General features: G+C 36.3%; 2 protein-coding genes and 1 long non-coding RNA gene across 3 annotated transcripts; 1 reads left to right on the forward strand and 2 right to left on the reverse strand.

The window, feature by feature from the left end:
- Nucleotides 1-9,046: 9,046 nt before the first annotated feature.
- LOC131019306 (glyoxylate/hydroxypyruvate reductase HPR3-like) lies at nt 9,047-18,221 on the reverse strand. Its single transcript, XM_057947882.1, has 2 exons — nt 17,379-18,221; nt 9,047-9,804 (listed from the first exon to the last, which is right to left on the reverse strand). Exons 1-2 carry the CDS (start codon nt 17,871-17,873, stop codon nt 9,277-9,279), a joined length of 1,023 nt encoding a protein of 340 aa, XP_057803865.1. The 5' UTR covers nt 17,874-18,221; the 3' UTR covers nt 9,047-9,276.
- A 27,855-nt stretch (nt 18,222-46,076) lies between these two features.
- LOC131019274 (glyoxylate/hydroxypyruvate reductase HPR3-like) lies at nt 46,077-47,792 on the reverse strand. Its single transcript, XM_057947880.1, has 2 exons — nt 47,043-47,792; nt 46,077-46,872 (listed from the first exon to the last, which is right to left on the reverse strand). Exons 1-2 carry the CDS (start codon nt 47,739-47,741, stop codon nt 46,345-46,347), a joined length of 1,227 nt encoding a protein of 408 aa, XP_057803863.1. The 5' UTR covers nt 47,742-47,792; the 3' UTR covers nt 46,077-46,344.
- Nucleotides 47,793-57,477: 9,685 nt separating this feature from the next.
- LOC131019477 (uncharacterized) lies at nt 57,478-59,997 on the forward strand. The gene is made up of 2 exons (XR_009100277.1): nt 57,478-57,996; nt 59,532-59,997. It is a non-coding gene; the product is annotated as an uncharacterized LOC131019477 (long non-coding RNA).
- Nucleotides 59,998-62,307: the final 2,310 nt, after the last annotated feature.

The raw sequence follows: 62,307 nt of genomic DNA on the forward strand, positions 1-62,307 counted from the left end.
TAGGAGGAATTAATACCACGATGGTAGTAATACCCAATTCTAAAGGAAAGGTGCTAGATGCACAAAGAAATGGTGAGATCTTGGAGAGAATACGTTTAGCAATAAGAATAGGCAAGCCTACACATTACCACGAGACGTCGGATGATGCGTTAATGTTTGAAGAAAGATAGTGTATCCCACATGATGAGAAACTCAAAAATGAGGTAATGAGCGAGGCTCATTCCACGTTATATACTGCCCACCAAGGAAGCACAAAAAGTACTAGGACTAGGAAGGAAAATTTTAGTGAATAGATATAAAGAAAGATATAGCTTCATTTGTTGAGAGATGCCTAACATGTTAACGAGTGAAGGCTTAACACCAAAGACCATATGATAAGTTACACCCATTGGAATTTCCAGATTGGAAGTGGGAGCACATTACAATGGATTTCGTGGCTAGTTTACAAAGTCGAAAGGAGGGAACACCGCCATTTGCGTAATAGTGTAGTGACTCACGAAATGCGCTCATTGTATAACAATACCAATTAGATACTAATCGAACAAGCTAGCCTAGTTGTATACCCGAGAAATTGTGCGTTACACGGTGTGCCCGTGACAATCACTTATGGATGTTTAAGAGAACAATTCAGGCTATCGGAGATTCGAAGTTTACATCCAGGTTTTGGATGAACTTGTAGAAGGAATTAGGCACGAGGTCAAATTTTAGTGTTGTCTTCCACTTACAAACGGATGGACAGTTTGAGAGAACAATTCAAACTCTCGAAGAAGTGTTAAGAGTAATAGTACTAGACAGAGGTTGAAGTGAGGAATCAGTGCTGTCATTGATTTAGTTTGCATATGATAATAACTATCAGGCAACCATCGATATGACGCCTTATGAGGCAGTACATGAAAGAAAATACAGATCGTTACTTTACTGGGCAAAGTAGGTGAAGGAGAATCTTAGGACCAAACATGCTCAGCGAGATGATCGAGATAGTTCGATTGTCAGAGAAAGAATAAAAGAGGTGATAGACAAATTTTTTTTTTTTTACTTTGATACGCACCGACCTGAGTTACATCTTTAGTAGGAGACAAGGTCTTCCTAAAAGCCATCTCCCTCCAAATAAATAATTAGGTTTGGTGTCAGAGGTAAGCTTATGTCATGATTTCTGGAACCTTAGGAGATTCTAGATAAAATAGGCCTAGTGGCTTAGGATTGGCGTTACCGCCAATTTATGGGAATGCCCAATGTTTCCACACATCCCAACTTAGGAAGTATGTTTTCGATCCAAAGCACGTGATCTACCAAAAGAAGATGATCCTTAGCCCAGAATGAGCTATAAAGAAAGGCCAAAAGCCATCTGAGATCAAAAAGTGAAACAACCCAGGAGCAAGTCTATCACTATAGTAAAAGTCCAATGGAGACACCATGGATAAGAAAAAGCAACGTGAGAACTCAAAAGGAAGATGAGAGAAGTTACTCAAAACTTTTGCGATAATAGGCAAATTTCGGGACGAAATTTTTGTTAAGAGGGGTAGTATGTAGTAGCCCGCTCTTTTATTTATGATTTAGACCAGTAATGCGATAATTATTGTTGCATCCTTCACTAAATAATAATAATAATAAAAAAGCCCAGTAATTATTTATGTTTAAAATTCAGCTATGATTCTAAATTGTATGTATACTATGCCTATTATTATTTTAGTTGTGCTTGTTAGCTCGAGTGAGAAAAACCGCAATATAAATTATTGAGCTAGTCAATAATTTATATTTTCAGATTTATAATTGACTTAGCAAAGTCAAGTTAAAGTTGTTATTTTATATGCGATAGAGATTTTATTTCTATTAGTTACTTGAAACTCGTGATTTAGTTCCGACTAATGAGAACGAGTTAAATTAGTTATTTAATTCGTAGAGATGTTATATCGAAGCATAGTTATTCAGCAAAATCTAGAACCAATTTTATAGATATGCGATGATACAAAGAAATTAGATTTTCAGATACAACTTTACACAATGACTGTAGGGAATTATTTACATCACCACTATTCCCTACTTACAATCAAAACCTATCACTATCACAAAACACTACAGCTACATACCTACAAGCATGCGGAAGTAACGCGTGAGAGTAAAAAGAAGAAAAATGAGAGAAGACAAATCAGCCGCAACTCTACCTATTCTATCTCAAGGCTTTCACATGGCATAGAGGATTAGATACTCAAGTATAACTACCAAACTCACGCCTTTAACAATTCAGCAGCAAACTTCCTTCTTGAATTTTCAACCTGCATTCAGAATGAAAGCAATCCACAGTTTATTTCAGTTCCTATCCTCTGGATTCAACAACAGCAGCAGCCAACCATGCACCAAACACTCACAAAGCATTCAAGGTATTCATTGAGCTCCATATACTACTTTTCCATCATACATACTCTACACTTAAGCATGATAAACAAACTACTATGGCTAGTTTTACCCACTGCATAATCGAATTATAGAAATGCTAGAACTCAATAGAAATATGAACTGGGTTTACAACAAACTTTGAGTTTCGTTCACAATAGAGTATTAAGAATGAACTTAGCTTTCATTAAGGAGGGGAGGCTGCCCTGTTTCGCCGAACCGAGGAGCATCGGCGGAGGCAGAGCTATGCTGCTCGTCGGGCGAGATCAGGGGAGAACCCGGCGACGACGACGGTGAGGCTCTTGCCGAATCACAGAGCGGCGACGCCTTGTGGAAAGAGAAGCTAGGGCTCAATTCTTTTGAGTTGTGTATCCTGAAATTGCGTCTGCCTCACCATCGCCCGGAAGAGCAACGACAGCGGTTCGCGGTGCCTTCACCCAGCACCGACAGCTACGGAGGGAGCCGACCTTGTCGGACCTCAGAATGGCGACCGAAGCAACCTCGCTCGCTGGTTTTCCGGTGACGGCGGTGGAGGCGATTTCTGATCCAGGAAATTAGGGCTCACCTCTTTTCTACCTCGCATCTGTGAAGTGGGAGGAGGGACGCCAGTTTTCAGGCAAAGCCGAAGAGCGGCGTCGACTCCGCCGGAATTTCTGAAGCGCGATCGAGCCCAGGCAGTGGCGGCGATGTCGCTTGAGCCGAAGGAACCTAGGGCTCGGTTGGGTTGCTTCGTCGAGACTGAGGAAGGTGAATCGGATGAGAGGGGCGGCGCCCTCAACCGAACATGAAGCTTAGAACGACGGCCACTCGCCGGTTCCTCAGCAGCGGCGGCGGCGGGTTCAGGCAGAGGAGGAAATAAAATTTGGGGCTTCCCTTTTTGGGTTTCCTTCATAGATTTGAAAGGCGCTGTGAGAAGAGAGAACGTGGAAGGAGAAGGGTGGCCGACGTGAAAGAAGGGCGCCGGATCGATGGCGGCTGAAACAGCCGGAGACGGCGGAGGCAGGACTCGCGTGGAGAGAGAGAGGGCGCAGAGACATTTTGAGAGAGAGAGAAACCGAGATTTGAGGAAGGAGACTTCATTTGGGCCCAAATTGTAAAAGTGGGGTGGGATTGATGACCACTTTGGGCTGTAGCTATATTTTAAGTTGGGCTGAATTCTTGTTTTAAATGAGCTGAAGTTTATTATGGATGGGCCGAGTTATTTATTCTTATTGGGCCAAGATTTATTTAATTACTTGAGCCGATGAATTATTTAGTTGGGCCTCTCATGTTAATTATTCAAGCCCACTTTTATTTAATTAATTATTAGGCTGTCTTATGTTGAGCCTTTTAATTATTTAATCTTATAACATTACTTATTCCTATTTATTAAGCCGATTAATTATGAGGTTATAAATCGAATAAGCTGATGTATTTATTTATTTTCTTTTGACTACGAGGAGCGGGGTTTATTTAATTGACGGATTAGAACACCCCGAAGAGAACGGATTAATTTTTGTTAATTATCCGGCTTCATGAGACGAGACTTAGCTTTTGTTTAAATCCGATAATCTGGATTAACAATAGAAATTCTCTGATTATTATCTCAGAATAATAGATCATGCATACGAGATTCATGCATAGTTAAATTACGCATTCTCATTTAATTGAGAATTTTCTCTCGATTTAAAGTCTTACGTTATTTTCTCGGATTAAAGGTCGAGCGCAAGAATAAGAGCTCGTCAAGGAGTCACTAATCTGTAGCAAAGCTTTGCTATCAGGTGGGCATTACTTTCATATATTTCAAATGAGTTTAAATGTTACGTTCAAGCAAGTTATTTCATGACTAAATTAATTGAAGTTATTTCAAATATTGTCTTGCCATAAAATGTTTAAATTTTAGTATGATATCTATCTGCTTTGGCTTTGCCAATGATGCAATCGAATTCGGGTCCTGAGCAGTTGATAGCTATCCTGCCAGGGCTAGTGTACACCAGTGACCGTGAGTCATCTAGCGGGTTGGCCGGTCAAGTGTCCGTGAGAGGTGGCCACCTCTCCGGCACAAAGTTCCAGATATGATAGATTACAATAGAACTTAGACTGCAGTCGAACTTTAAGAATCACAAATGAACTTAGTAAGCTTGGGCCTTTTTAGCGAAAAACTCCCTTGCTGTACTGTTTATGATGGCATGACAATTTACAGTTTTGAAGCATGTATTTTTATACTTAGGCATACGTGCCCACTGAGTACTTTTTGTACTCAGCCCTGCATATATTTCTAAATGTGCAGGTTGAGTAGCTGCCGATGGTAATGAAGTGACGAGTGGAATCCTCTTTTGTCGCAATATTATATGCTATGAAAAAAACTCTAGGGTTACATGTCTTCATACATGTAATCAGAACCTTATTCCGCTGCGTACTCAGAAGTTTTATGTTATTTTGGCTAAGTCAGAGTTATCTGAACTTATTAGTTATTTGAGTCTATACGACTAAACCTCTGTTATATTATAAATATCCCTTTTGTTAAATGATGAAATGTGATCCTTCATTGTTTGATTATCCCCTTTCTACCCCGCTTCTAATCTCCCTCCATTAGTCACGGTTTCCCTGGCTTAATTATCCTTAATTAGGGCCGGTCGTGACAATAGTAAACATTGACGATCAATTTGGTGACAAATGATTATGTGTGTTGTTGATCTGTATAAAATAGATTCGCAATAAGAATTGTTGTAAAAAGAGAAAAGTATCCAATTGATGTGAAAATAGGCGAAGTGAGATTGAAGAAATTAACTTTATCACTGAAGAAATATGAAACGATAGCAACTATATGAGAGAGACAAGTAAGATGAAGGTGTCATTGTGGAAGAAAAACTTAAAATTGAGAGGAATTGTTGGGTAATTTTGTGGCTACTCAAATGAATTCTCTGTGTAAATGTATAAATTGCGAAAAATAAATATTTTGTTACTTATGAGATTTGAACTCGAGACTATTAATTCATCCAACAAGGTGATGAATCAACATTAGATCTTGATGATTTAAGTGCCGAAAATAGTTCTATATTCTAAAATGTGTTTTTTATTCTAATATGGCGTTAATTACATAAGGAAATAATGATGAAGATTTGTCCGTTAATTAAAGAAAATCCAAGGGCCTGCAGTGGTTCTTATTTTATAGCCTAATTTTGATTTTTATTTTAGCCTCCCCTATATATATATATATATATTTATATATATGTGTGTGTGTGTGTATGTGTGTGTGTGTGTGTTAATCACGTGTTTTGTTTTCTACACCATGAATAACAAAGGAAAACATATTCTCAAACCCAAAAAATAAAAAATCTTTGTTATTGTAGCATTTAAATTCAATAATAATTTCTATTAAAATCATTTATTTAATTGCAGAGAGATGATACAATTAGTTACTCCCCCCGTCCACCAATTCGTGTTCTAGGGGGACGGGACACGGGTTTTAAAAAAAAGTATTGTTTATTTGTTGAGTGGATAAAGGGGCACGACTTTTAAGAAAAAGTGATTTATTTGTTAAAGAAATAATTACTAAAAATTGGTAGAACACGAATTGGTGGACAAACCAAAATGGCAAATGAGGACACGAATTGGTGGACGGATGTAGTATTTAATACCTGAGTCAATTGAACTTTCAAGAATAGTACAAGTTGTTGGAGTGCGAATCTGAAACATATATGGATTAGATTATGATATATTTGATATATTGATTTGGGCTTTAATTAATTAATAGTTGAATTATTAAATTAATTAATTAAAGATACAAGAAAAATTCAGTATATTTACATTGCGTAATAGGCATGGTTCTCTACAAATAAATAGAGGGACAATTTTTTTTTTTTATTTTTTGTCAGATATAGAAACATAGAGAATAATACGTAAGACTGTTCACTCTAAAAAAAACACTTTTGAGCACCATGAAATTCATTAGAAGGTTTCCTAACTTTCAATAATTGAATTTTGCACATAAAATTGTTCCTGCATCGTATCTATAGTCATGGAAATATTATATAGTGGATTCAACTTTAGGAATTGTTAGAGGATTATTTGATACACAACAAATAAATTATTTTAATTATTGTGTTAATTATCTTTACACATGAATCATTTATATCTCAATATCATATTTTTAATCGAATTTATTGTGTATCATCAAATGATGTCAAAAAAATTCAACAGGTTATAGATTCAAGCTATAAAGAAATTTTTACATCTTCGCACCATAAGTTTGATCCATGGCTCAATTTTTATTTTTCAACTCAAGCGTGACCCAAGGATTGAGTGACATGAAATTTCCACCATCAATGCTTAGTTAGTTTATTGCTTTGTAAAAGAAGTTCAATTTTGATCACACTTACCAAATACTTGTTGTTTTCCATCACTAAATAACCTTGGCTAAAGGTCACTTTATGTCTTATCGTTTTAGCAAACTTTAAAAAATATGATAATCTAAAAATATTATCAAAACGATACCCAACCTATTAAAAAAATATTGTTTGTGTTCTATTAAAAATTTTCGATGCCCGGAGGTTTATGTGGAATGTTGGATATCCACCATGGCTTGCCAACGTGGATATATTAATCTATATGGATTTTTGGTTGAAATTAAGAATATATATATATATATATATATATATATATATATATATATATATATATATATATATATATATAGGGAGTGGTTCAATTGAGAAGCTCAAATGTGTTGAGAAGTTGAGAAGCAATGTAATAGATGAACATGTTAGTACATTTTGATGAACATGGTAATTAGACACTATATAAATAAATTCTTTGAACATACCAAATACAACTGACGAACATACGAATCTATTTAATTTGTTAAAAAATACGTCACCGCCAATGATCGAACCCCAGATCAAACTCGTGTTCATAAAAACTAATTGGCATGTTCATCTATTAAATTGCTTCTCAACTTCTCAACACATTTGAGCTTCTCAATATAACCTAACCCTATATATATATATATATATATATATATAGGGTTAGGTTATATTGAGAAGCTCAAATGTGTTGAGAAGTTGAGAAGCAATTTAATAGATGAACATGCCAATTAGTTTTTATGAACACGAGTTTGATCTGGGGTTCGATCATTGGCGGTGACGTATTTTTTAACAAATTAAATAGATTCGTATGTTCGTCAGTTGTATTTGGTATGTTCAAAGAATTTATTTATATAGTGTCTAATTACCATGTTCATCAAAATGTACTAACATGTTCATCTATTACATTGCTTCTCAACTTCTCAACACATTTGAGCTTCTCAATTGAACCAATTCCTATATATATATATATATATATATATATATATATATATATATATATATATATCAATGTTCCAGATTCTTCCTCTCTCTCTCTCTCATGCGCACTCCTTCACGCTGTCATATTTCTCTCTCTCTTTCTCCCTCATTCACGCTGCCTCCTCAAAAATTCGGCGAGCTCCGTCTTGTACTGGTACATTGCTAACTTGAAGATTACTGTTGGGGAAATCGAGGGGTACAATTGAATCGAAGAATTGAAATTTTTCAGTGAGGTAATCGAGAAGGGGCTTTCGTTGTGCCTGAGGTGGTGGTTGGTGATGAATTGGACTCTATGAGAGAGAGAGAATTTAAAACTTTATGTGTTGCCGGAAAAATAAAGAGAAAAATAGCATTGATGGTCATTGTTCGGCGACGGTGGCGGCTTCTTGCTAGCCGCTAGGTGTATGAGGTTGTTGGCGGTTGAAGTGAGCCGACGCGAGCAAGCAACAATGGTTTGGCATTGGTGGCGTTGCTGCTACTGATAGACCAAAAGGAGGAAAATGGAACGAAGGCGGCCTATAGTAGTCGGACATCTGACCAAGTGAAAATGAGACAGTTGGAATCGGAGGCGGCGAAGCTGCTATCGAAAGCAGCGAGAATGGGTGAGATTTTGAGAAGGGGCGATAGCTTCTTGAAAGGGATTCCAATTTGTGGGTGTTTGGGCATAAGAGAGGCAACAATTAGGGGTGTGCAGACCCAACCCGAACCCGCCGAACCCGCCTGGACTGACGGGTTCGGTCCGGGCCGGACCAACCCAAGACCTATGTTCGATTCGGTCCGGGTCAATTTCCTTGGACCGAACTTTTGTCGGGTTGGTCCGGGTCAAAACCCGGTCCAACTCGGACCAACCCATGTTTTTATAAATTAGTTATTTTTTATATATTTAATATTTAAAATAGTATTAATAAAATTTAAAATTCAGATTTCTAACCCTAAAGATTTAGTTGTGGATTGCGAATGGTGGAACTATGATATTGATATGTGTTGGTATCATATTTTATGTATGGAAATTAAGTGCGAAAAAGGAAAAAATTAATAATTCTAGCCTCGGCGGGTCGGATCCGGACTTCGGTCCGGGTCCGGGTCGGCCCGCACATATTTTTCGGTCCGAGTCAGTTCGTCCTCTCAAAATATTCGGTCCAGCAGACCCGACGGGTCGATCCAGGTTCGACCCACTGCACATCCCTAGCAACAATTGAGGAATAGAAAGATGGCGTTAGCCTTTCCGGATTTTTGAGATGGCAAACGATGGTTGGCGGCATTTTCAGGAGAAGGATAAAGATAAGAGAGATAAGGTTTTATGTAGCATGAACGGAAGACAAAGATCAGAATTAGGTGTATTTTCCTTTATTTCTTTTACTTTTGTTTTCAATTCATGTAGACAAGCCATGTTGGAAATCAGGTAATCCACCTCAATTTCCGAGAGTCGAAAAATATTAATAGAACACAAACAATATTTTTTCGGTAAGTTGAATATCGTTTTGGTAATACCTTTAAATTCAAACATTTTTCAGAATTCACTTAAATGATGGGACAGAAAGTGACATTTACCCAATAACCTTTATTCCTCAATTCTAACAGGAGAAACCAAGGGCTTATTTAAGAAGAAGGACTCTAAATTCTCAACCACAATCCGAAAAGCATCGAAATAGCCTTCCTTTGTGTAGGAACCTCGATGAGGCGACAAAACAACGTTGTCCATTTCGAAGAGCTCCACGGGAACACGGGGCTCGTTCTCGAAGACATCTAGTGCAGCACCTGCTATTCTACGCGCCACTAAATGCTTCACCAATGCATCTTCTTCAATGATCGCGCCCCTCCCAATGTTAACAATGACGCCCTCCTCCCCGAGGGCGTTCATCACGTCGTTGTTGATCATGTGACGCGTGTCTTCCGTCAACGGGCAACAAATCAATAGGATGTCAGATTGAGAGGCTAGTTCATGAGGTGTGGGGCAAAAGTTGTAGGGGACTCTTGGCTTTTGGGATCTTGAGTTGTATGAGATTTTGCAGCCGAAAGCATCAAGCCTTTTTGCTACTTTTGAGCCAATGTTGCCTAATCCCACTATTCCGACTCGCTTGTCTCTTAACTGAAATCATCAACATTCAAAAATGCATTATATTAAAAAAAAAAAGAAAAACACGCATATCTTATAAAAATGGTAACTTTCTACTTTGGGGGAATATGAGAAAATGTGCATGCTATCGTCTACACATGACCAATAAATTTATGAGGTGGTCTCTTGTGCACCCGGGTGCAAAATGACATTAACACTTACACTAAATGACACTAATACTAACATTATCTTGAAATGACACTAACAATATTTTATTTTACAAATGACACTATCATGTTATATAAATAATATTGTCGCGAATGACACTAACACTATATTGAAATGACACTAACATTAAATGACACTATCATGTTATCGAAACGACACCTTACACCCAGGTGCACAGGAGAATTTGTGTAAATTTATTGGTATAGCCTGAACTTGATTAAATTTTAATTTGTGGAAGATTACAATTACTTTCATTTTCTTTTTCGGGCGCATTTACTTTGGTTGTAAAATTTTCATTGAAAAATAATGGATAAGAAAATATGAAAAAATGTTATATTTTTCTCATTTTCTTATCATATGTTTACTAAAGATGAAAAGATGATAAAATATTGGAAAATATTTCATCACACCTCTATCATAAGATTTTAAGTATTATACAATATTGAAGAGAAAAACAGTAAAAATGAGTTGTTTCGAGAAAAATTTTCACCATGACCGAATAAAATTTTCCATCATAATAAATATGTGAAAATAATAGAAAATTAGTGAAAATATATTTGTTCTCTTGTTTTTCATCAAAGTAAACGCATTCTTAGGAGTTATAGTATGAAATGGTTTCGATACACTCAATACCTACACTTATTTTTGCAGTTTTTAATAATTTTTTTCGGAATTATTCAACACGAATACTTTTTATTAAAAAATTATTCGTGATTTTATGAAGGAAGAATTCCTTATATTTTCGAAACTACTAATTGGTAGTCGCATTCTTGTACTTAAATATAAGACATTGTTGTAAATATATATATATATATATATATATATATATATATATATATATATATATATATATATATATATGGGTGGGCTACCGTGAGAGCACATCTTAAAATAAGAAATAAGAGTAATTTTTAATTTATGTATTTTATGTAGAACACGTATGAATTCGCTGTATAAAGGTATGAATTGTGAAAAATAAATTTCTGCTACCTTTGGGATTCGAACTCAGGACCATAAATTCATCCAACAGGATTACGAATCAACCGTAGATCTTGATGATCTAAGGGCTGAAAATGATTCTTATTTTATATCTTAACAAATGCTCTTATTTTAGCCCTCCCCTATATATATATATATATATATATATATATATATATATATATATATATATATATATCCCTACTTAATGACCTAATCTTAAACCCTAACCCTAGCTTTGTATCTCCTATAAATAGAGGCATTTAGTCCTCATAATAAGATGCTGCTATAGATTTATTCTCTTTACGCTCTTTACGCAATTATCTTCTCTTCTACTTTTCTCTCTACTTTCAACACGTTATCAGCACGAGTCTCTAACCAATTGAAGATATGCCATATGAAAGCCAATTGAATCAATATTGGAGGTATGCCATAGGAAAGAATCGTGTCTTTCCGACAAGGTAATTCATATTCGATGTATAAATGTGGTATTTGAATTATTACCTTGAAATTGAAAAAAAAATGATGAGAGAGATGAATGAAAATGTTATAAATTCGTGTATTGCAATAGATTTGAAAATCATTGCTTGATATTTGCAATCGAAGGAGTATTATTAATTTTTTTTGTTTGATTGCTTCAATTTCTTTTAGATTTACAATATGACTTTAATATACGTTGTCGTCAATTGTAAATTTGTAATGTTTCTATCAATCAGTATGTTTAATTTGCTTATCTATTCCCGCAATGTACAGATTGACCCAAACGCATGGCTTCTAATCTTGAGCAGGAAGAAATTACATATAGAATTAGGTTTAATTCCTTGATAGCATTTGTCTGAAGAACATTGTGCATTTGCTCTCTAATCCTGTTTTCTTATAGCCAGTTACCATTAAATTGTATATGATGAATTGTGTGGTTATCCGTAAGAAAGAAATTATTTAATATTATTGTTGTTGAATTGAAATTTTATCTTTTAATAGATAACTAAAAAGTAATAACCCGGAAGATTATTAAATTGTTTTATATGGTAGATTATTGTTTCCTGAAGAAACACGAATTTACAATTTTTAATAATCTTGAAGATTATTAAAAGATAAGTCATCGAAGTTGTTAATGAAACACAACGATATCCCTTAATTTTGAATATAATGTGTTCCCAATGAACACATTTGAATTGATTTATTAATACAATCCCTGAAGGATTGCTTTATTTTATTAATTCATCATTGTTGAATGAATTTATAATTCTTAATAATCTTAAAGGTTATTAAAAATAAATCCTTGAAGTTCTTGATAAAAATACAACGATATATCTTCATATTAAATATGAAATATAATGTGTTCCTAATGAACACGTGAGATAAAAAGTTAATATTCCGGAAGAATATTAAAATATTGAGAATGAATTTTTATTTTAAGCTTTATTTCGGTATTTACTTATTATTTAGTATTTCATTTAGTTATTACATTGTTTTATCTATTCGATTTATATTGTTGCTCCCGAAGTAGCACAACTAATATTAGGGATGGCAGTGGATCTTGGACCCGGTCCAGATCCGTAAAAACGGATCTGGATCTCAATTTTTTGGACTCGACGGATCTAGATCTTGAAATTTTAGATCCGGATCCGACCCAAATCTGACCCGTGGATCCGTTTTATTATATATATATTTTTTATATTTAGTTTACTAATAATATTAACTAAATTAAAAATAATAAATAAATTATATTCAAAAGAATAAATACTAAAAGTAATTAGATAAAAGTATTTTGTGTTATATTTTTCATGATGGAAATTAGATGTTGTTGATTTTGTGAATTTTTTTTAATTTAATTTAAAAATAGTAGATCCATGGATCTGGACCCGTGGATTCGTGGATCTGACGGATCTGGATCTGGATCCAAAATTTTCAGATCCACGGATCTGGATCTGGATCTGGTATATGAAAACGGATCTGGATCTGGTATTGGCCAGACCCGATCCAGATCCGGCCCGTTGCCATCCCTAACTAATATTCATGATGAATATTACAAGCTCTTGAAGAGCAATTCTTCATTTCAATTCAATTGATTTTGAGCTTTTATTGAGAATAGGGGTAACACAATTGTAAAATGATTATTATTTTTGTATGGGCTCCGAAAGAGCTTCATTGATCCTCCCCATAAGAATTAAACTAATTATACATGATTTATTATTTTATCATATAATCATGTCGAGATGAATTCATACACTCGAATGATTTTAAAATTACTCAAGACTTGATTGGGTTGTCTACATTACAATTAGTGCGTGATTAAAATACCTCTCGAAGAGGATTTCTCACCTACTAAATTATTTTATCACCATTCAAGTATACCCATAGCTCTACGAAGATTATATGTATACTTTGTGAAAAATACATATATAGAGCCAATAATTGAGGATCAATTCATATATTGATACTTTGATTATCCAACTTAAAATATTTTTCGGCAATAGTGGGAGATATATGTGAATGATGAATTATATAGTGCCGTAAATTTCTTGTTGGATTAATTATGTTAGATTCATGCATTAATGAACTAGAAGTTCAACAAGTTATTATGTTAGATTCATGCATTAATGAACTAGAAGTTCAACAAGTTATTATTGACTGCCACGTGAGTGAAATCTTATACATAGATCATATTGCACCACAAATAAATGAAGTCCCTGAAGGACGGAAATTGATTTAATTCTTATTGACGCCAGAAGCGTAAACGACCTATTGATGCCCAAGATAAAATATCCGCGGATTACAAAATCAAATAAAGAACTCAAATAATTCTGAAACCTCATGAAGAGGATCGTCCTAAAGACGATAATCCCAATACATTTTGCACGTGCACTAAATTATCATAATATTGAGATTACGAATCAACTTGACCAAATATTATGGGAAATGGTGAAATTTTGGTTTTACTAAAGTTGCCATGAACTTTGTGAATACGTGAGAATCGTATAATAGAATAAATTATAGTTGTCGACAACAACTTTTGCCTCAACAAATTGCTAGTTCAATTTGAAGATTATTTGGATCCAAAACAAATGATATTAGAGTGCTAGAAGCACTGAAAAATATAGAAATAAACAATGGGGCAGAGCCTAACTCGCTAAATGAAAATAATAAGATGTTAAGCGAGATTAGTAGCTCAAGGGTTTGAGAAACCCAAAATAAATCAAATATATTCTCATGTTATACGTGGCATTATGTTTCGTTATTTATATAACATTTATGGCAATAATCATTGACATAGATATCAAATTTATAGACGTTATGGTTATATTATTATATAGGCCATTAAACATGAAGTGAATTCTTTCCGAAGAAAGAACATTTGTGAATACTCAAAACTTGAGGAAGTTAACTCATGTCTAAAGATGAGTTTTGAAAAACTTAGTTAAACTAAATATCATCTCGACCCGAAGATCGAGAATCTCCCAGATGGAGTATTTCAAACCAATCGACTATATTTTATATGTATTAGTAGACCTACCCAAAGAAGATTTTGAATAATAACATATCCTTTTAGCTATCAAATGATTATTCTATCACTTGAAGTTGATAAAGACACACATAGACCAAAAGAAAATAATGAAGTTATTTAGGACCCGAAGTTCCTTACTTGTGTGCTATTGAAGCACTACTTTTATCATGCATGATATACAATTCGAAATTGACTTGCTAGCAAGATTTAATGTTTCTCCAAGAAGGAGAATTTTAAATGATATTAACCATGTTATTGGTTATATTCAAAGCAAATTACAATTGGTCTATGTTATGAAAGAAATCGAAATTCAAAATTGATGGATGATATTGATTATTTATTTAAGGGTTAAGGTGCAGATAGGCCCCTCAAGTGGAGGCCCTTAGAGCGTTTCAGTCCCCTTACTAACTGTGTGTGCAAATTGGCCCCCGAACTCAAAAAAATGGTGCAGATCGGCCCCTCTGACTTAACACCGTTATGGGTCGTTAGTCAAGGGGGCGATCCGCACCGTTTTTTCGGAGTTCAGGGGCTAATCTGCACCTTTTAACTTTTTAATTAATTCATCTCTCTCGCTCAAAATTTGATCGTCGTTGTCGCTGATTCAAGCTCCGGCGGAGGGCGCCGCCCCTTTCTTTCTCTCTTGGGCCCTAAACCTCGGAGCTCGCTCGACTGCACGCTTAGCGTCAAGGACGAGCCATAATTCTCCCATTCCGTCGGAAATCGCCGCCACAATATCCGGTGAACCCGCCGCCTGGCTTTTCTCAATGAGGAGTTGCCTAGCTTTTCTCGATAAGGAGTCGCCTCTTTCTCTCAAATCCGGTGATAAAGGCTGACGATGCCCGTCGCCATCTACACTATCGGCGTGCTGTTGAAGAAGGACGCCTTCAAATCAGAGACCATGGGCAACATGATCTCGATCTCAATTGGGGTCACGATCACTGCCTACGGCGAGGCGAAGTTCGATTCGTTGGGGGTGATTCTGCAATTGGGGGCGGTGACGTTCGTGGGAGAATTCGAGTTTCCATTTCGATTATGTGATTTTTGGGAGCAATGACGCCGATTTGGAATTCCCGAACTTGATTTCGTGATTTTCCTCATTTGATGGCGATTGACGCCGGAAAAGTTGGTTGGAGAAGATGAGATGTGATTTTTTTTAATGAACGGTGTGCAGATTAGCCCCCGAACTCCAAAAAGAGAAAAGGTGCAGATTAGCCCCTGAACTCCAAAAAAACGGTGCAGATCGCCCCCTCTGACTAACGGCCCATAACGGTGTTAAGTCAGAGGGGGCGATCTGCACCATTTTTTTGAGTTCGAGGGCCAATCTGCACACACAGTTAGTAAGAGGACTGAAATGCTCTAAGGGCCTTCACTTGAGGGGCGTATCTGCACCTTAACCCTTTATTTAATTTCGAAAACTATATTGAACACATTCAAGATTGTTATCTTGAGGGGGAGCAGAATCTTTTAAATAGTTTCGAAAATTAGACTTTGAAGGTCAATGGCCCTGAAGGCCAAATGGTTGTATCTTTTTCCCTTACTAAGTTTTTTCCTACAAGGTTTTCTTAGTTAATGTTTTTAACGAGGTAACTAGTGTTATATATGAGTAAATATATGTCTTGTACTTTTTTCCTCTACCGAATTTTTCCCATAGGGTTTTTACGGAGAGGTTTTTAACAAGGCATGAACATCTAGACTCTAACATCAAATGATGAGTTTTCTTTGAAGTCAAATTGCGCATAACTCAAAGGATACATGAAGTTCGATCAAGCGATAAATTGGTGGACTTATTCACAAAAGGCATTACCAACATCAACTTTCAGAAAGCTAGTACACAAGATCGACATGCATCGACTCAAAGATATACAATGATCATTTTCAGGGGAGCAGCTGTACTCTTTTTCCTTAGACTAGGTTTTTGTTCCATTGAATTTTTCCTAACAAGGTTTTAATGAGACAACACATTTTTAGGATTAGATATTTAAGGGGGAGTGTTGTAAATATAATATATATATATATATATATTTCCCTACTTAATGACCTAACCCTAGCTTTGTATCTCCTATAAATAAAGACATTTAGTCCTCATAATAAGATGCTGCTACAGATTTATTCTCTTTACGCTCTCTACGCAGTTCTCTTCTCTTCTACTTTTCTCTCTACTTTCAACAGACATAACATTATTTCGCAAATAGGTACGAAATCAATTATTTTCATGCTAATACATTCTAAATCATTAATATGTATTTTTATAAGTATCGTGTATGGTTAAAATTCATCCACAAATAAATATGAAAGCATTTAAGCATCATTAACATTTACATCTAGTGTCACCTCAAAAAAAAAAAAAAACATTTACATCTCGTGCAATGTACATAAAAATTGATACCAAATCAATTATCATATTTATATATATAATAAAAGAATAATTTTAACTAAATATGTTTATGCTGAATATTGAAAAAATAAAAAATAAGGATGAATTCACAATAATAAAAATTGATATTACGAAAATATAAAAATTAGTTAAAAAAAATTATTTAAAAAAAGATGAAAGAGCATAGAGAATATTTTAAAATTTTATTTTTTTAATAAATATAACTTACATTTTAAATCAAATATTTACATATCGTGATCTTTAATTTAATGTGCGTATTACATATTTTATAATTAATCAAATTTCACAATTTTATAAAGAAATAAAACAAAAAATAAAAATACTTTAGAAAATAATTTATAAATAAATTTTCAATTTGATTATAACTATAAAATAATCATTCAATTTCAAAATCAATTTGAAATTGAATGTAAATTAAAATCTAGACAATTTAATAGTATAGGATAAATGTATTTATATATACACACATATCAAACAATTTCATACATAGGAAAATACCTTGAAACCCAGAGGAAATTCTTCGTGGCTGAGGGACCAAAGCCGCCGCCGCACAAACCTATCGCCACTGCTGATCTTCCTCATCACGGCAATCAACAACCCGACAGCGTAGTCTGCCGTGTCCACAGAGAACACGTCAGCAGTGTTGGCCACGAGAATCCCCCGCCGCCGGCACGCCGCGAGGTCTATATGATTGACCCCGGTGCCGGAGGTCACAACCAATCCAAGCGACGGCAAGTGGCGGAGGAGATCGCCGGTGATCGGGCTTCCTTTGAAGCATAGGATGGCCTTTGCTGATTGGGCGTGTTCGCGGAGGAACGTTTCGGTTGGGAGCGGAGATTCGTAGGCTTTGAGAACGTTGAACTTGGCTGAGAATCCGTCCTGGTGCGCTCTGAAGAGGTTTGAAGGTCGTATTATTAGAAGCTGAGGGGGTTCGCTGCCGGACATCGGGGGTTCGCTGCCGGACATCGGTGGTTCGTCGCGGCGGTGAGCCATTGGTGGTGGCGGAGTATTGACGATAATAAGGATAACTGACGGTGTTTTAAGATTTTATTTAATTTCTGCCTCAAAAAAAAAGAAGAAAAAAGAAAGTTTTATGTAATTTCATAATTTGTATAAAATCAATATGAAAGTATTTTAAAGCACCCACTATGAGGGGTGCTGAAGGCGGTTCGCACGAGGCCCGCGCGCACCCCACCTCTCTCCCGCACCTTGATTGGGCGTGGCCAGGCGTGTATAACACGACCCAATCAGAAAATGCCTAGCATTTTAAGAGTCCATATTGATTTTTACCACATTTAAGAATCCACCTTGACTCTCTATAGTGGATGCCCTAAACAAATTGATTTTTTGATTACAGCCATTAGTCTATTCGTTTCGATTCTATCAATTAATTGAAATGGATATTAATCAATTTTTTCACTTCATAATGTTGTGAATACTAAAATAAATAAATAAATAAATAAATTCGAGTTCTTTCAATTATATATATATTTAGAAGATTGTTCAAAGTTTTATCGATTAAAAGGTCAAAATAGATGTTAAATTAAAAATTTTGAAAAACGAAAATGCTAGCTTTCAACCTTAGAGCATCCTCAATGGGTTAGCACATCCGCCAGCTCGAGTCAACCTTGGCGATGAGCTGGCCTATGCAAGGGATTGGCTCAAGCTCCAGTGTTTGGAGATGAGTTGAGCTCAAGAGGCGAAACAGGTGGGCGCATCACCAAAATTTGAAGAATTTTTTATTTGAAGAATTCAACGAAAAAAATGGCTAGTAGTATTTTTTAATTTTTTTTTCTTTTTCCCATCTATAAATACCCCTCCCTTTTTCCCTACATCATTTCTACATTATTTTCTCCATTTTTTTTTCTTCATTTCTTCTTTAAGTTTATTTGAAATTTATGTTTTGTTTCTATAATTAATGTATTTTTCTTATTTATGTTTAATCTAATTTAATGTTATTTTAATTATTAAAATTTTTGAATTTTAATTAAATCAAAATTCAAAAACATTAAACTAATTCATATAAATCAACATGATGAACCAACTCAATGCACTACTTAACTCATAAGTGGGTCCGAGCATAAATGAGTCAATCATTGACTCAACCAATGTTGATGCTCTTAGATTAATAGTTTTAATCATATCAGGAGCATTTACTTTGCATGCGCATTTGTTCTTTTTTGCTCTTTCCTCTTGAAGACTATAATTTCTCCAATCTCATTATTTCAATAAAATCTAAATCAAGTAAAATTAGTTTAAATGATAAAAATGATCAAAAGCTTTCTGTTATTCGAAAATTCTATTTTTTGAATCATACCCAATCAAACGCAGTATAACCTATGGGGTGTTTGGTTGAGCTTATAAGTTCTTTACAACAACTTATAAATTATTTAAGAGATTAAAAGATTTTAGAAAAGTATTTGATAGAACAAGCTCATAAATAATTTATAAACTATATAAATAAGCTCCAACAGCTTATAAATTCTCCAGAAAATAAATTCTTCAACCCCAATTTATTTTTTCATAAATTTATAAAAATAAGAGGCAATTTTTGAGAGTTCGAGGCTTTTTTAGGACACTAACTTAGGTTGATTTGGAAATTAGGACAAAAACTTTCGGACTTGTAAAAATAGACACTAATTTTTTTTAGAGTAAAATAGGACACTAATTAATAAGTGTTGCACCCGCAGGACATTTCTCGGCCAATTATCGGCCGAGAAATATCCTATTTTTACGACACTTATTAATTAGTGTCATATTTTACTCTAAAAAAAATTAGTGTCCTATTTTTACAAGTCCGAAAGTTTTTGTCCTAATTTCCAAATCAACATAAGTTGTTGTCCTAAAAAATCCTCTGACTCCAATTTTTGAGGTAGCCATTGAAGATACTGAAAATCAATAGTTGTCTACAGACATTATTTCACTAAATTTTAAACAGTTTTTAAATTTTTGGACGAGAATGACCCTGACCCATTTCAAATTTAAATCTCTATTTTTGAAACTCATTTTTCTTTCTGCTTCCCCATCTCTCTCTCGGCCCTCTCTTTCTTCTCACCAGCCGCCGCCGTCCTCTGAAAATCATGTGATGTCGCCACGATAACTTGCGCCAAGCCATCATCCTTCTTCGATCACTGCCATGACAGTCAACACTACTATCTAACTTAGAAAAAATATTGTCTGCCTAGCCAGAATTCGGTAAACTTCGCCGCCTGCCCTTACCACCGCGTCGTCACCTCCCATTAATGTGATTCAGATGACCGTGTAAAACTCTTTTGAAGAGTTCATATTTCAAGGCCTGGAGTAAAAAAAAAAATCGTTTAAGGCCTCAAACGTGGCTCCAAAGTTTCTAGCGAGATTTTTTTGCATGAGCGCACCGACACTTGGAACGACTGGTACGAATGAGGTTCTTTCATACCATTCATTTCAAGATATAGTGTGTGAAAAAGTATCTATCCAAAGTTCATACGTCTCGTGCACATACAAAGTCAGATCAAGCAGACACTTAAATAAAATCGTGTAGAAAATAAAGAACACAAGACACCAACAATGATTACCCAGTTCGGTGATAACATACCTACGTCTGGGGGGCCACGCCCAGTTCAAACAGTTCACTAGTGATGATAAGAAATACAAAGGACTTACACGCGAAGACTCGATCTTCCTAGCCTCTATTTCTTCTCAAACCTTCACCTACGTGAACAAAGTAAGAGAAAGATAGAACTTACTCACAGAACGTGACTGCACCTCAATCCACGTTGAAACCAACACCATGAAACACTCCAACAGGCTGGAGTAAACAAGAACAGAAACTAACTCACGTTTACAAAGAGAACTAGCGTGAATCAACAACACACTCACACACGAACTGTATGCTCTCCTACTGCACGAAAATACTCTCTCAAAATAATAAGAATAACAAAGAAAGCAGCAGCCGCAGCAAGTTCTCATCGATCTCAATAAATACGTAAACCCGTGAAGAGATGGGTTGAGCCCAAAGTCTGCCAACTATTGACGTAAAGGGCCCAAGTAGGGTTTTCAAGAGGCAACGTCTCCTAGGGTACAAAGAGACCCTAATAACATGGATTCTCAAGTCAGCACAAGTCAAAGATATCTTTCCAAAAAAAAGACCAAAACCCGCAAGGTAAGAGAACAAGTAGAATATCTGAAACTTGAAACGGAAGAAGCAACCCAACAAGAGACATTCTGTGGAACTCCTGAAGAAACATCCTTTGGTCTACACAATGACAACTAAACAAAGAGTAAAGAAATACTCTAACAATCTCCTCATTTGTCATTGGTGTAGACAAAACCAATTTCTGCACAACTCATGAATGCACAGCAGAAAAATAAGCAACATAAGCTCTCCCTCAAAGAGATCAGCTCCCCCAAAAGTAAAAAGACTTACAGCTAGCAAAACACAAAGTCTTTCAAAAGCTGCACCAGCAAACGGACAAAGAACTCCCCCTCAATATGGAAATCTGCTCCCCCTCAAAAACCATAGAAAAGCATAAATGAAATGCTATCGCGAGTCGCACAACCAAAAGCACCGACCATAAGCACAGACAATATATATACTCCTCATTTTTGTCACAACAATGACAAAGACCAGCAACACATGAGTTAATAGTGGTCCAATAACAACAATCTTGATCAGATTGGATTTTGCTTGATAACAGATGCTTGATGAGAAAATTCACGATCTTCAGAAAGATAGAACATCGGAGGAGACTTTTGATAAAATACGAATATAAACTGGTACTATTGCTAGAACACACCAATAAATAGCAAAGTACCCGTGCTTGACGAACGGATAGTCATAAGATGCAGAGCTCAAATCTTTGATGCCAAGTTTCTGTAGGATCTGTGTAGGTGATAACACTTATGTTTCCATGGTTTTTAATGTTAATATGATGATAATTTTATAGGAAATTGAGTGTTTGATAGTTGTTTTGTGCTTAATTTGCTTTATCTTGTGAAACATGATTCTTACTCGAACTTTGAAGGAATTTGCAGGTTTATTGAGTTCGAATTTGGAAAAATATTCTGAAATAAAAGTTGTAGATCGTCTCGATTCGAGTTCGTGAGCGCAAACGGATCATAAATCGAAGTTTGGACGAGAAAGTTATGGCCAGAACATAGCGGGTTTGCGAGATTTTCCGATTTTTAGAGTTCTTCTGGGTTCCAAACACTGTATTTTACCCTGACACTATAAATAGGTCTTCTTTTGACCTATTTTGGGTTCCTTTTTCAGTTCCCAACTTTTATTTTTCAATTTCATAGCTTTAGAATTTATTTCTTTCCAGTATTTACTGCTTGGATTGGATTTCTATATGGATTGAAGATTCAAGATTTTTCATTTAGTTTTTATATAATTCAGTTTTTATTATTGCTTTCTTTTTATTTATGCTTTTGATTTATTTTAGTATGTCTGGCTAGTTCGTTAATCTGAACCTAGTTCGTTAATCTGAACCTAGGGTTTGTACATAGCTGATTAATTATGTGTGTATGATTTATTGATATCAATTTGCCCTCCAACTTGTGATTCATGATTCCTGGTGCTTAATTTCTTGTGAATTATTTGGTCAATAATTTACATGTCTAGTTGTTCGATTTGAAGACTTGAATGCGATAATTGTTCAGTCGATTCAGGAATGCATGTTATAGTAGTAGCCTTGACACTTGAATGGGATAGGTGAAACTATAGGGAGCTATTCTTTGTGTACGCTTGGGAGTTAATTGTAGTGACCCGCTCTTTTATCAGTATTTAATTTTAGTTTTGCATCTATCTGCCAGTACATGAAGCACTTTATGTTCTCAGCTATGTTTCTGAATTACGTATCTTGGTGACAGAGTCACTACGCTAGCAGTATGCTTTATTTATCTTCGCGTGTTTAAGACCGCGATGAGAATCTTTGAGTCGATGAATAATTATTATTACTCGAGGTTATAACCAACTTAGCTAAGTTGTGTTATTTATCAAGATGGAGTTTATTTCACATGGTTGCTCAAGTCGTGAATTAATTCCGACTTTAAGGATAATTAAATCTACGGATTTAATTTAAGCATTAGAATGACGAACGAATTAAATCTACGGATTTAATTTAGCATTATCGTTTTTAGCAAACGCGGAACCAGTATTTTAATACTGAGAGTGACCAACACTGAAGGATTTTATTTAGATCTTCTCTTAGATCACTTCACCACTCACGCCACCCAATCCCAACACTTGCCAACGCTACAAGTAAAGAAAAGAAGGAAAAATGGAGAAAAGAAAAAGTGGAAAAGGTGCGGCAGCAGCCCCCATTGGCTGGGCAGCTGAAGGGCCGCCTGCTGCACCCCTCTTCCACGCCACGCCAGAGCAGAGCAGCCACGGCAGCAGCCTCCATTGGGCGAGCAGCGAAAGGCCACACTCCATCTCCACGCCGGCAGAGCAGCAGCAGCCCTCCCATTGGCTGGGCAGCCGAAGGGCCGCCTGCTGCACCCCTCCTCCACGCTATGCAGAGCTACAGCCGAAGCTCTCCCCTAGGCACTCAAGTACACCTACCAAGCTCCTATATAAACTCCTCTTCAACCCCCTTGTGCCACTCCTTTCCTCTTGTTCGGCACTCTGAAAATCCAGCAGCAACAGCAAGAGCTTCACCTCTCTCGACGCCTTGCACCTCGACGATCGAAAACGCGAAGGAAAAACCATCGTTTTTACCCGACCAAAGCACGCGACATCAAGGTAACTCTCGACCTCTGTTGCCACTCCTTTCAAGCATGAATCACACGCTCATAGAAAGCATGTTTTAGGCTCTAGATACGCACGAACACAAGAAGCATGTTAAGTCACTTTTCCGATAGAGCCCACAGCTTGAAACCTTGATTAAACGACGAGAACTTTAGCTTTAAGCGTAGATGAACTTGAACAAGCACAGCATGCTCACATAGGTATAGATTTAGGCCGATGTACGAGTGAGAATCGAGGCAAGAAAGGACGAAGAACTCTGGTTTGGAAACTGGAAGTCCTCGTCGTTCTGCCCAGAAACGCCAGAGCAGAGCTGGAAATACCAGAGCAGAGCTGGGGAATTCCAGAGCAGAGCTGGAATTCCAGAGCAGAGCTGGAATACCAGAGCAGAGCTGGAAAACGCCAGAACAGAGCTGACCAGAGCAGAGCCGAACATCCAGAGCTGACTTTCGGAGGCTAGAGCTGACTTTCCAGAGCTAAGTCGCCAGAGCTGACTTTCGGAGGCCAGAGCTGACTTTCAGAGCTAAGTCGCCAGAGCTGATTTTCGGAGGCCAGAGCTGACTTTCCCGAGCAAATCGCCAGAGCTGACTTTCGGAGGCCAGAGCTGACTTTCCAGAGCTAAGTCGCCAGAGCTGACTTTCGGAGGCCAGAGCTGACTTTCAGGGCTAAGTCGCCAGAGCTGACTTTCGGAGGCCAGAGCTGACTTTCCAGAGCTAAGTCGACAGAGCTGACTTTCGGAGGCCAGAGCTGACTTTCAGAGCTAAGTCGCCAGAGCTGACTTTCGGAGGCCAGAGCTGACTTTTCAGAGCTAACTCAGCCAGAGCTGACTTAGAAGCCAGAGCTGATTTCCAGAGCAGAGAGCGAAGAGACAGAGCAGATCACGAGAGAGAGAGAGAGATAAGAACTTAGGGTGTTTGAGTTTTATTCATTTTCCCTTTGCCTACACGAAGGGGGAATTATGTTTAAGTGGCAGTTTAGAACACCCTAATGAGAACGAATCAATATAGTTAATTACTTGACGTCATAAGACGAAACCTAGTTGGTTTAAATTGTTTTTAATACCAAGGACTAGTGATAAAGTTTCCCTAAGTATTATCTCAGTAATAAAAAGGAAATATGAGTCATGCATATTCATATTACGCATTCTCATTTATTTGAGAATTTTTATCGAGCTAAGGTTTGACCTTATGTTCTCGCATTAAAGGTTAAGCGCAAGAGTAAAAGCTAGTCAGGAGTCACTAAGTTATGACAAAGGTTTGTTTATCAGGTGGGCATTACTTTCATATATATCAAATGAGTTTAAATGTTACATTCAAGCAAGTTATTTCATGATAAAATCTTTGAATGAAAGTTATTTCAAGTATTGTCTTGCCATAAAATGTTTCAGTTTAAGTATGATATCTATCTGCTTTGGCTTTGCCAATGATGTAATCGAATTCGGGTCTTGAGCAGTTGATAGTTATCCTGCCTTGACTAGTGTACACGAGGGACCGTGAGTCATCTAGCGGGTTGGCCGGTCAAGTGTCCGTGAGAGGTGGCCACCTCTCCGGCACAGAGTTCCAGATATGATAGATTACGAAGAGAACTTAGTCTGCAGACGAGCTTTAAGTATCACGAAAGAATTTAGTAAGCTTGGGCCTTTTTCACGAAAACTCCCTTGTTGTACTGTTTATGATGGCATGACAATTTACAGTTTTACGAAGCATGTATTTTATACTTAGGCATACGTGCCCACTGAGTACTCTCGTACTCAGCCCTGCATATATTTCTAAATGTGCAGGTTGAGCAGTGGCTGATGAAGATGAAGTGACGAGTGGAGCTTTTGTCATAAGTTTATTAAATGAACTCTTGGATACATGTCTCCATACATGTAGTTCAGATTTGTTAATCCGCTGCGTACTCCCGAGTTTTATGTCTTTTAAGTCAAGTCGGATTCATCCGAGTGTACAAGTTATTCGAGCCCTTATGATTAAACAACAATTCTTTATAAATTTCCGCTGCGTATTCTTCAGTAATAAGCCCTTTTGAATTAAGTCGGCTTCATCCGAACTTACTAGTTATTTGAATCTTTGCAGCTAAACATAAGTTATATTATAAATGCCCCCTTCACTGTCAATGATTAAGTTCGATCCTTCATTAATTATTCACGCCCCTTTCTATCCCCGCTTCTAATCTCCCTTCCTTGGTCACGGTTTCCCGGCTTAGTTATCCTTAATTAGGTCCGGTCTGTGACAGAGTGGTATCAGAGCTGTTCATTTGCTCTGAATCCAAGAGTTACCCAGTTAGTCCTAAATTTTATATTAGTTTGGAAGAGTCAGTCGACAAAAGCTCAGCATTTCATCACATCGTCATGCTCAACGAGAAAGAAAATGGTAATGATTTTCAAACGTTGAAAAGTTCACGTTTCATACGAATGTGCCGATGCTTACCTTTTAAGGTTTATGCTTTATTAATTGATTTGATATCTCAATGAACTTAGATGCGTTAAGAATGCATGATCACTGTTACGAGAAGAACAGTAGAAACTAGAAACTCAGTTATCTTTCACTATAGCCATAGTGAAGAGCCAAGAAAGAGGAAGAAAATCAAATATCACTTGAAGAGACACGAGAATCCAATGAGAAGGTATGCAATAAGATGAAAAGAAGAGTGTCACACACGAGTAAGTGACACGGGCTGTTCACATGTGACAGAATACCGAACCAACTATTGCTTTACCCGACCAGAACTTAGTTGAGACATTGCTCATAGCGATGAGAGTGACTTATGCAATTAGCTAGCGGTGGTGTGATGAGCTAATACTCATTTCAAACCCCTCAATTATCACCAGTTACGACATGAAGAGAACCTTCATGATTTATGTTCGAATTTCAGAGCTAGGCTCACAAAGGGTTATAACGCTTTGTGCATGATTCTTTAATATTGCGATTAGAACTATTAGCTTACAGTTTTAGATATTCGAAACCTTTCTGATTAAAGTTACCTATTACGTTACACGTGAGCTTGTTTTAGAACCCATGTTGATTACGATCACCTACTACGAATCGAAGGACAAGATGCGAGGGGAATGAGTTCCCGAAGATGGTTAAGAGTTCAATAAGAGTTAGAAGCATCGACAACGGATCGATATTGAAGTTAAGGAATTGAGATTCTAATGAGACACTGCGAGTATACTCAAGTTAAGTATACATACCTTAGACTATCAGAGACATCGCCCTTGTTAGAACGTATTGGATTAGACATTTAGTTTAGTAAGAAGAATGAAAGTGTTGACTAAGATCATTACATGCCTTAGTACTATGTGAGGTGACCCATATCCTATAAGATGCTCAGAGAAACAAAATCCACTTCCTGATGGAAGGTATGATGATTAAGAAGGTCTTTAGCAAAGGCATGGGAGAGCGCTTCAAATTATATGGTTGCATTTCAAGCGCTATGAGAAGGAACACAAAGTACTAGAAGTACTACATTAAGATCATGTAGAGGAAGATTGTTGAGTAAGGTTGAGCCTACCTTATTTCGCCTATAGAAGATGTTTAGGGATTGCATTAAATTAGGAGGCAGACTCCAAGTTTGAGAAGCTCTAGAATATTCTCAAGGACATGTTCAAGATGTTAAGGAGAAGTGGTGATTTTAGACCAAATATATATCTTTTGCAGCCAATGAACAAGAGTTGCCAAGTTCGGGAAAGTATTTCCGAGTGACTGAGAAGTAGTTGTGTCGGACCTGGCCAGTCCACATAGCCAAAATCTCAGTAGTCGTCATATATGGGTCTTTAAACCCATATATTTTAAACCTTCATCTGAAAAGCCAAACGGGTTCAGACTATTAGGTCATTTCATTTCGACCTTTCAGTCAATTCATTTCTACCCTATGGTTATTTATTTTCAATTGTTTGGTAAATTATTGGAACACTTTGCCTAATTGCCAATTGTGATTTGAATTATTGCGATCCACTAGCTGTTGGTAGATTTTCTGTAACCCAAGGACAAACAGGTACTCATTAGATTAAATCAGTCAAACACGAATGCCTCGACCCAAGGGTCAAGCACGTGATGCTTTTAGACCATCCCGTATGTTTTTAGTAGGACGTTATTTGTGTATTTCGGAAACGATGATTGATCCGATGCTTATGTATGCCCCTATGTTGGCTTAGTTGTTTTGACTAGTACTAAAACGCTGGTCCACCGGACGTAACGTGACTAAGTTCTTTTGTGATGATTTTTGCTAGACCGCCAGTCCATCACGTGTAGTACCTGGGTAGATCAGTAGATCCAGATTCAAATATTGATGTCCTCATCAAGGCAATTTTCCATAACTATTTAGTAACCTCATCGATCTTTTACGGCAAGCTACTCCCGCCAAGTTTTGGAAACATCCACAACGTTTTTCACGTATCACCACTCAGGAAGTACGTTCACGATCCAAAGCATGTGATCCACTAAGAAGAGATGATCCTTAGCCCAGACTTGAACTATGAAGAAAAACCCTGAGCTTTTTTTTTTTAGCAGAGATATGCAAATTTCGGGATGAAATTTTTGTTAAGAGGGGTAAGATGTAGTGACCCGCTCTTTTATCAGTATTTAATTTCAGTTTTGCATCTATCTGCCAGTACATGAAGCACTTTATGTTCTCAGCTATGTTTCTGAATTACGTATCTTGGTGACAGAGTCACTACGCTAGCAGTATGCTTTATTTATCTTCGCGTGTTTAAGACCGCGATGAGAATCTTTGAGTCGATGAATAATTATTATTACTCGAGGTTATAACCAACTTAGCTAAGTTGTGTTATTTATCAAGATGGAGTTTATTTCACATGGTTGCTCAAGTCGTGAATTAATTCCGACTTTAAGGATAATTAAATCTACGGATTTAATTTAAGTATTAGAATGACGAACGAATTAAATCTACGAATTTAATTTAGCATTATCGTTTTTAGCAAACGCGGAACCAGTATTTTAATACTGAGAGTGACCAACACTGAAGGATTTTATTTAGATCTTCTCTTAGATCACTTCACCACTCACGCCACCCAATCCCAACACTTGCCAACGCTACAAGTAAAGAAAAGAAGGAAAAATGGAGAAAAGGAAAAGTGGAAAGGTGCGGCAGCAGCCCCCATTGGCTGGGCAGCCGAAGGGCCGCCTGCTGCACCCCTCTTCCACGCCACGCCAGAGCAGAGCAGCCACGGCAGCAGCCTCCATTGGGCGAGCAGCCGAAAGGCCACACTCCATCTCCACGCCGGCAGAGCAGCAGCAGCCCTCCCCACGCAACACCACAGCAGAGCCTCAATGCCGGCAGAGCAGCAGCAGCCCTCCCATTGGCTGGGCAGCCGAAGGGCCGCCTGCTGCACCCCTCCTCCACGCTATGCAGAGCTACAGCCGAAGCTCTCCCCTAGGCACTCAAGTACACCTACCAAGCTCCTATATAAACTCCCCTTCAACCCCCTTGTGCCATTCCTTTCCTCTTGTTCGACACTCTGAAAATCCAGCAGCAACAGCAAGAGCTTCACCTCTCTCGACGCCTTGCACCTCGACGATCGAAAACGCGAAGGAAAAACCATCGTTTTTACCCGACCAAAGCACGCGACATCAAGGTGACTCTCGACCTCTGTTGCCACTCCTTTCAAGCATGAATCACACGCTCATAGAAAGCATGTTTTAGGATCTAGATACGCACGAACACAAGAAGCATGTTAAGTCACTTTTCCGATAGAGCCCACAGCTTGAAACCTTGATTAAACGACGAGAACTTTAGCTTTAAGCGTAGATGAACTTGAACAAGCACAGCATGCTCACATAGGTATAGATTTAGGCCGATGTACGAGTGAGAATCGAGGCAAGAAAGGACGAAGAACTCTGGTTTGGAAACTGGAAGTCCTCGTCGTTCTGCCCAGAAACGCCAGAGCAGAGCTGGAAATACCAGAGCAGAGCTGGGGAATTCCAGAGCAGAGCTGGAATTCCAGAGCAGAGCTGGAATACCAGAGCAGAGCTGGAAAACGCCAGAACAGAGCTGACCAGAGCAGAGCCGAACATCCAGAGCTGACTTTCGGAGGCCAGAGCTGACTTTCCAGAGCTAAGTCGCCAGAGCTGACTTTCGGAGGCCAGAGCTGACTTTCAGAGCTAAGTCGCCAGAGCTGATTTTCGGAGGCCAGAGCTGACTTTCGGAGGCCAGAGCTGACTTTCCCGAGCAAATCGCCAGAGCTGACTTTCGGAGGCCAGAGCTGACTTTCCAGAGCTAAGTCGCCAGAGCTGACTTTCGGAGGCCAGAGCTGACTTTCAGAGCTAAGTCGCCAGAGCTGACTTTCGGAGGCCAGAGCTGACTTTCGGAGGCCAGAGTTGACTTTCCAGAGCTAAGTCGACAGAGCTGACTTTCGGAGGCCAGAGCTGACTTTCAGAGCTAAGTCGCCAGAGCTGACTTTCGGAGGCCAGAGCTGACTTTTCAGAGCTAACTCAGCTAGAGCTGATTTAGAAGCCAGAGCTGATTTCCAGAGCAGAGAGCGAAGAGACAGAGCAGATCACGAGAGAGAGAGAGAGATAAGAACTTAGGGTGTTTGAGTTTTATTCATTTTCCCTTTGCCTACACGAAGGGGGAATTATGTTTAAGTGGCAGTTTAGAACACCCTAATGAGAACGAATCAATATAGTTAATTACTTGACGTCATAAGACGAAACCTAGTTGGTTTAAATTGTTTTTAATACCAAGGACTAGTGATAAAGTTTCCCTAAGTATTATCTCAGTAATAAAAAGGGAATATGAGTCATGCATATTCATATTACGCATTCTCATTTATTTGAGAATTTTCATCGAGCTAAGGTTTGACCTTATGTTAAGCGCAAGAGTAAAAGCTAGTCAGGAGTCACTAAGTTATGACAAAGGTTTGCTTATCAGGTGGGCATTACTTTCATATATATCAAATGAGTTTAAATGTTACGTTCAAGCAAGTTATTTCATGATAAAATCTTTGAATGAAAGTTATTTCAAGTATTGTCTTGCCATAAAATGTTTCAGTTTAAGTATGATATCTATCTGCTTTGGCTTTGCCAATGATGTAATCGAATTCGGGTCTTGAGCAGTTGATAGCTATCCTGCCTTGACTAGTGTACACGAGGGACCGTGAGTCATCTAGCGGGTTGGCCGGTCAAGTGTCCGTGAGAGGTGGCCACCTCTCCGGCACAGAGTTCCAGATATGATAGATTACGAAGAGAACTTAGTCTGCAGACGAGCTTTAAGTATCACGAAAGAATTTAGTAAGCTTGGGCCTTTTTCAAGAAAAATCCCTTGCTGTACTGTTTATGATGGCATGACAATTTACAGTTTTATGAAGCATGTATTTTATACTTAGGCATACGTGCCCACTAAGTACTCTCGTACTCAGCCCTGCATATATTTCTAAATGTGCAGGTTGAGCAGTGGCTGATGAAGATGAAGTGACGAGTGGAGCTTTTGTCATAAGTTTATTAAATGAACTCTTGGATACATGTCTCCATACATGTAGTTCAGATTTGTTAATCCACTGCGTACTCCCGAGTTTTATGTCTTTTAAGTCAAGTCGGATTCATCCGAGTGTACAAGTTATTCGAGCCCTTATGATTAAACAACAATTCTTTATAATTTTCCGCTGCGTATTCTTCAGTAATAAGCCCTTTTGAATTAAGTCGGCTTCATCCGAACTTACTAGTTATTTGAATCTTTGCAGCTAAACATAAGTTATATTATAAATGCCCCCTTCACTGTCAATGATTAAGTTCGATCCTTCATTAATTATTCACGCCCCTTTCTATCCCTGCTTCTAATCTCCCTTCCTTGGTCACGGTTTCCCGGCTTAGTTATCCTTAATTAGGTCCGGTCTGTGACATTAATTTATTCCTTGGAGTCTTGAATGTGAATGGGGGTAAATTAATCTACTTTCATAGGTGTTCGTTAGATAAGCTTGTGAATAGTTCTGTGATCTCTCATCAGGGTTGGATTAAATTGGTAATTGAATCAATAGATTAAATGCATGTAATTAATTAGTAAAAGTACATCCCTAGGGTCAGAGTTTTCTTTTCTTTATATCTGATTTATTTATCATTGTTTTTGTTGTTTAGATTTTATTTTATTAAGTTTAATATTTGATTCACCGCCCTATTTGTTTTGCCTGTCTACTGTGAGTGTCTGTTTAGGAAATAGATAGAGTAATTTCGGTTTTACAGTCTCTGTGGATACGATACTCGACTTGCTATTTATGTGCTACAATTACACTGTTTAGTTGCAGTTTTTGTTGCTAAGAAATTAGTGATCAACTTTTTAGCGCCGTTGCCGGGGACTGTGTAGAATTTACTTTAATATTCCTGATAGGACTTAGGCATTATTTCAGGCTTTTCTTTTCTTTAATTTTTTTTTCATGGCTCCTGATGTTTGACTGATGTGTCCCTCAGAATATAGGCGTATAGTGGAAGATCTGGAAAGACTGCTCGAAGAATCGGACAGGCGTGCACAACATCAGTCTTATTCAAAGCTGCAGGATGCCGAGGAGAAAGATGAGGAGATCGAGAAAATAGCAGCTGATGAGCCCCCTACTCCTAAGGAGGATTTTAGCATCCCTCATATTTCTGCTGCTATAGAGCATGTTTCTATTCCTGCTCCTCCCATGCCTGAGTACAAGCTTGCTGCTCCAATCCCCCGCTGCTTGGCCAAGCCAAATTCAGATGAAAAGATAGTCAAGTTCTTGGAGATATCTTTGAAGCATAATGATCCCGATTGCTTTATCGTTGCTTGTGTGATTGCTTGGCTTACCTTTTCAGAGGTGTTTTGGGATTTAGAGGTTTGCCTTGTTTTGATGCCCCTCTTTGTTTTCCAGCGTGTGGGGATAGGATGAGTCATGAGGTATCGTCGAGCTCTAGACGTTAAATTAAGCACTTGTTGGGAGGTAACCCAACCGTTTTCGTTGTTTTGTTTTCTTTCTTTTAGTTTCTTTTTGTTTCTTTGTTTTCTTTGTTTTGTTTGGGAGTTTAGTGCAGTATTGAGCTTGGAAGATGCGGGAACTCGCGCCTTGTCCATACTACCACCGTGGAGCATGTGTTTTCTGGGAGTAGTGACACACATATCATCATCCCTCCAAACTTACTTTCGAACTTATGTTCTGTAATAAGTTTGGGGGAGGGGGTGAGATTAGATATGTGTATCACTTTTATCTTTTTGTTGGCTTTATTGTTTTATCCTGCTTGGTTGGTGGTGTGTGTTTGTTTTGTTTTTTGTTTTAGATGATTTATGCTCCATTAGATTTCTGGTGAAATGCCAATGATGATTTCTGTGAAGAAAAAAAAATTGGAGTTTGATTTTCTTTGATGATTTAAGCATAATTGGAACTAATTTGCATAATTCTAGAGTGATTTTGACCTTGACTTTTAGACGTTGAATAAACCTGTGAGATTTTGAGCCATAACTGTTTATCATACACAATTTATTCTTTGTTGTGAGTTTTGTCATGCATGTGGTGATCTTCTAGAACTTGCCATGGTTTCTGTGTCGAGGTTGCTGTTGTGCCCAGGATTAGGAGATGATTTTAGGCCATCTTTTGTTAGCCACATTTTATTATCCCAAACAATGTCCTTAACGAAAAAATTATCCTTTGTTATCCACTTTGAGCCTATTTAGCTTTTATTTTTTAGCTGGATGATAGGGGGTGATGTAGTATATGGGAATCTTTGTGTGGTGAATATCATAGTGGGCTGTGAAAAAGAAGGGATGATATTGTGCTACTATTTGCTCTTATAAGCTCTAGAAGGTTGTGAAAAAAAGAAAAAAAGAAAAAAAGAAAAATAAATAAATATTGAGAAAAAAAAGAAAAAGAAAATGTGAAGTCGAGTGTACATTGAGAAATTGGTTAGAAAATCGACTTTGTGTGTTGGAAATAAATGGAGAGCATAAAAGAGTGTTTAGTTCTGTTTTGTGATGATTAAATCCCTTGGGTTATGTTGATTATGGTGGCATAGTTAGGTGGAAGATGGAATTTATTTCATATTTGATTTGTGAAGTCATAAGGTTGGTGTTCTTGATCTATTTGAGTCACTTAGCCTATATTTCTCTACCTTAACCAATGTCCCTACATTATAACCCAAAGAAAAAGACCTTTTTGATCTTAGTCCTGGCACACTTTTAGTGATGGAGATTGTAGACAATTGGCAAGCCTATGGTAAGTGATCTACATTGCATTGAATTCGATGAGAGCATACACGTCATATATATTCCATCAAATTGAGAGTTGAGTGATACACATACCTTGTGAGATTCAATTGTTTGGAATGTTAAGGTTGATTTTGCTATAGGTTGTGTTTATTGGTGAATTTTGTGCTTAATTATTGAGGATTTGAGAATTCTATCATCTTTATCTTTCGGAGGCATTAATGAGCTAGATTTCTTACCCATTCGTGTTTTTTATTGTGTTCTTCTCATTATTCGAGGACGAACAATGGCTTAAGTTTGGGGGAGTTGATAACACTCATGTTTCCATGGTTTTTAATGTTCATATGATGATAATTTTATAGGAAATTGAGTGTTTGATAGTTGTTTTTGCTTAATTTGCTTTATCTTGTGAAACATGATTCTTACTCGAACTTTGAAGTAATTTTCAGGTTTATTGAGATCGAATTTGGAAACATGTTCTGAAATAAAAGTTGTATATCGTCTCGATACGAGTTCATGAACGTAAACGGATCATAAATCGAAGTTCGAACGAGAAAGTTATGGCCAGAACAAAAACATCGCGCACAGCAGTAAAAAACGGCGGTCAACGACTTTGACCGCCGAAAATGGGCATTTTGAAGAAGAAATTCGGCGACCTAAACGGCGACCGCCGAGTTGGTCGCCGAAATCTCTGTTTTAGTTTTGCACTGCGAGTTTTAAATTCGGCGAGCGCCGAATTTGGTCATTTTTCAGCACAAAAACGGCGGTCAACTCGGCGACCGCCGAGTTTGACCGCCGAATTTGGCAGGTTTGCGAGATTTTTCGATTTTAGAGTTTTTCTGGGTTCCAAACACTGTATTTTACCCTGACACTATATATAGGTCTTCTTTTGACCTATTTTGGGTTCCTTTTTCAGTTCCCAACTTTTATTTTTCAATTTCATAGCTTTAGAATTTATTTCTTTCCAGTATTTACTGCTTGGATTGGATTTCTATATGGATTGAAGATTCAAGATTTTTCATTTAGTTTTTATATAATTCAGTTTTTATTATTGCTTTCTTTTTATTTATGCTTTTGATTTATTTTAGTATGTTTGGCTAGTTCGTTAATCTGAACCTATGGTTTGTACATAGCTGATTAATTATGTGTGTATGATTTATTGATATCAATTTGTCCTCCAACTTGTGATTCATGATTCCTGGTGCTTAATTTCTTGTGAATTATTTGGCCAATAATTTACATGTCTAGTTGTTCGATTTGAAGACTTGAATGCGATAATTGTTCAGCCGATTCGGGAATGCATGTTATAGTAGTAGCCTTGACACTTGAATGGGATAGGTAGGGCTGTCTAATTGGGTATCGGGTTTTGGGTATCCAATTAACCGAACCGAAATTCCCGGGTTTGGGTATCCAATAACCGAAATTTTCGGGTATCGGGTCGGTTTCGGTTATTGATTCTAAGAAATTTTTGGTTATCGGTTAACCCGATAACCGATTCGGGTTAACCGAATAACTGAATTTTTTTAATTAATTTAATATTTTAATTATTAATTAGTAGAAAAATAGAAATTACAAAATTGGGAGAAAATTGAATGAACCCTAGTTCTGGTTCAGCCTCCCTCCTCCCGTCAGTTCCGTTCGCCCATTTTCCTCTTCCCATCTTCCTCTTCCCAAATCCCGTCGCCCTCCCCTCTCCGTCCGACCGTCCAACGCCGTCCGTCACCTCCGTGAGACACCGCCCTGCCCTTCGCCACGCTGCATCAGTCGACGCCGCCCTGCCCTTCGATTCTGATTCAGTCCAGGACTTCAGGCTGCTCAGCGACGCAGCTCCGCCATGCCGCCGGCCACTTCGCTGTTCGTCCGCCGCCCCGGTAAGTCTACGCCGCTTTCCCACGCTTCCTGTTCAGATTAATGCTTCCACGAGCAGGACTCCCAATTTATAGCTTGTTAGGTTCTTGTCATGTTTCTGATTTGGGCCATTTACGCTAGAGTTAATCGTCTACACAAGCAGGACTCCCAATTTATAGCTTGTTAGGTTCTTGTCATATTTCTGATTTGGGCCATTTACGCTTGAAATGCCAACTCTAGCTGAATGAATGTATTTAATGAGCATTCTAGTTTTAGTAGTGTTTTGTTTCGGAGCATTTGAGTAGTAAGTCAAAGTTGAAGCAAACACTGCTATGTCTTCCTGTAGTCTGTAGATATGTTATAGCCTTTTCGATTGAAATGAGGCTGAATCTATTCTTTGAACTTATGCTATGTAGATTAAATGGAAGCTTCACAGGAACATACTCAACAAGCTTCAAATGTCCCTCCAAATGCAAATCCAAATGGAGAAGAAGAACCTCAATCTCAGTCACATACAGAAGCTACTGTTACTACAGGAAAGAAGAGGAAAACTTCTGAGAGAAAAACTTCTGAGCAAAGATCTACTCGTTGGGCAGACTACACCGTGGTCGAGGTTGAAGTAGGGGATCCTCCCATTTTAAAGAAGAAAGCAAAATGCAACCGATGCGGCACCTTAATTGCAGCTGATTCGTCTAAAAACGGCACCACTGGTTTGAAAAATTATACAGAGGTTTGTAAGAGAAAGCATGAGGCATCAGGTGGTCAAGCAAAGTTGAATTATCAACCTGTTCCCGGTGATGGAAGTGGGGTGTTATCAACTTGGAAGTTTAACCAAAAGGAAAGCAGGTTGGCTTTGTGTGAGATGATCATTCTAGATGAACTCCCGTTCCGATTTGTAGAACGAGAGGGATTTAGAAAATTTCTTGCTCGTGTTTGCCCTGACTTTAAAATTCCAAGCAGACAAACGATTAGAGAAGATGCTGTGAAGCTATTTGCTGAGAAGAAAGGTGATTTGAAGGGGTATTTCACGAATAAGGGCATGGGCAGAGTATCTATCACCACTGATTGTTGGACTGCAATCAATAACACAAATTTTATTTGTGTTACAGCTCATTTCATTGGAAAGGATTGGAACCTACACAAGAAAATTATAGCATTTCGCAAGATTTGTAGTCACAAAGGCAAAGATGTTGGGGAGTCGATTATTGAAGTGCTCAATGAATGGAATTTGAAGAATATATTTAGTTGCACTATGGACAATGCAACACCGAATGATGGGGTTGCTCGATATATCACAGACATTGTTAACATATGGAAGACCGATGTTTTGGGCGGCAAGTATCTTCATATGCGTTGTGCGGCACACATAATAAATTTGGTGGTGAAGGATGGATTAGATGAAATTAGCATCTCAGTGGCTCGAGTTCGAGAGGCTGTAAAGTGGATTAAGGCTTCTCCGATGAGGAGCGAAGAATTTGTCAAGTGTTGCAAAGCGTGGAAGACCGACTGTGAGAAGTCATTGAGCTTAGATGTGCCAACAAGATGGAACTCCACCTACTTGATGCTAGAGTCGGCTGAGCCGTTTGAGCAAGCATTTAGATTTTGGGGAACGATGAATCCTAGCTTTGTGAATCACATGATGGGAAAGAAGTTCGATAACCAGCCCCTAGGACCGCCTCAAGATGAAGACTGGGTGAACGTGAGGAAGCTTATGGAGTACTTGAAGACTTTCTATGATTTGACGCTTCTTTTCTCAGGAACCTCTTATGTCACATCACATTTGTTTTTCAAAGAAATGTGTGATATATTTGAGGTTATTTCTGAATTGGAGAAGAGCCCAGATGCTGAAATTGCTGCTATGGCGAAAAAGATGAAGAAAAAAGTTGGGAAATATTGGTTGGAGGCAGAGGATTTAAATCCTAGATTGAACAAGATTCTTTATATGGCTGCACTATTAGATCCACGACATAAGTTGAAGCACGTGGAAATGTGCTTGAAGAAAGTTTATGGCCTTGCTCGGGGCATTGAGTTAGTGACAATAGTGAGATGTTCGATGGATGAGTTGTTCGAGTTCTATAAGAAGCAGGTGAATCCCACTCATCCTCCACGAGTCACCTCATCTGCATCTCATTCACATGTCACTTCTAGTGCAAGCCATCGTCAACGACACCCTCGCTCCAAACGATCTCGAGGTTCCTGTGCTAGTTTAACACGACAGAGTGTTGAACAACAAGAAGAGGATGATATCTCAGAGTTGACAATTTATTTGTCAGAGAAGCAACACGTAGAGGATATTGGGCCAGAAAATGAAGGGGATGACGATGATGGGATGGACACTTTTGATATTTTGCAGTGGTGGCAGAAAAACAGTGTGCGCTATCCTATTCTATCAGATATGGCTAGAGATATTTTAGCTATTCCTATATCCACTGTGGCTTCTGAGTCGGCATTTAGCATGGGAGGTCGTGTTCTAGACCAATTTAGAAGCTCCTTGAGTCCAAAGATGGTTGAGGCTTTGATTTGCTCTTCAGATTGGTTGAGATCAAGCTCATTGTTCATGAATGATGAAGAAGATGTTTCTGAAACTGAACAAGAGAATGAATTTGGAATGGGTAAGCTACTTTACTTATAACTTATAAGTTAATTGTGTTAAGTCTGAAATTAATGAAATTAATTTCTTTATTTGATTTGGTTTTTACTTTTTTATAGTGATGAGTTCACTTGGTTCTGGAGAGGTGAATGCCACAGCAAGTGCACCCGTGCAAAGTCGTACCGGCCCCTCTAGCTCGAGAGCTTGATTTATGTTGATCATGTTTTTGAACTTATGAATTACTAGATGTTTGCTCGTGTTGAACTTATATTTTTATTCATATTGTTGAACTTGTGTTTTTATTCATGTTGGTGAACTTGGTATGTTGACAGGTTGAATTTAGTTGGCTAGTTAATTTGAGTTATTATGCATCGTTGTCGTGTCGTTATTTTGTTTTTTTTTTTCTTTCTTAAATCGATTCTTAGCTAAAATAAAATTATGATATATTTAATGTACAAGAATAAGTTTTAGTTTAGCGGATAAATTGCTCTGTGTATTTTCTGGAGACCAGAGTTCAAATCCTCTAACTAGCAACTTATTTAAATTTTATTTTTAAAATGGGTATTTCGGATACCCAAATTACCCAATTGGTTAACCGAAGCGGGTATTGGGTAACCGAACTCCTAAAACGGTTCGGGAACGGTTATTGAAATTTGACAATTTCGGGTTCGGGTAACCGAAATTTCGGGTACGGGTAACCGAACCCGAACCGATCGACACCCCTAGGGATAGGTGAAACTATAGGGAGCTATTCTTTGTATACGCTTGGGAGTTAATTTATTCCTTGGAGTCTTGAATTTGAAGGGGGGTAAATTAATCTACTTTCATAGGTGTTCGTTAGAGAAGCTTGTGAATAGTTCTGTGATCTCTCATCAGGGTTGGATTAAATTGGTAATTGAATCAATAGATTAAATGCATGTAACTAATTAGTAAAAGTACATCCCTAGGGTCAGAGTTTTCTTTTCTTTATATCTGATTTATTTATCATTGTTTTTGCTGTTTAGATTTTATTTTATTAAGTTTAATATTTGATTCACCGCCCTATTTGTTTTGCCTGTCTACTGTGAGTGTCTGTTTAGAAAATAGATAGAGTAATTTCGGTTTTACAGTCTCTGTGGATACGATACTCGACTTGCTATTTCTGTGCTACAATTACACTGTTTAGTTGCAGTTTTTGTTGCTAAGAAATTAGTGATCAGTAGGCTTTGAAACGTGAGTTCTCAGTTGTGACAACATAACAATTATCATTTGATCGCTTTCCAGTAATGAATTCTTTCTCACTATCCTTCACAATGCACTTATCCTTGTCGAAGCTAACACTCATTTTCATATCACAAAGCTGACTGATGCTGATTAAGTTAGCTTTTAAACCATTAACAAGCATAATATTCTTGAGCTTCGGCATACCTGGAACATTTTGAGTGCCGGTTGCAATAACTTTCGCCTGAACATCATCTCCAAAAGCGACTCTTTCATCTGCCACAGCATGAATATCTTCAATATATTTTTCATCTCCTGTCATATGATTAGAACAACCACTATCCAGATACCATGGGCGATGAAATTCAGACCTCAATGAATTGTGAGCCACATAACTCCTGTTCATCCTTGGTCGACAGTTTTGAGAGTTTCTCATGTTGATCTTGATGTCTCGAAGAAAGAAACGACATCTAGGCCTGATATGTCCATGCCTTCCACAATAGTGACATGTAGAAATAAAGGCTCGATTATGATTCTTCTTAGGTTGAAAATTCCTGTATGCAGCTGGCCTGTGAGTATTTTGAGGAGGTGGATGAATTGCCTCTTTGGTAGGGATATCATTTGTTTTGGCACTATCAAATTTAGGAACCCAACCTTTGCTATGAAATCCCAATCTAGTCTTGTTGCCAGCATCACGCCCATGTCCAAGTATCTCGTCAAGCTTGTCTGTTCCAGAGTTCATCATCTTAACCTGCTTCTGTTGATGCTCCAATTCTCCCATCTTCGATTCCATGGTCTGCTTAAGAATATCAAGTTATGTCTTTTGCTTCTCATACATCTCCTTATAATCATCGCGTTCTCTGGAAACATCATTAAGTTGTGTGGAGAGTGATTTATTCAGCTCAAGCATTGCCACACACTTCTTATAAATCAGTTCATAATTTTCAATCAAGAAACTCTCATCAATTTCCTCGCTGGCACTGCCAGTTCCTTCAGTAGTAGCAACTATCGTAGAGACTGTGTTAGGAACCTCATCAACCTTGGCTGTGTAAGCAACAGTCTTCTCTTCAGTGTCTATCTCAGTTGCGAGTTTCAAAGGATCATCATCAATATCTTCTTTTCTGATCACACATGTTCGACTGGAAAAAGCTACAGGTTCATCATCGGATTCACTTCCACTGTCATCCGTTTCATCATCACTTTGAGATACATTGAAGGATTTATTTTGCTTCTTCAATGTGTTGGCACACTCGGCTTTAATATAACCATACCCATGACATTCGTGGCATTGAATTCCTGATCTGGATTCTAATCCACGTTCATTCTTGCTTTGAGAAGGATGAAAATTCTTGGCATTCTGAAATCCCTTGTTGTCGTCGTTCTTCTTCTTGAATTTGTTGAAGGCTTTACCAAAAATCTTGGTGAATGTAGCAAATAATTCAACCAAGTCATCAGAGTCGAATTCTATAGAATCCTTTTTTGCTATTCCCGAAATCAGCAACAAAGGCAATACTCTTCCCTTTCCCAGTTTTCTCCGATCTCAGATTCATCTCAAACGTCCTCAACGATCCAATAAGTTCTTCAAGTTTCATATCACTGACATCTCTTGCTTCATCTATGGCAGTGAGTTTGTAGTCAAATCTTTCAGGTAGAGCACGCATCACTTTTCGGACAAGCTTTTCTTCTGAAATTCTCTCTCCAAGAGTGAAACTTTCATTAGCAAGGGCAAGAAGTTTGCCATAAAAATTGCTAATAGTCTCATTCTCGTCCATCTTTAGTTCTTCAAATCTGGTGGCTAATTACTGAAGACGTTGTTTTTTAACTTTAGAATTGCCTTCATACGTACTCATCAGCACATCCCACGCCTCTTTTGCATTAGCACACATGGATATAAGAGCAAACACCTCCATGGTAACTGCATTCTGGATTGAATTTAAAGCTTTTTGATTAGCGTTGGAAGCAGCCAATTCAATCATCGTCCACTTGTTCCTGGGCTTGGGTTTCCCTTCCTCATCACATGGGGTAGTCCATCCTTCTTCAATCGAGGTCCAGGCTTCTCATCAACAGCCCGAATGAAGGACATCATTCGCATATTCCAGTAGATATAGGTGCTTCCATCAAGCAAGGGTGGTCTAACAACAGATCCACCTTCTCTTTGCAACGCCATTAAACACACGAGCACAATAGCGGAAAGAACAGGATAGATACACCAGGAATCAACACCGATAACTTGAGTGATCCCGCTCTGGTACCAATTGAAAAAGTATCTATCCAAAGTTCATACATCTCGTGCACATACAAAGTCAGATCAAGCAGACACTTAAATAAAATCGTGCAGAAAATAAGGAACACAAGACACCAACAATGATTACCCAGTTCGGTGATAACACACCTACGTCTGGGGGGCCACGCCCAGTTCAAACAGTTCACTAGTGATGATAAGAAATACAAAGGACTTACATGCGAAGACTCGATCTTTCTAGCCTCTATTTCTTCCCAAACCTTCACCTACGTGAACAAAGTAAGAGCAAGATAGAACTTACTCACAGAACGTGACTGCACCTCAATCCACGTTCGAATCAACACCATGAAACACTCCAACAGGCTGGAGTAAACAAGAACATAAACTAACTCACGTTTACAAAGAAAACTAGCGTGAATCAACAGCACACTCACACACGAACTGTATGCTCTCCTACTGCACGAAAATACTCTCTCAAAATAATAAGAATAACAAAGATAGCAGCAGCCGCAGCAAGTTCTCATCGATCTCAATAAATACGTAAACCCCTTGAAGAGATGGGTTGAGCCCAAAGTCTGCCAACTATTGAAGTAAAGGGCCCAAGTAGGGTTTTCAAGAGGCAACATCTCCTAGGGTACAAAGAGACCCTAATAACATGGATTCTCAAGTCAGCACAAGATCTCAAAGATATCTTTCCAAAAAAAAGACCAAAACCCGCAAGGTAAGAGAACAAGTAGAATATCTGAAACTTGAAACCGAAGAAGCAACCCAACAAGAGACATTCTGTGGAACTCCTAAAGAAACATCATTTGATCTACACAATGACAACTAAACAAAGAGTAAAGAAATACTCTTAACAGCGTGCAATACTTGAAACAACAGGTACGAATGAGGTTCTTTTGTACCATTCATCCCAAGAACTGGCGCACAATCTCTTGGCATGAATCGTCTCAATAATTGACAAGCAACACTTGGTACGAGTTCAACACGCAACGTCCCGGTACGCTTGGTCGAATGATCCTCTTTCGTACCAAATGTACCATATATTTAGATTCAAAATATAGCTAGCTTAATGAAATATCACAACTAGATCTGAAAAACAAGTTTTTTTATGAAGAAACACAAAAATCAATTGGTTAAATACCAAATATGATCGAAAATATATATTCGGAACCCTAAATTGAAGAGGGAGGTGAAGCACCAAAGTCGGCAAAAAAGTATATGGAGAGTATGAGTGGAAAAGTACATGGAGAAGATGATTGAAAAAGTAAATAAGGATAAGAGAACTTTTAGTAAAATAAACATCTCATAATATGAACGTCGTCGCTAGGAAAAGTCACATACGCCGAAAAAAACTTGGTTTGGAAAAGAGAAAATAGATAGAGAGATAGTGTGAGATCTAGAAAACCCGAGGAAAGAGAAATAACTGGTTGTAAAAATTGACGAGATGAGAGGGAAAGAACAATGATGTAAAGTAAGGGCGATTTCATCTCTATAACACAAAGTTGACTAAATTTATTGAAATTTAGTTAGTGGCCAACTATTAATTTTCACTATTCCAAAGAATAGTTGGAACCATTCACTCTAAAAATAATACTACTATAGTTTGTTATTCTATTATAAACCTTTCAAATTTCATATATCTTCAAATTTCTTTCTCTAACGTACGTGCTATTTATCCAAATATTTCACAATTTATAAGTTCTTTCTTAAATTTACAACTTATAAGTTTATATCTTATAAACTTTTAAAACATCTTATAAATTATTAAAATTTTAAACTCTCCGAAATAAGCTTAATCTAACACTCTCATAATTTTTTATATTTTCATCTTTCATGATGAAATAAAGAAATGTGATAAAGTTTAATTAATTGGTAGGATAGGTGGACCGTGGACTGGCAGTTGAGCCAACAAAAATAGTAAACGAATAATATTCGTAGCAAAAATGGTTAATAATAAGGAGTTATTTGACATATAGCTTATAAAATATTGGAGGATGTATTTTTGTTATGAATAAATATGAAAAATATGAAAAGGCTCAAACCAACCACATATATAGAAATGCAAAAATCTCTAGTCTTATCTTTTGCGAACTGTGATAAGGTGTACATCTTGGTTGTGACGTGGCATCACTTTCTTAATTTACTAGTTTTTTTTTTTTTTTTTTTTTTTTGAGCAGAAAATGGAGCAACTTTATTGATCCGGTACCAGTACCAAAGAAATACAAAGGGGAGAGAAAAAGATGAGAAAGGGAGAACAGAAGATTAGTTTACTAGTAATAATATGATGTTTCTTCTTTTTCCTTTCTTGAAGATTAGTTTGGTTCTACTAAAACTAAAAAATTTAGTTCGGTGATTTTGCAACTACTCCATCCGTTGCACTGACTCAAACTTTTTAACACGAAAATTGAGAAAAAAATACATTACTTTCTTAATTTACTAGTAATAATATGATGTTTCTTCTTTTTCCTTTTCTTGAAGACTAGTTTGGTTCTACTAAAACAAAAAAAAAATTAGTTCGGTGATTTTGTAACTACTCCATCCGTTGCATTATAAGTGGCTCAAAATTTTTTAACACGAAAATTAAGAAAAAAAATATAAATTGATTAATGCTATAAATCGTTGGCATCCATGAATCATGATCGTAGCCGTAGGTGTGATACTTGCATATGCATAAATTGAAATGACCAAAAGTTGAATATTATTATTATTCCGAAATTAGTGGTCCCTTATATTTTGGAATTGGCTCCACATGGTAGCTGGCCATATAAATCTGATAGCTTATAATTTTAACATCTTATATAAGCGTGTATCAATAAATTAATTAATCAGAATATTTAAGAGTTACTTTTCTTAATTAACGAGTTTCATTGATTGAAAAAAAAAACACTACAAAAAACAAATATGAATCACAATATCAAGATACAAAATTTAAAACCCATATATTCAGCAATGATTAAAACATGAGCAATATTAATACAAATAAATAGATCCATTAAAAAAATGAAAAATATTCAGCAACACAACACAACAAAAAGAAAAGTGAAAAAAGAAACAAGCAACAACCCAAGGATGTTGGATCACCGCGACTTCGCCTACAGCAGCCTCACTCCACCTACCAATTTTCAAACACGTGCTCCAACTAATTCCAATTTCTACTTTTTCTTTTTTCCTTTTACCAAATTTAATATCTCAACTAGTACATATTTAATTTTGCTGGCTCCATTTTGTCACGATTTCGATCTTGCTGAAAGATCCCTAGCTTGATAGTGATAGACAGTGAAAAGTTGTTTCATTTTTCTCTCTTACCCTATTTTTAGTATAATTATGTAATATTCCCTCCGTCCACTGAGTACTCATATTTTCTTTTTCGTCCGTCCACGAAATGAGTACTCATTTCCCTTTTTGGCAAGTGTAACCCATAAAACTTTTTAATTAATACACTAAAAAATGTGGGACCCTTATTCTATTCACACTACACTCAATACATTTCTTACAAACTCGTGCCGTCCACAAATGGGTACTCATTTCGTGGACGAATGGAGTAATAGCCAAATTTGGTCATGAAAAGTTTCACTCTTACTCCATTTTTAGTATAATCGTGTAGTTATTCTTGATAAATCTATTACTAGTTTAGTAGTCATCTCTATAAAAATATATATTTTTTAGCTATTTTTTATATCTTCAAATTTTAAAGGATGCTCTCAAGTACATAGTTGGTTTTTATAAATCGTGACATGCATGATTTTTTATGTTGTATAACTTTAACTAATACTCCTATATGCTCTGTGGGAGCAGGAGACTATGAGGGTGTTGACCGAGTTTATAAGCTCTTATAACTTATAAGTTGTTTATAAGTTTATAAATTTTTTAAAAGTATTTAGCAAAATAAGCTTATGAATAATTTATAAGCTCTAAAAATAATTTCTAAAAGCTTATAAGCTCTAAAAAAATAAGTTCCTATACCCCAACTTAGTTTTTCATAATCATATTATGTAACAATTATTTTATGAATATTATTCAATTACTATAATTTATTATTATGTATCTCAAGTTCATTTCTCCTCGATTTTCCCTATTTAACTAAAATTTTTTTCTCTAACTTATAAGTCCAATTATCCAAATATTTTGACAACTTATAAATTTTTAAAAAACTACATATTAAAAACTTTTAAAACATCATATAAATTCCAAAAAAAAAATTAAAAAAAGTTTAGCCAAACGCCATCTATATCTATTGTTCATTCAGATAAAACATGTAAAATGTGATAATAATGAGGAAGCCCCAAAATAATGGTCCCGATTAAGGTACGAAAATCCAGACAAATTAAAAAGCTAATGAGTGAGACTTATTAGTCGCAGCTAATTTTTTTTTTTTTTGGAGTAGAAGTCGCAGCTAATTATAAATAACGAATACAAATATTTCATTTTAATACAAACTTCCGTCAATTCACAAACAAATGACATTGTACAAAAAATAAAGAACATTTCTTCAATTACAATATTAATTCATTACATTTTCTTTTGGAATTGAATATTCCAACAAAACTCTTATCCCAATTATTTTCCCAAACCTTAATAGTACTATTTGAATATCAGAAATAGCAAATGAAAGGAGCAGCAATGGCATATCTCATCATTTGCCCTGTTTCATTAATTGGCAAAATTAAATAATAATGAAAAAAAGGAATCATTCATTTGTACTAACGGGAGTGATCAATTTGGTATTGGAGAAGAAGGCGTCCAAATTCCCCGTCACAATCTTGAAGGCGTCGATGAAGGCTTCCTCGGTGAAGGCCCCACGATGAGGCGACAGCACGACATTGTCGAGTCCGAAGAGCTCCGACGGGACACGGGGCTCGTTCTCGTACACATCCATGGCGGCGCCGGCGATCTTCCCTTCCACCAAGTACTTCACCAGTGTTTTCTCGTCGACAATTGGGCCCCGCCCAATGTTGATTAAGATGCCCTTTTTTCCTAGGGCGTTGAGGACCTCCTCGTTTATGATGTGACGCGTCTTTTCCGTCAACGAGCAACAGATTATTAGCACGTCGGAGCGCGACGCCAGCTCCGCCACCGTCGGGTAGAAATCGTACGGCGCCGATGCTTTCTTCGTTCTAGAATTGTATGAGACTTTGCAGCCGAATACCTCGAGCCTTTTTGCTAATTTTGTGCCGATGTTGCCCAAACCTACTATTCCAACTCTTTTGCCTCGTACCTGAAATCAGTATAAAATTGGATTTGATCGTGAGTTGAATTACGATTTAAGCAATGTGAGTAGTCGTTAATCTGCAGCAGAAGCGACAAGATCCAGAGTGCCGCATTCGCGCCGCATGACACGAATTATTTAAAGATTTTTTGGAATAATTAAACAATGGCAAGTATTACCTTGAGACCGAGCGGGAACTGGCCGGTGACCGGCCAGGAGCCGCGGCGGACGAAGGCGTCGGCGCGGCTGATCCGGCGCATGACGTCGATGAGCAGGCCGACGCCGTAGTCGGCGGTGTCCTCGGAGAAGACGTCGCCGGTGTTGGTGACGGAGATCCCGCGGCGGCGGCACGCGGCGAGGTCGATGTGGTTGACGCCGGTGCCGTCGGCGACGACGAGCTCGAGCGCCGGGAGCTGGAGGAGGAGCTCCGCCGTGATGCGCGTGACGATCGCCTCGCAGAGGATGGCGCGCGCCGACTGCGCGTGTTCGCGGAGGTACGTGTCGAGCGGGAGTGGGGATTCGTAGGCTTTGAGGACGTTGAATTTGGCGAGGAATTCCTGCTCGAACACTTTGAAGAGGAGGCCCGGGCGGAGGACAAGGAGGTCCGGGAGGTCGCCGCCGGGGAGCGGCGGGCCGGCGCCGTTGAGGTGGTGGTGGAAGCCGTTGGTTTGAGGGTTGATTTCTTGACCCATTTTGTGTAGTAGAAAATTAGAAATGTAGAAGAATATATGGAATGGTTTGGTTTGGTTCGAGGAAAGAAAGGTGGCGTTTACCTTGCTTTTGTAGTTGTTGCCCTTCCCAACTACTCGTTTTCTATTGTTTATATATGCTTTCTTTCTTCCTTTCGTGTGAATAAATTTAATATTAGGATCGCCCATGTGATTCAACTAGTTTTTCAAACTTGGAAAAGTAATTATTGTTTGGGGTAATTGCCTCTCAATTTACGAACTTAAGTCATTTTGTTTCTACGACACTTAAAATTAATAAATTAATTCATTAATTAATAATTTAATCTTAATGTTCTTGCTAAGTATAATTATCTTCAAATTAAGTTGGACATCAAAATTGTTGACGTGGCGTGATTGTATAAGATTAAGGCAATTTCACTCGTCAAATGGTCCCGTCATGCTGACAATTTTAATGTTCAGCTTAGCTTTAATTTGAGGATATCCCGTAGCAATATTAAGAATTAATTTTAATTAGAAGATAAATTTATTAATTTTAAATATAGTAGGAAAAGTTCGTAAATTAAATTTATAGACAATGAACCTTTATATTTTTATTTTATTAAATATATCTATTTTGAGAGTGCAAGCGGCAAACATAATGCCAAATCGAGTGAATCGAGAAATACTGTCTCGGTGTAGTTATGTAATTTGATTAAGTATATGTCGCTTTCGAGGAACAAGGCCAAAGAGGTAGTTCTATACATATATATAGGGAGAGAGTTGTATTTAAGAATTGTTTATTTATATCTAATAGTTAGCTAGCTAACACGATCCCATCTACAACCTAACTACTCCAAATATGTGGTTAGTATAGTAGTTGTATGCTGTAAAATGGAGTAATAAAAACAAATCAATTCCATTTATTACGTCGTTTACTTTCAAATATCAATCTTCATAGATAAAAGTTTAATTCTTTGCTTATTTAAATAAATTAAAATTTTAAACCAGGGGGCTTAGCCCACTGGCCACCGGGTCCTCACTTAAGTGAAGTGACCCGGGTTCGATCCCTCTTGGGAACGAATTGGTGATTGGAGATATAAGGTGGAGTTTGGTGAATGGAGAGATAAGGTGGTTCTTGGAGTGGATGGGGAACTAACTACTAACATCTAACATGACTTTGACCGATCAAAAAAAAAAAAAAATAATAATAATAATAAATTAAAATTTTAAATATTCCAAAGTTGTTGACTAATTATACTATCATTTAAACTAATTTTATTTAATTCATATCACATTAAAAATATGAGATTGAAAAAAATCCTACTACTGAGAATAAAAATATTCAATAAGGCGAAGTAAACATCTCTTTATAATTTTTTTCATACAATTATTTCATTAAAATCTCATAAAAAATACAAATAAAAAAGATTAAATAAGATCAGAGGGAGTATGGAATTCACTGCATGGCATGGGCATGGGCATGGGCATGGGCATGGCATTTACTACAAGTGTGAAAACACAATATATTACTATTAAACATAAATGAAGTCTAAAGAGCTCAATATTGTAGATAAAAAGACAATGTATTTTATGCAAATACAAAAGTATATATGAAAATTCATTTTATATGAATTGAAAGAAAAATGAAAGACTATAAATTTATTGTAGTCGTACAAAGTCAACACACTGACAAGCATGACGAAAGTTTATCTACAGTGGCGTCTGGTGTTCAATTTGTAGAAGGTTAAGAAAAAAAGAATAGTAGGAGTACTTGAAGTTCAAATACAACTAGTATAAAACCTATTATCGCTATGACAGTTCATACTTCATTTAATTATTAGTGGCCGGTGGTGGGTGGGTATTGAGTTTAAACAAGTTGGGCTGAGCCACCACCCTCGTGTATCACATTTAATCACACACACACACACACACACACACACATATATATATATATATATATATATATATATATACATATATATATATATAGGGTTGAGTTCAACAGAGAATTATCTTTTTCGAGAGAACGAACACATCTATATATTTTACGGACAGATCAACATAAGTAATGAACAGACGTATTTAATAAAAATATAGAAAAACTCGCCACCAGCAGGATTCGAACCCGGTGCAAATTGTTGTTCATTAAAACTATAGATCTGTTCGTTTTTATTTTGCGAATTCTCTATTCTCCACAATATTTAGCTTCTCTGTTGAACCCTTCTCTCTCTCTATATATATATAATTATTTATGAGTGAACTTTGAAATAATAAATATAAAAAATTGTTCACTAAGATTAAAAAAAAAACGAAAAAAACTTGAAAATTGGCCACACACTTATCGTTTTACCCTTCACATAAAATATTTAAAAATTATCCACTGAACTCGAATTCACAACCAAGACTATTCTTAGTTATGAATTCTAGCTTTAAAACACTAATTTTAGTTGTGAATTCAAGTTTTAAAACTCGAATTCACAAATTAATAGCTAGTGTTGGTTGTGAATTCAAATTTTAAAGGTTGAATTTGCAACTAGAAATAGTGTTAGACGTGAATTCAATGTTTAAACTCGAATTCATGACCTAGTACTATTTATGGTTGTGAATTTAAATTTTAAAACTTGAATTTACAACACCGACTATTCAGTTGTGAACTCATTGAATTGATTGTGAATTGAAGAACATTAATTACAATACACGTACACTCACATCGTAACAATTTTTGGAAATTCTTCCAATACTTTTACTAATCACTTCTCTCACCTTCTCAAACACTATATGAAATACAAGTCACAAATACACTGCATGAAATCAAAAATTACAAAAAACAATTTTAGTAAATTTCAAATCTTGGAGTAAATGCCTCACAACACCCTCCACGCTATCATCACAATAAATAACATTCATTCTAACAATCTTTGTTAATTTTTCCAATCTTTATATACAACAAAATTCACAAAATCAAAATATCAAATCTTGGAGTAAATGCCTCACAACACCCTCCACGCTATCATCACAATAAATAACATTCATTCTAACAATCTTTGTTAATTTTTCCAATCTTTATATACAACAAAATTCACAAAATCAAAATACAAATTCAAAATATTTACGAACAACATCTTTACTGCTCGGTGCAACACAACATACCTCTCCCAATCAACGAAATATTTGAAATCAATCAAAAATTGATTCTCGCGATGACGCTTTTTTAAGAGGGCAATTTCATCTCATGCTCAACAACTAACGAATCGAAGATCACCTTCACCTTCAATATCTTTGATTCACTTTACGCGAGAAAGAGATTGATAGATATATCAGATTTTGAAGAGAGGGAAGAGAGATTGACAGAGAGAGAGATCAATAGAGATAGAACAGATTTTGGGAGCTGGCGGGAATTCATGATTCAAGAACTTGAATTTGATGGCAATTCAATTTTTGATAGGAGTAATTTGATTTTTTGCACAAAAAGTGGTTAATTTTGAAGTTTTTTATGTGACTGGATATTTTTTATTTTTACTATAACAAAATTAATATTTTCATACATTGACTCGTTATTTATTTGGTAACATAATTAAATTAATCAATTAGTTAATCAGAATAAAAAGCTTAGTGTTCAACCACCCAAACCCGTCTACACACACACACATCCTAAACCACTTAAAAGTGATTTTACTATTAATTTGTATCTCAAACATGTGTATTATACTCACTAATTACCTAAACTTATTTGAATTTATAAGAATATATTGTTACGCTAATTGATTATCTGTCAAAGTAACAAATCGACATTACAAAGTGAACATTAATATAAATAAATAAAATAATAAAATATTAAAAATTAGAGAAAGTTTTATGTAGGCATATAGCTTAGTGTTTGAACCAGCTTACAATTTATACACTCGTACCTCTCACAAAAACAATTTTTAAAAAATAATTTCACAACTTGTTCTCGTCCGGAACTCGTACAATAATACCCGCTAATTACCCAAACTCATTTAAAGTATATCTAAATAACTGAAAAGGTAATAGCCAAAAAATACACATGTTTTTTTTTTTTTCATTTTGTGGTTTATATCAATATCTTTTAATTTGAGCAATAAATACATCAACTTATAATTTATTCCTAGTTGTCCCACAGTGAGGGCCTCCGGCGAAATCAAAACTGATGTGTCAATTTCATAGACGAAACAACGTCGTTTCATTAAGAATTAAAAATAAATTATATTTAATTAAAAATAAAACATAAATTAAAAAAACCCAAAATCCTAACATGTCACTCTCCCTCCTTCCCCCTTCGGCCCTTCCCTCACCCTCGCCACCATCATTTCTCCAGCCCCGCGGACCCTTCCCTTTGTCCACCCTCGTCGCCGCCACTTCCCCTTCCCCCACTACGTTGCGGAACCTAAACGCGAGGTATGGCTTCTCGTTCTCTACCGCTTTTATCCAAAGTCAAGCCCTATTCCCCTCTCGATCTCTGCTCCTGAAGAGAAACGAACTTTCTCTACAAATTATTGAGCATGGTGAAGAAGATAAACGAGTTTTTTATTTAGGGGGAAATTGGATATGGGTGTTCTTGAAGTGATGAATCTGAGGACTGGAAAATCAATTTGAATTTGTAATTTATTCGGAATTATAATTTGGGGGTTGTTGGCACGTCGGTCGAGGGAGAGAGGCTGGAGAAGTGCCGAAATAGGAGTAGGGACTGTTCGTGGAGTTGTTGTCAAGGCAGGGAATGAGGAGATTTGCTAGTATGGAAAGGCGGCGGAAGGGGGAAGGCAGCAAAGGAAATTGCCCTTCCCTTGTCGCCCGTCGGTCAATGGAGAGAGGTCAGAGAAGCTGGAGAAAGATGAGGGCCGGAGAGGCTGCAGAAGTGCCGACATGGGGTGGAAAAAGAGGGAGGTCTGCGGTTAGTGATGCCCATTTCGACCCTGAATCGGCCCGAGGTCAATGGTACGGGCCCAGACAATCGATCACGGGCTGAAATAAAAATCGCCATTGGCCTCGGTCTGGTTATAGGCCCAATTTTTTTGAACAGAAAACCGACGGTTAACCGTCGGACTGGACTGCCGGTTTAACGCGATAGACGAGGTGGCAGAGGGCAGGCGTAAGTGGTAGGCGGCTGAAGGCATGCGCGGGTTTCGACGACATTTTTCAAATTTATTTTTAATTCAAATATCAAATTTCAAATTCAGATTCCCCCCCTCCCATTTTATCTATAACTACCCTCATTCTTTCACCTTCAAAACCATCCCATTGTGTTAACAATTCTATGCTCTCTTCTTCTACTACTTCTACTTCTACTTCTCCTCCATTTTTATGTGTTATTGCTCTTGTTAAACTGCTCTTATTCTACTCTATTGCTCTTTTTACTCTATTGCTTGTATACTACTATACTATTAGTATTACTATCGATTATCTAATATCTAATTATCTATTATTATTTATTTAAATCGCACTACTCTATTATCTCTACACTCTACTTATTAATTTGTTATCTAGTTATCATCATCATGTCTTCATCTTGTGGTAACCGTGACAAGTCTATCAACCACGACTTTGAGGAACATGTTGTTGTTAGCACTTGTCCAACTTATCCTCCTCATTCGTCATCATCATCAAGGAGAAGGGCTCCATCAACACATCGTGAGGCTGCCGATTTATAGGTGAACAATATGCTCGACGACTTCAAGAAAAGGATGATGAAGCCTATGCACATAGTTTGCAAAGGGAGGAGGATGAGGAGGAGACCGATCAAGCACGATATGGATGTCAATGGATCTGGGACCCGGTCCAGATCCGTGGATCCAGACCTTATTAAAATTGGACCCGACGGATCTAGATCGGATCTGGATCACTTTATAAATTTTCGGATCCGGATCTGGAGTAATATATTTCAGATCCAGTTCTGGTCCAAATCCGACCCGTGGACCCGAAAATATATAAATAATTAAATGTATAATTATTTTTAATCTTTATTTTTATCAAACCCTAACTCTAAGGTCATTCAGTGTACTGTATCCTAATTCCTAAAGTCGTGGCGCCCCTCCTCCAATTCCTAATCATTGAGATTTCTGCCTGAGTCTCCTCTCCTCCAGTCCACCACGCCGCGGCCGCTCCCCCCCCTCCAGTCCACCACGCCGTTCCTCTCCAGTACACCTCCGGTAAGCTTGCCCCCACCCGCAATCTGTCGCTGCTCTTCCGGCCACCGCCGATTATCTCCAATCCACCACAGCTGCGCCAAATCCGACCGCTGCTATTTCTCATCTCAGGTAAACCCTCTTACATTGTTATTGAAGTTTTCTTCATCTAATTTTCTTACAGAAAAATGAAATTATAATGCTTTAGTCAAGACTTGAAATATAATGTTTGGATTGCTGAATATGTGTGAGTTTTCTCCCTTTATTCCTATTGTGTACGTAAGATATGAGAATTCTTTGAATTAATACCAAGGTAACAAGGATATATGATGTAGTTAGTGAAAATCCATTTCAGAATACTACTCCCTCCGTCCCTTAAATAAGTTCCTCTTTTTCCTTTTTGGGACGTCTCCCAAATAAGTTCATCTTTCTTTCTTTCCATTTTTGGACAACTACCCCACCACTAATACTCCCAATACTAATTATAACACTTTTTTTAATCTTACTTTTCACTTTTTCACCACTCCCAATACTAATTATAACACATTTTCACATTTTCACAACTCTCAATACTAATTATAACATATTTTTCTCCACTATCAATACATTTTACCATTTTTCCTTAAAACTCGTGCTGTCCCCAAAGAGGAACTTATTTTGGGGACGGAGGGAGTATTAATTAATTAATGAATTTGCTAGCCAATGTATGTACAAACGTGAATTTGCTATTGGTATTGCCATAGATTACATTCACCTTATTCCAAACTTTAACAGGCATATTTTTATCCCTCTGTGATTTAAACAAAATACAACGCGAATTTCAGCCTTAAGAAAAAGTAAAAAATAGAAAAGTTTCATGTTATTAAATTGATTATTTCATCTTTACTCAGCAGATGACAATTAGTTTATAATTAATTTATGTTTGTAATATTTGCGTTCATTTTTGTCTTTGTAGAAAATGGAAAAATAATTCATTAATTCAAATAGTGAAGCAGTTTACTCTCAAACACCAAATGATGAGGCTAATGACGTGGCTGAAGGCTTTGTTGGGATTTGGTGTATTTTTTGTTCTTGAATGATTGTTGAAACTTTAGACAATTATTATGTTTTTTATTTTAATGTTTAATTAGCTTAGAATTTATTTTAGAAAAGAAAATAATATGGATCCGGGTATGGACCCGAGACCCTGTGGATCTTATGGATCTGGACTTGGATCCTTTTTTTTTGGATCCAATGGATCTGGATCGGATCTAGATCTAAATAAAAAATCATGGATCTGGATCTGAACCAAGCAGAATTCGGTCCAGATCTGGCCCATTGCCATCCCTAAAGCACGACATGATGTGGATGAGGAAATCAACGCTATCGATAAGGGTAAGGGTAAAAAATCACTTACTTCTAACATTTTTGTTAAACATTTCAGGAAAGTGAGTTGACTAAGAGATCCAAATGAAGGTCCCAATGCTTCGAAAAAATTCATGGCGTATTATGACTATTGTTCAAATAGTTACTGATGGACGTTGGGTGGAGGTTATGGCACACTATTAAGGCACATGGAGAAGAATCATCCCACCGAGTTTGGGATCCATACAACCCAAACTCAACTACATCCTCAAACAGGTTATCAACAATCAGGTGCGAGTTCTAATGTTTTGTGGAAATATGATCATGTAAATATTCAAGAGGTAATGGCTCGTTATGTTTCTATGGAACATTTACGTTTTCAATTTATCGATAAATTGACTTTTGAAAATTCTATGCAAAATGCTTATAACCCCACCGCAAAAAAAAATAATAATAATAATAATAATAATATAAGTACTATGGTTAGGAGAATTAGAAGACAAGCCAAAGAAAAAAAAAAGCATGATTTAATGAAATATTTTTCTTTTCAAAATCGAAATGTGTCTATATGTTCCGATATATGGACCGATGCTTTTCAAAAGAATGCTTATATAGGTGTTACTTGTTATTGGATAGATGATTGTTGGTCTTTGCGAAAATGTTTACTTGCGTTTAGAGAGTTTAATAAACATACAATGCTACTAATATTGCTCAATTGATAATTACCGTTTTAAATTAATATCGTTGGTTAAATAAAATATTTTATGCTGGTTATCATAATGCGGCTGCCAACACTGCTCAATTCCCGAATTAGTTGATGCATGTTTGCCTGCTTTTAAATTAATATTTTCTTGCTGGATATATTTTTCATATTTTTGATTTATGCGTACAAGATGCTTATAAACTTATTAATGATGTTGTTGATCCCATTAGAAATATCGTTAAAATTTTACATTACAAAATGAGTATTGCAAAAAAAATGGCAAATGTATTGCTGTAGTTAAAAAAAAAATCGGTATTCCAATTTCGTTAAAGACGTTTCAACTTGTTGGAATTCAACATATAACATGCTTGCATCTACCTTGGACAATAAACAACACTTATGTAATTTTTTTATTTACTTCATGTAACGAGGCTTATTTGACTTTGTTGTCCTCTTATTAGGATAGATGCGCGGATTTATTTCAACTTTTAAAAGTTTTTCAAAACACCACAACTGCTTAATCGGGTGTTTATTATTGCACTAGTGTTAGAGTTTTAGAACATTGCATGTATATTGCTATTGCTTAAATGCTTGTAGTAAAAATGTCACTTTATATGATGTAGCATATGAAATGGTGCTTAAACGGCTTAAATACTTTACTTCAAATCCCGATGTCTTTTTAGTTGCTAAGGTTTTAGATCCTCAAATGAAACTTCAAGGTGTTACTAGCATGTTAGAAATTTATTATCAAGCCTTTCAAGATATGTCATTTTATGAAAAGAGATTACAAAGTGAACAAGTGATAGAATGACTCTTCCCAACGTAGATGAGATTACGTTTGGAATAGACCAAACATTGAGGACCTTATTTGATGAATATGAAAAAAAATATTTTGAATCAAACTCATCTTCAAGAAATGTAGGTAGTAGTAGCAGCCAATCTTTTTCGATGCCCGTAGGCGCTTGGTATTCAAATCACTTCGCTCAAGTCACCGCTTCATTGTTTCAATCACAAATACACTAGGAGTCGAACTACTAATGAATTAGATATGTATTAGTCTAGTACTTCTGTTTCCAAAGACACTGGTGGACAAGTCGACGTCTTGCAATGGTGGTCGATGCACGAGAAGGAGTTTTCCATTCTCTCCACGATGGCAAATTAAGGAGTTATTTGCGGTTCCGACCTCCACGGTCTCCATTGAGCAAACATTTAGCATTGGTAAGCTTGTATTGGACGAAAGAAGAAGCAACGTGGATGTTCGAAACACTACAAGAAAACATGTAATTAGCTACTAAATTTAACGACATAAATAAATTTGTCTTTAATTTCTCGGCCTTATCGACGATTTATCAACGCAAGTATATTAATTTTGATTTTTGTTTAATTTTAAATATTATGTTGTTAAACCATCATTAATATTAATATATTAACTTATTACATATATTTAATAATTTCATTGTTAAAGTGTCATGAAATATAACATATATTTATATATTATTTTATTACATTAATATTATATTGTTGAGTGGTCGCTAAATATAATTTTATTATTTTTATTAAATTAATAATCTTCCCTTGAGTTGTTGAGAAATTTAATTAATTTTTTTATTTTATTTATTAAACTAACATTCCGTTGTTAAATAATCGCTAAAATTTATTGATTTTTTTATTTTATTTATTAAATTAACTTTCCGTTGTTGAATAGTCGTTAAAATTTTCTGTATTTTTTATTTTATTTATTAAATTAACTTTTCCTTGTTAATTTATTGAATTTTTTATTTTATTTATTAAAATTAATTTTTCGTAGTTAAATAGTCGTTAAAATTTATTGAATTTTTTATTTTATTTATTAAACTTAACCTTTCGTAGTTAAACAATCGTTAAAATTTATTAAATATTTTATTTTATTTATTAAAATTAATTTTCTGTAGGTAAACAGTCGTTAAAATTTATTGATTTTTTTTATTTTATTTATTAAATTAACTTTCCATAGTGAAGTAGTCATTAATGCTTATTAAATTTTCAAGATTTTAGTTTTTTTCAACGTAGATCAAACACAAACACAACAGTAGCTCCGCCCCCAATCCTCGCCGTCGATCTCCCCATCGTCGTTTCAGAACCGCGGCTCCGCTCTGATCCACGCCGTCGATCTCCGCCATCTTCTCCCCGCCGTCGATCCATCCCCATACGATTGAAGATCAGTCGCAGGTCGAATCAGTGCTCTGCACAAAGGGCAAGTTCTCTCTCGTTCGAACCTGAAAGCAATTATTGTGACCTTGTGAGTTCACTCAAAACCTAATTTAATTTTCAAATCATGATTTCGTGAGTGTGGTGGGTATCGGAAACAGGGAAATTTAGTGTTGATCCCAGAAATTAGATTTTATAAATTAATATTTCTGTGGTTTTGTTGTTTATGTGTTGATGTGTGTGTCTGTGTATGAATGGATTATGAATTGTAGAGTGATATGAGTAGTTTCCTTGTCAAACACATCTACTTAGGTTCATCCTCATCTATTTTTGAGAGATATGTTTTGTGCGATGGCAGAGCTTGATTCTATAACTTTGTTTCTATTGAATTGGTGATTGTTGTTTTTGAGGTGTCATGAAATTGAAGTTTGTCTGTGAGTGATTCCAGCTGGGGACCAAGCTTCTTCGGCCTGCTGATAAGCTTGGATTTACCAAAACAGCCATTCTGTTTCTAATTTCATTCTCATTGCTTCTTGCTTAATTTCTCATCAAACTGATTAAACCACGAGCAAACAAGCTCAGAATTGTTCAATCTAATCTCTCTCTCTCTCTCGGGCTTTTTCAAGATCAGAAAGCCTGTGTGTTTTTTGGTTTATTTGTGGCTCATGGAGGCTGTTAGTGTGTGATACATTCTAAAACATATGTTTCATTGTTGATGGGTTTTGGACATGAAATCATTTTGTATACACAGAATAAATGTTATTGGATTATATTTTTTTAATCATATGTTTCTGGTGTTTAATGCAACATCTGATGGAAATTTGCTTGTTGGCTGTTTCACCATTTTTCGTTCCTGTTGCCAAAATTTTCGTTCCTGTTGCATTATCATCTCTTTATTTGCTCTTTTTGTTTTTTGTAGAAACTAGTAGTGTGTAATCCATCGAAATTCGACGAAAAACAAACTTTATATCGTAATTTTAGATCATGGTACACTGTTTATAATAATAACATACAAAATAATCTTCATATAAATTATTTTTTAATTAATTTGATTTGATTAAATTAAATTGATGGTACAGTTCAAATTATAATAATCTCAACCATTTTTATCAATTAAATATTAATTTTTTTTGTTGAGAGCTAGAATGGATTGTTTTATATATATAAGTTTTCATTTGATGAAATTATATAAAAAGTTGACGTGGAGTTGAGGATTTTAGAAAAATAAAAAATAAAAAGTATGTGTAAATTTAACATAGAATATGATGGAGGATGGATACATCGTATTTCTTGTTAATTGTATATAGAAAAGATTGTTAATTTTATAGGACTGATTTTTTTAAAATGGACAGATAAGAAATAATTTAAGACTGCAACTTATATCTGAGCATCATCTCATCCGAACTTTCGAGACGTTTGAGCATCATCTTATGTGTAACTTGAAACAGTACATTTGACTTTTGTACGTCGGACCTCTAATCATCATCTTGTCTCAAGTTTGAAATATGACTTATGACGTATGAGTATCATCATCTGGAACTTGAAATAACATAACTAACTTTTGAAAATATCTCATCTGCAGTTTGAAAGAGTATAACTTACTTTTGAGTATTATTTCTTCTACAGCTTGAAAGATCAAAACTGACTTGTAGGCAGCATCTCATCTGAAGCTCGTAAAACCATAACTGACTTGTGATAATCATCTCACGTGGAGCTTGAAAGACCATAACTGGCTTGTAAGCATCATCATCTCGTCCATAATTTGATAGACAAGAGTTGAATTCTAAGCATCACTCGTTTGAAGCTTGAAAAATCGGAGCTGAGTGCTAAGCATCATCTCAAAAGGCCGAAATTAAGTTATAAGCATCATCTTACTTGGAGCTTGACAAACCTGTGTTCTGAGTGCGTCTCGTATAGAGCTTGATAGACAACCTTTAACCTTTTAATATTATCTCGTCTGAAGTTTGAAAAATCAAAAGTTAATTTTGAGAATCATCTCATCTAGATACCTAACAAAAATGTTTATCAATTAATTGGTCAATTTGTATTGTCATTAATTTAATATAAAGATAATTTTGCCACGTTGAACAAATTAAAATATTATGCAGACATGTCAATATGAATTGGTTTTTAGATATATTAAGTCAAATTTTATTACATTTTAATTTATTTCATATATAAATATTGATATTTAGAAAATCATCTTATGTATACCAAACAATCAGAATTGTCAACTTTCTCAATGTTGGTACGTTGGTAACTCGTCATTTTTTTAAAAATTGAATTACATATGTTAAACTTTTAGAATTTTCATATCTACACTAAACTGAATATCCCTCGAACCAACATCAAATAATTGAATTTCTTAATCAGGTTATTGGTTAATCCAGTTAAATCAAGCAACACCTTTAATTAGTTCTGAAAAATTAGTAATAATTCATATTGAAGTTGGTTGATTTAATTAATAAGAAATAACAAAAATAAATTATTTTATACAATAAAGCATAATATATAACTAATTAATTAACTACTTCAAATAATTAATAACAATGTGTTATTCGATTAATCTAATAAAATGTTATATGTTGTTATACATAGTTCTTTTGATCAAGAATTTAGTTTATCATTTAAAATGAAGTTATATAAAAAATCAATATGAGATTCCAATTGATGAAGTCTCGTAAATTACTGTGGGATTCAAATATATATGAATATAAAGACACTAATATATGAATTTAAAGAAGCTAATGAAATATGAATCTTATATAGGTTAGTACTCCCTCCGTCCCATATGGATAGGCTGATTGGGATTTTCACAAAGATTAAGAAAAATCATTGGAAATTAAAATATATAAATAAATTTCCTAGTGCACCCATATTTATTATTTAATGATGTATTAAAGTGGGAGTAAATTAAAGAATTAAATATGGATATAATAGTAAATGAGTAAAAAACATTACTTTTATGGAAACAAGCCTATATAAATGGGACATTCAAAAATGAAAAACAAGCCTAAGCATATGGGACGGAGGGAGTAGTTACCAATTCTTAAAATTCATATAAAATTGATATTTTGTTGATTAATTGAGAAATGAAAATGAGCCACAAAGATTTAATCCTGAAAAATAAAATTTGTCAAATCATTGTTCTAATATATGCACAAACTTGATTAGTTTATGTTAAATTCAAGGTGCTAAAATATGTGTATGATGAGATACAACACATAATTATTTATATGGATTTTATTCAATGTGAAGTATGATTAAAAAGCAATGTGAATGCTATGAGAAAAATAAGAATTGAGGAGAATTAAGAAATTTTAAAATGATGGAATTTGGTGGTGCCATATTGAATAAATCTATAATCCTATTACGTATAAGATTCAACAATTCAAAAACATAATATACGAAGGTAGTTAGCTTATCACATGAAATAAATAAAAAAAATACAGCATAAGATATGTAGGGTCTCGTGAAGAGATAAAATGGCAATTATCACAAAACACTAAGGACTAAGGATCCCAATCAATTGTATTGCTTTGTCTTTCCTTTACCAAATTATCTAATCAATTCGAATGTATCTAATTTATCCCAACTATCACCTTGAACACAGAAAATAAACAATCTGATTTGCAACGCAAAATTAATGTAATAATAATAAAAAAAAAACCTTCAAGGCAGATCAATAAAATTACTTAAACCAACAACCCATGCATGTTCAGAGTCAACGGGCAGAAGCTATTAGCCTCACAATTGTATTTACCATAAATTATCCATGCTAAAAAAAATAAACAAAACGGAATGGCACCATTCATTGTGAGAACAAACTCATTCAAATATTTATTGAAGGACAAAATGTACGTATTCTCTATCAATTATCATCCTTCTATATCCTCCAAACGTAAAGTTGAGCAAAATAAGCAACTTGAGCTCCAGTTCATTTGTATTCAACTAAGCCCACGTTTGGTTGGATATTTTTAGAGGTTGGAAAGGGAATCAAGTAATTGAATCCATTACTTGTTGTTTGGTTTGAGTAATAAGATAATCATTATCCTTACTTGAGGGTAACCCAATCACCCAATTTGTTACCTCTCAAAATAGAGGGGAAACAAAAGAAAGGGAATCCCTTACTAATGTTTCCTTTCCATTGTTAAACCAAACACTCAATAAAAGTAATGGTTATTGTTACCATTCTACTCCTTTTATTTGATTTCATTCCCTTTCCATTCATCTACTTGAACCAAACGAGCACTAATGCTATAGCCAAAACCTGTGTGTATACCTCGACAAGTGAAGCCTATGCATCGCGCCTGTTACACTGTTGCAGTATGCTCTTCACGAAAATGTCGACTCTTTTGACTTAATAAAACAATATATCAAGCAGAGTGATCCATGTACAATA

Source organism: Salvia miltiorrhiza, chromosome 1, assembly GCF_028751815.1.
Source record: "Salvia miltiorrhiza cultivar Shanhuang (shh) chromosome 1, IMPLAD_Smil_shh, whole genome shotgun sequence".
NCBI classification, from domain to species: Eukaryota; Viridiplantae; Streptophyta; class Magnoliopsida; order Lamiales; family Lamiaceae; genus Salvia; species Salvia miltiorrhiza.

Coding starts and splice junctions, on each gene's coding strand:
- LOC131019306 (XM_057947882.1), bottom strand. CDS start 17,873: ATGGCTCACCGCCGCGACGAACCACCGATGTCCGGCAGCGAACCCCCG. Junction 9,805..17,378: donor AATTTCCTCTGGGTTTCAAG/GTATTTTCCTAT, acceptor TGATGATTTCAG/TTAAGAGACAAGCGAGTCGG.
- LOC131019274 (XM_057947880.1), bottom strand. CDS start 47,741: ATGGGCGATCCTAATATTAAATTTATTCACACGAAAGGAAGAAAGAAA. Junction 46,873..47,042: donor AGTTCCCGCTCGGTCTCAAG/GTAATACTTGCC, acceptor TACTGATTTCAG/GTACGAGGCAAAAGAGTTGG.